This window comes from Aristolochia californica, unplaced genomic scaffold, assembly GCF_029961685.1.
Source record: "Aristolochia californica isolate CCGP_79_NKW_82.1479 unplaced genomic scaffold, dmAriCali1.0.hap1 SCAF_8, whole genome shotgun sequence".
NCBI classification, from domain to species: domain Eukaryota; kingdom Viridiplantae; phylum Streptophyta; class Magnoliopsida; order Piperales; family Aristolochiaceae; genus Aristolochia; species Aristolochia californica.
Window position 1 is genome coordinate 5,226,211 of NW_027182279.1, and position 71,642 is coordinate 5,297,852.

General features: G+C 37.9%; 2 protein-coding genes and 1 pseudogene across 3 annotated transcripts; all 3 read right to left on the bottom strand.

Annotated features, from left to right (window-relative positions):
• Window positions 1–14,484: 14,484 nt before the first annotated feature.
• Window positions 14,485–28,750, bottom strand: LOC137939205 (uncharacterized). 2 transcript variants are annotated; one of them, XM_068784429.1, is made up of 7 exons: window positions 27,106–28,748; window positions 26,862–26,980; window positions 21,013–21,651; window positions 20,578–20,884; window positions 19,579–19,744; window positions 14,999–15,101; window positions 14,485–14,845 (listed from the first exon to the last, which is right to left on the bottom strand). In XM_068784429.1, exons 1-7 carry the CDS (start codon window positions 28,264–28,266, stop codon window positions 14,728–14,730), a joined length of 2,613 nt encoding a protein of 870 aa, XP_068640530.1. In that variant the 5' UTR covers window positions 28,267–28,748; the 3' UTR covers window positions 14,485–14,727. The 2 variants fall into 2 exon arrangements, with proteins under 2 accessions (XP_068640530.1, XP_068640531.1); XM_068784430.1 differs by lacking the exon at window positions 19,579–19,744 and having other exon boundaries at window positions 27,106–28,750.
• Window positions 28,751–45,265: 16,515 nt separating this feature from the next.
• Window positions 45,266–48,088, bottom strand: LOC137939230 (nicotinate N-methyltransferase 1). Its single transcript, XM_068784458.1, has 3 exons — window positions 47,260–48,088; window positions 47,053–47,117; window positions 45,266–45,663 (listed from the first exon to the last, which is right to left on the bottom strand). Exons 1-3 carry the CDS (start codon window positions 47,981–47,983, stop codon window positions 45,364–45,366), a joined length of 1,089 nt encoding a protein of 362 aa, XP_068640559.1. The 5' UTR covers window positions 47,984–48,088; the 3' UTR covers window positions 45,266–45,363.
• Window positions 48,089–66,780: 18,692 nt separating this feature from the next.
• LOC137938210 (membrane steroid-binding protein 1-like) lies at window positions 66,781–69,007 on the bottom strand (annotated as a pseudogene).
• Between the last annotated feature and the right edge of the window lie 2,635 nt (window positions 69,008–71,642).

A 71,642-nucleotide genomic window follows, 5' to 3' on the forward strand; every position in this document is an offset into this window, starting at 1 on the left:
TGGTCCACTTGGAAACCGCCAAGAACATATGGGACACTTGTGCCAAGCTTTATTCAAGCACTGCTTCATTACAAAAAATATATGATGTCTTACAAAACATGCTGCATACGAAACATGGAGATAATATTCATGAATTTTTGGCACGGTTTCGCGGTCTTCATCAAGCATGGAAACTAGCTCAGCCAGATTCCACTGATATTGTCGTTCAAGAACGACAAAGAGAAGCTTTGGCAGCAGCCATTTGCTTATCGAATATTAAACCATACCTTGAGGTGGCCAAAACTCAACTTCTAAGTTCTTCTGTTCTTCCATCATTTGATGATATTAGTGCTACATTACTTAGGATACCGGATCCATCCCCTCCTTCTCCTATTGATGCTCCATCGGCGATGTTCTCTGGCAATCGGGGAACATCTTCCTCATTCCGAGGACGAGGCAGAAATATGAGAGGGGGTCGAACTATGAGAGGGGTTGAAAAAAAAGGTGGTAGAACGGGTCAGAATTCTTTCCTTACTGAGCCTCAACTTTGCACTTATTATGGCCGTCAGAACCACCTTGTGGTATCATGCTGGAAACTTCATGGCAAGCCTGATTGGGCCACAGCTAACCCAGTCTCAGTTAACGTTGAGAAAAATGAAGATAAGGTTGAATCATCATCCGAAAATGTGACTCTTACGGCTGAGGACTATGTTGCATTTCAGAAAATGAAGTCCTTCATGGAATCATCTATTCCCTCATCATCTACTGCTGCCACTACTATTGCCTCAGGTATGCATTCTTCCTCGTCTTCCTCTTCCTCTTGGATCATCGACTCTGAGGCCTCCGAACATCTATCAAGTAACAAACACTTGTTGTAGTCCTTATCTCCTTGTTATCCTCATAAATTCGTTACTATTGCTGATGGTACCCAAACCAAGGTCCTTGGCAAAGGTTCCTCCTCTCTTACTTCATCTATTCCCCTTCAAGGTGTTTTGTTTGTTCCTCAATTTCCTTTAAATTTGCTCTCGGTTAGCCAATTGACCAAACAATTAAATTGCTCTATCACCTTCTCACCGTCTTCTTGTGTCTTTCAGGATCTCACTACGAAGCAGGTGATTGGTGGCGGCCATGAAAAGGGGGGTTTGTACTACTTCACTCTTCCACCATTAGCTGCATTATCTTCCACTACATCTGAGGCCCAACTTTGGCACAACCGACTTGGTCATCCGTCTACCCCTTCACTTCGTTATTTGGTTCCATCTTTAAAAAGACTTTCTAATATCAGTTGTGAGGTTTGTCAACTAAGTAAACATGCCAGGAGTACATATTCTTCTCGTCTTACAACTACAAGTACTACTCCATTTGAGCTAATACATTCTGATGTATGGGGCCCTTTATGTGTCTCAAATATTTCCCAAGTTAAATATTTTGTCATTTTTGTTGATGATTTTACTCGACTGACTTGGTTATATCTATTTAAAGAGCGTTCCGAAATTCTTCCTTTGTTTAAAAATTTTCATGCTATGGTCTTGACACAATTTGGGAAGAAAATTCAAACCCTTAGATCTAATAATGCTAAGGAATACATGTCTCATGACTTCAAATCATTTTGTGAGAGTAATGGGCTTATTCATCAAACATCATGTGCCTATACTCCTCAACAAAATGGTGTTGCTGAAAGGAAGAATCGCCATCTTCTTGAAGTTGCTTGGGGCCTCCTCAACTCCATGAAGGTACCCTATTTTTATTGGCCTCATGCTATACTTACAGCATGCTTTCTCATTAATAGGTTACCTTCATCAGTCCTTCATCATAAAACTCTTTACTCTGTGTTATTTAATGGTGAAGATTCTTTTTCTCTTCCTTTGAAAGTGTTTGGATGTACATGTTTTGTTCATGTTACATCTCCACATAAAAATAAACTTGATCCTCGGTCTATGAAGTGCATTTTTTTGGGATACTCTCGCACCCAGAAAGGTTATGTCTGTTACAATCCTACCCTTCGGAGGATGTTTATATCTAGGGATGTGACTTTCTTTGAGGACACTCCCTTCTACTCCTCCCATGATGCTCCTCCAGGATGGACTTGTCCTTCTTCTACTCCTTGTCCGCTTGTGCCGTTCAATCTTGAAGTGGATCCATCCCCTGATACACCGGTCGTACCTTCACCTGTGGAGTTGTCAGATCCACCCGAGGTAAGTCCTTCTCCTCCTATGTATGGGCTTGAATTTGATACTCGGCCTATTGCTTTAAGAAAAGAACGTCGCTCTTGTACTACTTCGCATCCTATCTCAAATTTTATGTCTCACCATCGCTTGTCTTCTGAGTGTTTTCAGTTTCTTGCGTCCTTTTCTTCTACTTCCGTTTCGCAGTCGTATTAGGAGGCCTTGAGACATCCAGGATGGAAGACAGCTATGGATGAATAAATGCACACCTTATACGAAAACCAAACCTGGTACTTAACATCACTCCCGAAAGGTAAAAGACCTGTTGGTTGTCGATGGGTTTTTTCGATGAAACATAATCCGGATGGATCGGTTGCTCGTCTTAAAGCTCGACTGGTTGCTAAGGGCTATACGTAGTGCTATGGGATAGATTATGAGGAGACCTTCTCTCCTGTTGCAAAATTGAATTCGGTACGCGTCATCTTATCTATTGTTGTTAACTCCTCAAGGCCCGTCTATCAGTTGGATGTTAAAAATGCTTATTTAAATGGTGATATCAGTGAGAAAATTTATATGGTTCAACCACCTGGTTATGTGGTTGAGGGGGAGTCAGTATACCGGTTAAAAAAGTCTTTATATGGGCTTAAGCAGTCCCCTCGAGCATGGTTTGATAAATTTAGTCAAACACTCCTACGGTTTGGTTTTCATCGGTGCTCAGTTGATCATTCCGTATATTATAAAGATATGGTCGAAGGGAAAATATTATTGGTCGTATATGTGGATGATATTATCTTAACCGGTGATGATGCTTTGAGCATACAAGAGGTGAAACAGATGATATGTTAGGAATTCAAGACTAAAGACCTTGGTATGCTTAAATATTTTTTGGGTATAGAAGTTCTTCAATCCAAACATGGCATAATATTGTCTCAAAGGAAATATGTCTTGGATCTCCTTGAAGAAACAGGAATGAAGGGTTGTAGACCAGTTGACACACCTATGGATACAAATGTAAAATTATGTGCCACAAATGAAGAAGATATTGATATTGGCAAACACCAAAGACTCGTGGGAAAACTGATTTATCTCACGGTAACTAGGCCAGACATATCATATGTTGTAAGTGTGGTGAGTCAATTCATGCACAAACCACAAATTACCCACTGGCATGCATTAGAGAGAATATTACGTTATCTAACAGGAGGTCCAGGAAGAGGATTACTGTATAAAAAACATGGGCACTTCAACATAGAAGGCTTCTCATATGCAGATTGGGCTGGATCTCCTGATGATAGAAGATCTACATCAGGATATTGTACATTGGTTGGGGGAAACTTGGTTATATGGAAAAGTAAGAAGCAAAATGTGGTTGCAAGATCTAGCGCCGAAGCAGAATACAGAGCTATGGCCCATACCGTTAGTGAACTTTTATGGATTAGGACCCTTCTTACCGAACTAGGTTTTTATAAAAAGGGGTCCATGAATCTGCATTGTGATAATCAAGCAACCATTCATATCACTTCAAATCCAGTTTTTCATGAAAGAACTAAACACATTGAGGTGGATTGTCATTTTATACGGGAGAAGTTTCAAGCAGGAATAATCTCTCTCAAACATGTGTCATCTCAAGAGCAAGTGGCTGATATTCTCACTAAACCCATTACATCTAAAATCCTATCGTTTATATGTGGCAAGCTGGGTATTTATGATGTCTTTTCTCCTCCTGCTTGAGGGGGAGTGTTGGAAGATGGTCTCAAGCCCACAAGCTCAAGACAAGAAACCCACACGTCAAAGGAGTGGCATATGTGTAAAATATGGTATTTTTCATAAAGATGGCATAGAAGTGTAAATATGTGTTCCTTTTATGTCTTTTGTTTTATCAAGTTGTAGCCATAAGGGTATTGTAAAACTATAAATAAAGGCATTGGCTAAGAGGTAGGGCATTGAAGCACTCTCCTCTCTTTCCACAAATTCTTCCAGCCCTCATTTTTCTTTTTGACGCAACCCTCTTCTCCCTTAATCCAAACTCTCTTCTTCCACGTTCTTCTTCTTCTCTTCTCCTTCTCTCTTCTTCTTCTTCTTCTTCTTTCTTGTTGATCTAAAGTTCCTTTCATGAGATCCTAAATTCTACACACTTCTGTAAAACGATTGCCCTAGTTTTCTCTTTATATAGAAGACCCCGAGTTACAACCCGAGAGAGGTTAGAGAAAAACACTTGTAAGTGTGTGTGATTTCTCTTGTAAACTATTTCATCTTTGTAGTGGATTATTTTAGCAGTGGATGACATAACGTAGTTTCACCTTGAGGCGAACCTGTATAAATCCTATCTTTTTCGTGCTTGCCCTTATTTCTTCTGCGATTATTATTATTGCTCTTGTTAGTTTAGAATTAGGACATCTAATTCCTAACACTATTATCTTCAAATCGTCGGTTCTCTATTATCTTTGTCTACTAGAACTTTGTTATCTTCGGTTCTCTAGTATACTACTACTGCATCCCGTGCCTTTGAACATTAACAATAGAAGGTTCCATTAAACTCTAGCGTGACCTCTATCTTCCATGGCTGGATTACAATATCCAGTAAAACATTTCTACTGAAAGATCAGCTCATCTTGGATAGTTGTCTTTTCGTTGCCATCCATCTTTGTTGGCACCATTGTCATACAATGGTTTCTTAGGAAAGTTGACTCATCAGCCATCAATCCAATCAAATATTTTAGTTCTAGAAATTTTATCTTTGTTATTTCTGGAAGTTTATCTTTGGTATCTTATCATCCAACTGATTCAAAAGTCAAAAATCATCCAATTGATGGCAGACTCCAACCTCGGTTTCCATTTGCAGTAGGAAACAAGTTCGGAAGGTTCTACTAGGATTACCCAAGTATCTAATAGGATAGCTCAATTGTGAGAGCATCCAAGTGAAGGATAGCTTTGCTATGAGAGCATCCACACTACCACCTTTTGTCGAGGATTTTCTATGCTCAGAGGACCCCAATTGTTTTCGATCTTTGGTATTTTTGGTATCTATATGGTTTTATCTTTGATATTGATCTTGGTGTGATCTTACCAGTTCCAGACTTCTGCCAAGAACACAGTGAACAAAAAAATCAAGGTTTGTGATCTTTTCGAACAGAGCACGTAACCTGCAATGAACCAATAATCTATTTTGGGAAGATCTTGATTTGATTTTTCTAAGGCAACTCAGACCAGGTTCCAAACATAGCACATCTTGTTGATTATACAAGTTGCTAGAACTGCTTTGAAACAAAGATACAAGTTGGTGATTATACGAATTGCTAATCATACTGTTCGGGAAGAATATTAGTTGCTACTATTCATTGATATCATATATTGTATGATATATGTTGCTAATTTATCATAACTACCCGGACCGCATTCACACAGATTAAGCTTGGTCTAAGTCGGGCTAGGTCAACTCAAACTCATAAGTCAAGTTCACTCAGTCATCTCAACCTGGTCTCTTGACTCAGTCACTCAGCCTCTTGACTCGGTCCCTTGACTTTGTCTTGATTGTTACCTTGTGTTACTTCCTTGGACTATTATTGATTGGTGATAGCTTGAATTAAAATATAGATTGTCTTTGCCAAAGAATTTGCACTACTTCAGTAGATTAAGCGTATGATTAAGAATTTGCCGAAGATTTCTCCTATTGTTGCTACTCCTATAACAGGTATGGTCTCAACTAATTCTCCATCCTGGATCATTGACTATAGGGCTTCTGAGCACTTGACAGGTAATGGTACCCTCCTGACTTCTATATCTCCTTGTTTAGCTGAAAATTTTGTTTTTATAGCCGATGGATCCCAAACCAAGGTATGTGGGTGGGATTTACATTTGCTACACCTACCCTTCATTTAAAAGATGTCTTATTTGTGCCTGAGTTTCCGTTAAACCTCTTGTTCGTTAGTCAACTCACATAAAGGTTTAATTATTTTGTCACTATTTCTCCTACTTCTTGTGTTCTTCATGATCTGAAGACAAAAACAAGTTATTGGTGGAGATCGTGAAAGAGGGGGCTCTACTATCTTGATTCACCAGCACTAACAAACACAACTACTACTCAGCATACAACTTTTCAATGGCACAATAGGTTAGGACATTCATCTCTTCAGTCACTCAAATAGATTATTCCTACATTATAGTCTGTTTCAAGTGTCAACAACGAGACTGTCGACTGAGCAAACACCAATGGAGTACTTATTCTCCTCGCGATGAAACCAAAAATGTTACCCCATTTTCTTTAGTTTACTCTAATATATGGGGTCCTATGAACATTTTCAATGTTTCCCGGTCAAAGTATTCTATTATATTGGTGGATGACTTATCCCGGTCAACATGGTTGTTCCTCTTAAAAGAGAGATCAAAAGTCTTACCTCTTTTCAAGTCCTTTTGTGCCATGGAGTCTACTCAATTTAACACTACCATAAAGATTCTTTGTTCTGATAATGCCAATGAATATCTGTTTACGTACTTCCAATCATTTTGTCAAGAAAAAGGCATAATTCACCAAACCACTTGTGTCTACACACCACAACAAAATGGTGTTGTTGGAATAAAAAAATAGAGACTTCTTGAAGTTGCCCGAGCTCTACTCCATCTTATGCATGTGCCTCGCTTCTATTGGCCTCATGCTATCCTCACTGCCTTTTATCTTATTAACAAGTTACCTTCTTCTGTGCTTGGTAACGAGACATCATATTCTTATCTTTTTCCTGGTGATAAGCTATTCTCTCTCCCTTTGAGAGTTTTTGGGTGTAAATGTGTTATCCATAACACTTCCCCACATACTACTAAATTGGATCCCATGGAAATTAAATGTATTTTCTTGGGGTACTCTTGGCCTCTAAAAAGTTGTGTTTGTTACAATCCACTTTTTCAAAAATTGTTTGTTTCTAGTGATGTCACATTCTTTGAAGACCGGCCCCTTTATCCATATACCAGTACTCCACCTGATTTTTCTGTAGCTAATGAGTTTCCCAAACCTATTATGCCCATTGATGATTCTACAACTCATGGTTGTATTGATGTACCTACCACGCCCCTGAGTGTCCAAATTCTTCTAAGGTAAGCTCTCCTTCTCCACCTCCTATTTTTGGTCCTTCATTTGATACCCAGCCCATTGCTCATTGGAAAGAACCTAGGGCCTGCACTTGACCCTCTACCTCTCACCTCATTGCTCATTTTGTATCTACCCATCAATTATCTCAAACTTGCTGTCAATTTTTGCCTCCATTTCTTCTGTTGATATTCCTCAATCTTATCAAATGACCCTTCATAATCAAGGATGGAAAGCAGTCATGGATGAAGAAATGGTAGCTCTTTACGAGAATGAAACATGGCACCTTATTTCCTTACCATATGGTAAAAATCCTGTAGGCTATAAATGGATCTTCACTATCAAACAAAATTCGGATGGCAAGGTGGCCCGTCATAAAGCTTGACTTGTGGCTAAAAGTTATACCCAATGTTATGGGATTGATTATGAGGAAATTTTTTCCTTGTCGCCAAGTTTAACTTGGCACATCTTATTATCTCTGGCTGCTAATTCTTGATGGCATGCCTTTCAACTCGATGTAAAAAATATCTTCCTCAATTGCGATATTAAGGAGGAAATTTATATGCAGAAACCACCTAGATGTGGTTGAGGAGAAGTTGGTGTGCCACCTTACAAAATCCTTATATGGTCTAAAGCAATCTCCATGAGCTTGGTTTGATAATTTTAGTCAACCAATAATTCGTTTTGGGTTCACAAGATGCTCTATGGATCATTATGTATTTGTTAAACATACTGAGAAAGGAGTTATATTATTTGTTGTATGTGGATAATATTATTCTGACTGGTAGCAATTTCGATAGCATTAGTCAATTAAAAAGCAAGATATGCAGTGAATTCAAGACAAAAGACTTGGGACTTCATAAGTATTTTCTAGGTATTAAAGTTCTTCAACCCAAGCATGGTATTATCTTATCCCAGACGAAATATGTTCTTGACTTGCTTGAAGAAATAGGAATGATGGGATGTCACCCTACTAAAACTCCCATCAAGGCAAATACAAAACATTGTGTTGGCTCGGGTTAAGAAGTTGATGTTGGCTAGTACCAGAGACTAGTTGGCAAACTTATCTATCTCCCTGTGACAAGACCAGATATCTCCTTTGCAACCAGTATGGCCAATCAATATATTTATATATCTCATATGTCTCATTGGCAGGCATTGGAAAGGATTCTCAGATACTTAAAAAGGGCATTAGGACAAGGACTCTTATATAAGTGTCATGGTCATCTCAATATTAAAATATTTGCCAGTGTAGATTGGGTTAAATCACCAAATGATAGGAAATCGACTTAGGATATTATACTCTAGTTGGAGGCAACCTTGTTACATGGAGGAGCAAGAAACAAAATATGGTTACAAGGTTCAATGCAGAAGTAGAATACATAGTCATGGCACATGTGATAAGTGAAATTATACGGATTAAATCCCTTCTAGCTGAATTGGATTCCACAAAGAAGACCCTATGGAACTTTATTGTGATAATCAGGCAGCAATCCACATTGCCTCTAACCCTATATTTCATGAGAGAACAAAGCACAACGAGGAGGATTGTCATTTTGTGAGAGAAAAGTTGTAAGCAAGGATCATAAACTTTAAACATGTCTCAACTCATAGATAACTTACTGATATGTTCACAAAGTCAATCACTTCCATAATTCTCTCCACTGCATGTACTAAGTTGGGGTAATATGATGGTTTTCACCACCAGCTTGAGGGAGAGTCTTGAAAGTCATAAACAAACTTAGGTAGTATTGTTGTAAATATCTTATGTTCTTCATCTTTTCTTCACTCTTGATAGGGTGAAGGGTATACTTATAATTTATGTACTCTTGATATCTATAAATAAAGGTTAATGGGAGGGTGTGTTGCACTGAACACACCCCTCATTCTCCATCCTCTCTCCCCCAACTTCGTCGTTCTTCTTCATCTTCTCCTAAACCTTCTCTCCACAACTCTTCTCCTTCTTCTCACCCCTTAAATCTCTTCTACCTTGATAATATATATCATGGAATTCTAAGTTTCATTTATAGCTTCGTTAACTCAAACTAGCCATTATTTAACTGTTTTCAAAAATTAGTACTTTGATTGATTGATCACTTAAAAGCGATTGATCGATCATAATGATTACTTTTCTGTCAGATAGTGGCTTATTGATTGATGGATTGATTGATCAATATGTTACTGTTGGTCTAGAAAAGTTAAGTTGATTGATCATTTCTAGTAGATGAATGATCAATTGAAATTCCCTTTGGTTGTGTATTATAATTATGATCAATCAGTATATTTTCCTATGATTGATCATTCTTTATGTCCCCTACTAGCAAGGTTCTGACTGATCAATCATCCCACATGAAATTTGTTTGCCTTGCCAGAGATGATTGATCAATCAAGTAGGATGATCGATCATGCTTTATAGCATGAAATGGCCATGTGAAATTTGCTTGCCTTGACAAAGATGATCCATCAGGTGGGATGATCGACAAATCGACTATGGTTGATCGATCATGCTTTATATTTTGGCTTGCATAGTTTGTTGGCCTAGGTGACTTCTCAAGAGGGGGGTGAATTGAGATATTCAAATTAAAACTGATTTGTACAAGTTAATAAAATATCATGCATATAAGAAATTCAATATAAACATAGACATGCACACACCATAGGAAAAAAAATTGTTCTTGATATTCCCCTAGTGATAGTCATCATACAAGAACCCTTGCTTGGGAAATTTTCCACTATTACGCTCTAATAGTTTGAAAATTACAAAGAGACTTCGTCTCTCTTCAGCCACATGTGGCTCAATACACAATTTTCATACAATCCAATCTCCCCGAAAGATTGTTGAAAGATTCTAGCTCTAGTTAGGCCTTTCTATCTAGTTTATTAGGTTCTAGATTAACCTCTCACAATTACATAAAAGAAAGGGAAAACTTTACACCCCTTACTTGGAGAAATGCTTCTTCTTGAGATATCTTAAGTTTTTTCCTCCTTTGTAGCACATTTTAGAATGATCAAGGTGTTTGTACTAATATGCATGCAAGGATGATCAAAAGAGATGAAGGTTTTGCAAGGTGGGATCACTCTCTTTCTCTCTTAAGCACTTTGTGAAAGGGAATTTTCAAGATAAAGTTTTGTGGCTGGAATATATGCCAATAAATGCTCATGCCTCTCTTTACTCATGGTTTGGTGGGGTATTTATATCTTCCCCAAGTCAAACTAGATGTTATTTGCCTGTTGGCAAAAACCAGACCATTGATTGATAGATCACTAGTAAGTAATTGATCAATCAATCGATCATAACAGCTATTTTTCTGTCAGACAGTGACTTATTAATCAATGGACTGATCGATCAATATATTATCTTTGCTCCAGAAAAGTTAAGTTGATCGATCATTGCTAGAGGTCGATTGATCAATCAAGATTCCCTCTAACTGTGCAATACAAGTATGATCAATCAGTGTATTTTCATTTGATCGATCATACTTGAAGTCCCTTACTGGCAAGGTTTTGACCGATCCATCAAATCGAGTGGGGTGATCGATCATTCTATCTTAATTCAGCTTGCTTGGACAACTATGATCGATCAATCTCTATTGGATGATCGATCATGTGCTATAGCATGAAATGTCCAATATCATGGATGATCAATCAATCGGCTATGGTTGATCGAGCATGATTTATATTTCTAGCCTGCATAGTTCTGGATGATCGATCATAGTCAGTGACTGGTTGACTATTCCAATGCCAGATAAAATTATATGTCCTTTTAAAGCATGAGAATTTCTCTCCAAGTGTTTTAACATGTTTCTAAGTGATATGTATGATGATTCTAAACATGTATATGCAATTTAATATCCTAAAGCTCCGATCTTCACAAGTACTTAATGAATAGGAGTTAAAATACTCTCTTATATAAATTGATTGATTTTAACTATTTGTCTTTTGAAGCTTGAACTCGAGTCTTCATGTTGACTTCTTCCTACTGGGTGCCTCTTCAAAAGATGTTCTTTATTTTGTACTTGATGTCTTCATTTTGGTTTTTATGCTTTAAACCTTGAGATGCTCTTGAAGGTTATCTGAAATACAAGATTTGCAAGTTATTAAAATGAAGAAAATACAAGTACAATCATGTACATGGGAATAAAAAATTGGATCCTTGGTCAACTAGGATGAAGGCGGGAGTCGGTTGGGGATAATATCAAACTATTGTTCGATCCTCTGCCATCGTGTCGTCATCTCGTTGAAGAGGGATAAAATTTCTACTTGAGTAGCCCATCATTGTTCGCTTCTACAAGAGTAGAGAGCTGATCAGGAGACGATGATGTGCCTTCTTCCATTTGTCTCCTCCTTCCAAATTCATATTGCTCTGCGGGAGGCTCAGGACTCATCTCATATCCGGAAGTGGCTTGTTGTGGGGTTGTCTCCTTGGGTATCTTATCCATGTAAATCCACTATCCACACCACTTGGCAAACCCAAAGTTTTCAACTTTTACTTCTCCTATGGATATCTTCCTAGTAATGCCCATGGACACCTCATCCAAGAGGTCTATGCCATTATGGACAAGGATGGCAATAATCCCTTGTGTGAACGGTAGATTGTCTGCCTTTGAGTTAATAGCTATATCGACCATCCTACTGGCCATGAAAGATAGCCATCAACTAGAACATATCAGTTGTTGTGATCCAAGAGAGGGTTTCCATCTTGGGATTCAAAACACGAGTCACTATTTTCATGGCGACTCTCTTTGGCATGGTGAGGTCCCGTACCCTCACCTCGTAGGAACTCCTTATCGTCTATCCAAAGAAAGTAAAAATTGCAACCCGTATATTTTGAGAGAGGTCCTCATGGAGATCCATTGGCCAATTTTCCTTTATATATCTTGCCATGCCTATGACGGTGGAGCTAAGTAAATTATTCAAAGAGAGAGAGATTGAATGGAGATGGGTGTTTTCTTCATATAAGAAGAAATATTTAGACTATGAGGCCCAACAATTTCTAAGTTCATCTAAAATGGCTTCACTAGAAGGGGACACATGGGCTCCTCTCTCTCCAAAAAGCCTATGTAAGGCTGGAAGAGCTCTCCAAAATCTTCTATTTCCCTTTCACAAAAGGAAATATCAAATTTTCTTGGTTCAACGACACTTTTTGGAAATAAAACAGAGAAATACCTCTCTTTTTGTTCAAGTACGGAAGTACTCTCTCCTTTTAGGCATTTCTTCGCATACATCATTGTCCTTTCTTGATGTCTTCTTCTTTGTCGTGACCTTCGTTCATACCATGTTGCTCGATGCAGTTTTGAGAGAGAAAGTGATGGAATGAGAGTTTTAGCCTCAGATATGAAGAGAAATCTCTCAAAAAAAAGTGAAATAGGGATTTTAGTTAATTGAGCTCTAAAAAATCGTTGGGATGGGTTAAAAATTCGAATTTGGCTCTTCATCTTCTCCCCTACACGCTGTGAATGATTGATCATTCTATTTCGATTTAGTTGATCGATCAATGACCTTAACAGAGTGACTGAAATGTGATCTTTTGATTTCTATTTCACTCTTTTAGCACAATAACCATGGGATGCATTCATTAAGCTCATGTTTTTCAGTTGATGTGAATCAAGGTGGGTTGCTCATACCTAGTTGTACTCGAAGCTTAGAGAAATGGTCAAGTCCTAATGGTTTGGTAAAAATGTCCGTTATTTGATTTTCAATGGGAACAAACCCAATTCTAATAACCTTGGTTTGGACCTACTCTCTGATACAATGATGTCTAATACACGTGTTTTGATTGAAAGTGGTGAACCGGGTTCTTGTTTAGGCTTATGGCGCTCATATTGTCATAATGGACTGAAATTTCATTTTGCTCTAAATCGTAATCATCTAGTTGTTGTTTCATCCAAAGAAGTTGAACACAACAATTTCCACATGTTATGTACTCAACTTCTTCGAAAGTGGAGAATGCAACTGAGTGTTGTCTCTTGGAAGCATAATCGATAAACCTAATTGTATTGATGATCAATCATACCTTGAGAAATATAATTTGTTGAAAGATTTTGATTCAAACAGGAAATGATATTTTTATCGAGCATTTGCTTCAAGCCTCCATCCACATGATAAAGTCTTGAAAGGGCAGAATCCCAATCAACAGTCTAGATTGTTGACTTTGATCAGTGATCAAGATTGAAGGAACATGATTGCCAATTGATTGATGATAAAAATCAAAGCTCCCAATGGTCAACACAAATAGGTTTTGTCAAATAGTCAATCAATTGTTAAAATCATAATTTTCGTAAAACCTGGATCAATTACTAAGATCATAACTTATAATCGATGATTAAGAGAAGTGGATTATAACAAGGCCACCAACAAAATTAAATTAGATAAGAAGGCCACTTAAGCACCACATGTGGCATTACAAGAAAATTCCACCCAAGCAAAGGAAGTGGTACATGGGTGATATATGGTATCATAGGAAAACTCTACCTGAAGGAAAGAAGTGACACTACTTCAAATGGATAAAATGAGGTGTCATTATCTCATGGGAAGAAGAAAAGGTCTTGTCAAAGTGTTCTTCTCCCTTACATGGGTTAGGGGAGAAGGAGAAGACAAGTAACAGAAAAAGTATGGTGGTTCAACCACATCTACCATACCATAAATCCCTAATACGGTTAAGAGAAGACTTTTGGGAGATGAGAACTTTTTGATAGAGAAAATTTTACGAAAATTTTTCTTAGCTTTGGTGTGTCAAAACTTTGTTTGTTGGGAAGGAGAAACTTTATTATACTCACAATACATCAAATCTCAAGTTAGCCCCAAGCCCAACTGAATTAATGCAATAAAGGTTGCAACAAGAAATCATCTTTACCACTCGTTTGCGATTAATTATTATTGGATCTATCACACATAATATGGGATCAAACCTTCTTGTCAAGAGTCAAGTAGAAGTTAGCAATAAAATTAAAGATAGTCAACCAAGGGTGTTCTAGAGCATCTGCCAAATTAAGTGAGGTTCAAATCAAGTTTATGTGCAGAGATGGAACCAGAAAACTCTTTAGAGATCAGACCTCATCACCTAAAATATTTTTAACTTTTTCTCTTTTGTTTTACTTGCATGATGACAGATAAGGTAGGAGATCAAAGATACATGAAGAATTGAGAAGCGCTTAACACTTGCCAAAATTCTCTCAGGCGGTCGTTATAACTTTGGTTCAACCAGATCTGGAGTCTCTCGTTCTGAAATTCTAAAAATAAATATTAAAAAAGGTAAGTCCATATTCTGCCTGAGCAAAATGAGTGTTTGGATAGTTCCGCCATTGAATCATCAAAGTTAAGACTGGGTATTTTATTGAGCAAGAATGATGAATTGCAAGGTGCCGTTTGTTATTCTAGTCGTACAAAGAAATTTAACCCAAAAGAATTAGAAACAACAGAGAAGTAATAGAACTTGGAGGCCAAATTATCATCCTCTTGGTTGTCTCTAACATCATCAACTCTCTTTTCCTTTTCTTGCTTTTCTATTTACAGTATGGAGTAAGCTCGGATCACCTCAATAATGGGTGCACGGCACAGTGGACACTTGCCATCTCCTCGAACCAATTCATTTGCACATCTGGAACAAGTACACATGTGCCCACATCTGCACATGAGAACAGGGATTTAGCTCAAGAAAAAAGTACACAATTGTAGAGTTGCTACAAGGAGAGGCCTGCGACCAAAGCAAAACACCTGCGAAGGAGAAGGAGCAAAAGAATAACAGAGAATCAATGTGAGAACAAATTAAAAATCAAACCTGTACAACAGAGAATCAATGTGATTGTCACAGCAAACACAACAGTTCCCTTTTCTAACGTGAGCCCATTTTGATCCATCCTCCGATGACTCTTCCCCAACACCTGCGACAAATTAGCATATTTAAATGGTTTAGGATTTAGGGTGAAGTGATGCATTAATGTTTTCCCTGTAAGAAACAAAATGATTCATTAATAAACAAATGGAAACAACGAATATAAAGATTTTCCAGAAAAAGGTCAATCAGCTGCAACTGTCAACCAACATATTGAAATCCACTTGACTTTAAAGAACTCAAGTATCAGAAAATTTATGGTCATATATACCAGCACACATCCGTCACAAACTCTTAAGTATCAGAATCACACACACCAAAACAGGCCTCAACTTTACAAATACACTTTTACATGCTTGCAGCCTTTGCAAAATCGCCCTCCTGGAAGCTTGCTACACTTCGCCAAATAGCAAAAGAATCCAATCAAGCCAAAAATACATTGTTTCCTTGCTAATGAACACCAGTTGATTCAAATTCCCAAATTTTGCAGCCTGTGCCAATCCTCACCCATGATATCACCGCCCATATCTTCATTGATCTCTGCAAGGATTCATAGTCCTCATTGTTTTACTTTCAGATCTTGAGGCTCCATTGAGGGCTTCCATCCTCTTTAGAGCAACAATGGAGCCATAAGAAGATTAGAGCCTTTGTAACCACTTTCTTAAGAAGCTCTACCTCCTTAAAGCAAAAATACGGAGCAAGAGACAAGAGCTCTCTTGTAAGGTTTGTTGAAGTCTAGGGTTTAATCCATGGATAACTTTGTTTGAAGAAGAAGAAAAAAGGAAGAAGATAAAAGAAGATGAGAAGGAGAAGGCAAAAGAGAGAAATTTTAAGGGTTAAGAGAGAGCACGTGAATGAGCTCCTCCCCCTCTGTTTCTTATTTATATAGGTGGGGCATGGATGTCCTAATATATAAGAATCAAAAAGAATACTTAAACTAACCACTGATTACAGCTTATGCCACTCACTCTAATAATTATATAGAATACCACTCAAACTACTTCAACAGTTAATGAGCATGAAGGTAGCACAGTCCCTAGAATCCAAACTATTGACACAAGAGGAAGAATCAGGAGAATTTTACCCCTTTGGAAATGTTGACAAGGATATTTTAAAAGACCAGATTGAAAGCAATGGACTGGGTAAATTGAATAAGGAAGCTGAAGTTGACACTAAGTTTCAAATGTTATAGCCTCAACCCACAAAATGAGAAAAAGTATCACCTCTATCCATGTCAACAGGGTTGCACGATCTACAAGAATGAGATTACTAACACTTTTTATAATTAGACCTTTTAAAAAAAAACACATTTATTAGACTTTTGCCATTTTTCTCACGGTACATAGATGATCTAAATGATTATGAGATGTGTATCAGGAAAGTAAATAAGAACAGGTTTATCATCTGAGTGACTATGGAGACAAGTATCAGGAAGGAATAGAAAGGAAATATGTATCAGGAAAGTAAATCTTATAGAAAGGATACATGCATCAGAAAGCAAGCCTTATAGAAGGGAATCGGTTGCTCCAAAAAGACCACCGCCCCTTCCCTGCTTTCCTTCTATTTGGACCCTCTGATATTCCCTTTCAATCAAATATCCGTCTATGGAGAGTTATAACCTGGAAGCAGATGCAAAAGCAATCTAAGAGTGGGATTCCATAAGGTTTTTAGGTCCATTTCAGGGATGATACTTGAAATAGGCTAGGTCCTTTTCTATGTTAGCAATCTCCAACCTAGTTCAGAATTGTTAGGACCAGCATGCCTCCACAGATATTTCTGTGGCCAGCAAGTGTATTAGAGCTTACATTCAGGCAGGCCCTCTATAATTCTGAGGCTTCAGGGTCTGCTTTCTATATCCTCAAAAGATGAAGAAAGGACAAGCCAAATTCGCTGGTTAGTACACAATGGCTTCCATGTCCAAATGTCTCTCAGATAACCCAAACAGCATTGCCAGTTAAGCTCAACACCTGCTGCCATTTACCAGACATAATTGCTGAATCTTCACTTATGGTTGCCGACTGCTGCCATTTACCACTGAATCTTTATTCATGGATGCCACCCAAGAAAGAGGTTTCACATGTGATTGCCTCACAAGAGAGAGATTCAAGTCAATAACCCTCCACTGGAGATTCTGATGCCTAATAGAAGAATAAGTGAATCGTACTTTCTTCCCTAAGGCAAATAACTCCCCCCTGCAGAGTCGTTATGCATGTTAACAGACTATGTAACTCATATTGTTCATATTCTCTTCCATCTTCTTAGTTTCTCTGTTCAAGAGGCAGCTTCAGCAATTCAAAGTTACCTCTGCATTACAGTCGTACTTGAAGATCCACTGGGCTGACACATCTTGCTCCCTGATTCTCTCTAACAATTCACCTCAAGTCAAATTGCAACTGTAGCTCTTGGTTCATTCATGCTCCAGGGGTTTTCTTAGCCATTTTTTTAAGTGTGAATTTCATCAAAAGAGAGAATATGCAAGGAGCTTGTTATGGTCCTGGGTTAAGTACCTATATCTTCCGCTCTTAACAGGCCGGTCTTTTGGGTAGCATTGGCTAGGTGCTTAACATTTGGTATCAGAGCAGGCGCTACGTCCCGACTTCGAATCCCCTGGCATGACACCGGCAAAGATTATGAGATCCCTCCACCGATGAGCGTTGTTGTGTTATTGCCGCCGTGGTCATCGGCTTGGGAGGGCGGGGTGTACTGTTATGGTCCTGGGTTAAGTACCTATGTCTTCCACTCCTAACAGGCCAGTCTTTTGGGTAGTATTAGCTAGGTGCTTAACATTTGGTATCAAAGCAGGCGCTACGTCCTGACTTCGAATTCCCGCGATTACACGGCGCAGGTGGACCACACGCCCCTGGCGTGACGCCGGCAGGGATTATGAGATCCCTCCACCGGCAAGCGTTGTTGTGTTATTGCCGCCGTGGTCGTCGGCTTGGGATGGCAGGGTGTACTGTTATGGTCCTGGGTTAAGTACATATGTCTTCCACTCCTAACAAACCGGTCTTTTGGGTAGTATTGGCTAGGTCCTTAACAGAGCTAGCAAAGCTATTCATCATAAAAAAGGAATCAAACCCTTGGTTTAGTCAGACCCTCTTGAAAATATATATATATATCCTCTCCCGCTTGGAGAAAAATTCACATGCACAAAAAGATTCAAGTGTGACATGCCCCTTAACAATTTCTTAGCAACATATGCCAAGGATAGCCAACTCAACCAGAGAAGCCTTTAGCGAGGTAGTGTAACTTGTCAACGCCTTGACATGGGTGACACTAAAGTAATTCTGCTCTCCTCCTTGCATTTTTTCTGTTGTTATTCTTTGCAGCAATAAGCCCCATCATATTTTGTCTCTGTTTATCCACCCTCAACAAAATGCATCAGTCTAGGGAAGGCAAACAGCAATCTCTGAAATTAACCTGCTTTTTCAGATTTCCTCATTCAATGTCATTGCGGCCCATTCTTTCAGCTGGAAACATCCTCTGTAAGTTGGCTATGACTGCACTCTAGGGGTAGCTGACCTTCAACAACTCTTCCAGCTCCTGCGGATGCTTTAAATAGTAGACACTCCATTCTAAGGCAGTCAAGCATTTAAAAGACCTTCCATCCTTCACTACCTAAATCATGCCCATGTTTTGCAAGCTCACTCACATTCAAAAGATCATTTCACTTCATTCTTTCTCTTCAGAATCTCCAGCATTAGATTACTCAAATTAAACTTTGGGAGCAATTCTATGGGGAATCCAGGAGCTGCTTGACCTGGATTTGTAATTGGTTACAGTGCTGAGTAAGCTACTTGTGCTCTCCTTCATTTTGTTGAACTGTTCAATAAGCATATATTTTTGTTATTGTAGGAGCCTTCATTTTGTTAAGCTGTTCAATAAGCAAATATTTTTTTTATTGTAGGGCTCTGGGATTGAAGAGCATTCCCATCCTCTCCACCCAAGAAATTGAACCACTCATTTGAGGAGATTTTTGTCCATTGTAATTCTCCTAATCCCTGGGCAACAAACTTTGGACACTGTTAACAATTGAGTTGAAACCTGAGCTAAAGACATATTTCTTGTCAGCAAGTTATCATGGATAGCATTCTTCCCCTATGAGTTCATGGTCTACACAATAAGATTAACTACACACTATAGGAAAAAATTCATGCTGACATTTGATTTGAGATACTTTGACAAAAATAGGTAAGCATCTATTCTAGGTCGCATAAGAATGACAAGCACACCAAAACATAATTTGGTGAAAATACCTAATAAATAGCATAGGAATAGAAATAAGATTGGGATTCATGAAACTAAATCCAGATAAATTGCATCTAGGAAGTTTGACTTTCTTTTTGCAGTCCATACCAATAGACAACAAAGAAGTAAAAACAATACTCTCTTGAGGATGACAACCACAATAGTAAAAAATAAAATTGTGCTCATTCCAAAAACCATTCATCTATGGAAGCAGAAAAATACTGCTTAAAGTTCACTTTTTTAATAAATGAACCTTTAAATGCTGAAAATGTACTGACCTCGTCCCCCTGAAGAGCGATTTAAAGCAGCAGAAACTTCCTGTTTTACTGAACGCTGCAACTCAAGCTGCATGTCCATGCAGGCTTCTAACATTTGCTGCATATGGCTCATACCTTGCTGAAGCTTGGCCATGTCTGCTTTCAGGTCATTAATAATCTCCCATTCCTGGATCAAGTTGCAGTTTCCCTCCTATTAGTTATGACTCCTACAGCCAAAACAGTCTATAGACCATACACTCAATGTCACCCCAAAAACCCACAAATGTTGGATGTCAGCAACCCAATTGGTTTAAAATATTAGACAAGGTGACAACATGTGCTGTAAGAAAACACACACTCTTAGAATAAGATCATGATAAAGAGTACAATATGTAGAGCACCACTAATGTCCCATACAGCAAGATATAGGAGCAACTCTGGCAAGAGAGTAAGACAAACCAGCAGGCTCACTCTAAAGATCGTGTTAGTTCTTCACACATATTGCAGCAACATGAACCCATGGATGCACGCACACCCACACAATAGAGAAAATATGTAAAAGAGAACAGTGGAGAAGGAAGAGAGAGAAAGTAAGCAGGGAAAATGTAACGGTTATTTGGCTCAAGGAGCATTTACTAGTAACCTACTTTGTTCCATTAACTTTTCACCAGTGGAATAAAATCTTTCTTATAACCATACCAATGGAGTAAATGCAATCATTGATGTTGATCAGTAAAAACAAAACTGTAATAAGAGAAAAATAAAGCAGGAAAAATTATACGAGAACCTTATATCAACTGATATGGTTCAGAAAAATGACCAATATGCAGCTAAGTTCTCAGTGAATACACCCACACACAATTCCAAAACTGAGAACAGTTGTACCCAAGTGGCATCCCAATTGTAGTCAAACAATGACCATGCTGCAATAAGGCCAAAGACTCCATTTAAATCCATCACCTGGTAAGAAGATTCATGAGCAACAGCAAATTATATGAGAACAAAAAAAAGAATACCCACAATTTCAGAACGGTGCATTCCATGCCTCGGCCAAGTACTTTGATGAATGTCCTGATGCCAAAGTGGCTGAGGTGGTGGGACAGGTGGAGATGGCAGAACAAGTGGTGGTCTAGTAACAGCGTCAGATTGCTCATCATTCTGATCATCTCTCTGCCGGCCCTGATTCGGCACGGTGGCTACAGGGGTAGGCATTGCCCTATGCAGATCCCAGTCATAAGGTGAACGCCCCTGCCTCTGCACATACGACTGTATCAATTGATCTAAACTTTCTCGAAAACTACTTCTCAGCAGATTAGAAACACTCCGCCTGCACAATAAGGAAACATCCCACAGTGAAAAAAAATATCAAAGCAAATAAATAAATTGTAGCAATTAAAACTAAAGAATAACAACATCACAGAAGATTCTTTATCTACATAAAAATTTAATAAGTACCTGCTGACAAGCTCTCTGAGCTCCATACTGTACACATTGTCATCATCAGGAGGGTGGAATCTATTGACCCTTCTAACTGGAATTGCCCTTCTTGTTCTTGCAGAACCAGATGGGCCAGCAACTTGCCAATTATCTATAGCTTCTTGAGGAATGTCGGCGTGCCAGTGTTCCTGTCCTTCATCATGATTGCTAACATCTCCAACCTCGCCACGTTCCAGAGATTCCCCCGGCCAAACCTGGGCTCCACTATCCTCCCAGTTGCTACCATCATTATCTGAATGGTCATTTTGCCACTCATTTAATGTAACCTCTGTAGATTGTTGCCAGTCTCTTTGCTCATCTGTGACTTCTCGCTGCCTACTAACACCTTGCAAACTAGAATCTTGCCAATTAATCCTATCACTGGGTGTGTTAGTGTGACTCTCCAGTTCCCTTGTATTTTCATCCATGGAGACTTGAGACACATCAGTCCCTTGGGTCCTAGGAGGAGCTTGTTCATGGTCTTCAGTGGATCTTTCAGTCAAACTTGATGAGGATTGATCATTTCTAGGGCCACCAAGATTAGGATTACTGGAAGTATCAGATTGGCTGCTTACTTGACCTCTAACAATATTCTCTAATCTGAAACGGAATCCCTCCCTGGTGGTAGCAAAAAGCATTAATCATTTATGAACTCAACAATAATCTAATCCTCAGACTGTAAATTCACTCAAGCAGCCAGAGAACATTTGGAAGCATCTAAAAAGGACAATCTAAAGCAAATTAGACACAAACAAGAACAGACATAAACACTGCAAAGGCACATGCACACACACACACACACACACCAACAAAAAAAGGCCATGGCTGAATGTGTAGGGACCAACTTGTGTTAAAATTCTTTATATTTTCTTTGCTTTTTCACTTTTGTAAGCTCTTCAATTTTTCTGTTAATTATACATACTACACCTAATACCCCTGGTACAACTTGAATCCAAGACCTAAAACTAGAAAGCAGCATATGTAGCCATTGAGCAAAAGGCCCAATTATTGATGAGATCCTCATTTCATTCTCAACACAATAATTTTAGCTAATATATTCTGTTGAACTGTTCTAGTTGAAAGTTTCAATATATATATTTGAGAAAAGAGTAACTTTATTAAGCCCAGAGGCTAAAAATATAAAGAGAAGTGCCTAACAACAAGGCATTGTAGGGAAACCCCTTCTTTAATAATATCGAAAAACTATGATTTAACAGGTTGACGACATGTGAGACATGTTAATGGGATTCAATTGAAGTAACATCTTAAAAAAAGATTAAGAATAAAAAAACAAATCACTAGTTGAAACCAGATTTTTTTTCTCACCATCCTATCAGGCACAAGCACGTTCCAAGGATTTGGAGAAGAGGCGGTATGTGGAAATAATCACCCTTTTTCAAAGGTCATTTTTTCAGCTCTAAGTCTCAAGAGCAATTTAGCTTAAAGGGCTCAATTCACAATTTTGATGCTCCTAATACCGAGTCCAGCAGTGCTTTAGGAGACCAACATCACCCCACTTGACCAAAGTGAACTTAAGTTCATTACTTGCCTCCATGCCTTGTTTTTCTGAAAAATCATATACAAATGAGATACAAAATTCGGCTTGGGCCCTTCGATCTATGATTAAACTTTTCAGTTGAAAGAATTTCTTCATATAATTAAAATTATAAAAAAATCTGACAAAAATTAAAAGGAGCCTTGCAGATATTAGTTATTAACCACTCAAATAATGACATGTCCATGTAATTGTTGCATTACTTCAGGAGGCATCCTATAAGCAATACGAATGAAAGAAAAGGTGAGCAATAGTTAATGGTCCTAATGTAGAGAGCAAAAAGTCAACGATTCCTCTTCATTTAATCCCCGACGGAACAGGAGCAGTACTATTATCTGGGAGCACTCAGTTCATAAGCTGATTTGGAAGCCCAGTAATAATGATCGATTCACTGTCACTTCGGCTTATTCTTATATCAGAAAGCAAGACTACAGTACTCATGAGCACAAGGCGAATCTGGCTTGGAAACTCTCAGCGCCAAGCAAAATCAAATTCTTCGTGTAGTAAGTCATCAGAAAACAGATTCTTACTTCAAACAACCTTCATAGAAGAGGCTTCACTGCCCCTGATCTTTCTTGTCCCCTTTCCAGTGAGTGCGAAGAGACAGTCCAGCATGTCCTCTTACATAGTGGATTTTCGTGGCAAGTTTGGATGAAGATCTTTCAAAAAATCGGACTCCAACTGGGGCTACATCAGGACCTTTTTAGCCCCTTTGAGATTGTTCGAGGGATTCTCCTTCCTCGGCTAGGCAAGTTAATTCTTTCGACATATCTTGCAAATGTTCCATGATGCATTTGGCTTGAGCGGAACAATCGAAGATTCAACTCCAAAGCTAGCACCCCAGACAACACAGCTTCTCATGTCGTCGGCCTCATCTCGAGCTGGCTTCATACAAATAAGGATTTTGCCACTCTATCGGGGGTTTCCCTTCGGGAAAATTGGAATTCGATCTCTCATACATCTGGCCCCAGCTGAGCTACAAGAATAGCTATCTGGATTTTGATGGTAGTGCTATTGGATGTCCTGGTCCAGCAGGAGCAGGTGGTGTGTTCAGAGGTCACAATGGAGACCCTATTCTTTCTTATGCTGGTCCAGTGGGCATTGTCGATTCTAATACTGCTGAAGTTAGTGCTATGTTGTTCGGCCTCCAAATCTTCAGGGATCGTCTCCATGACAAGTTAATCATTGAAGGCAACTCGAAGACGGTTATTAGTTGGTGTTCCAAGGACAACTTCCTCCCTTGGTGCCACTGGCCCATCACTGATAGTATTGCTGATATTGCATCTTCTACACATTGTCATTGGAATCTCATTCCTAGACCAACCAACTCTTTGGCTGATAAATTAGCAAAATTCGGAACTTCCCAGTAATCTCTCATTGTTTGGGAAGACTTCCCTCCCTTGTAACATGCTCTCTTGGGCTTTTGCCTTAATAAAAATCAACATCATTTCAAAAAAAAAAAAAAAATAGTCCTAATCTATTAGGAATACAGAGACAGAGAAATCATCTCTATGTAATCTCGATCTTACTAACAACTGAGGCAAGACAAGATAAAAAGGTTAGAAAATAACTAAGAAAGCCAGAAAGTGTATATTTAATCAAAGTTGTTCTATGTTCCCCTTTTGGTTTCGATTTTCTACCAAAATAGTATCCGGTGACTTGGGCCTTTGGCTCAATGGCCATATGGGGGAGAATCTAGTGTGAAGTCTTGGGTTTTAAGTCTCACCATGGGTAAAGGGGGAGTTTGCATGTGTAATCAGCTTTCAAAAGAAGAGTAGAATTTGATCGTGAAGGCCAAACAAATTATTTATGAGAGCCTCTTTATTTTGTTGATTCTGTGGAAGCTGAAATCAAGACAATCTTGTATGGCTTTTGTTTGTTCAGTAGTTTTTTCCATACTGGCATTATAATGAAAGCAACTCAAAAATAAGGTTAACACAAAGTATGTTACAAAGTATTTTATAACCAGCAAAAGCGAAAATGAGAGGTCAATCCAGGGTTATTTATTATCTTCACCAAATGTGCTATTTTATAGTGTTAGCACTTGGAAGTTCAACCAACAGCTGGGTCATTTGAACTTAACTCAAATTTAAGGTTTAGTTAGAAACATCATGACACCACCACATTGGACAAACTCCACAGAAAGTGAAATGATGCCCTTCCCAAAAGATTTTCATTTCTTTTTATTTTATAATTAAAAGAGAAGAATTTACATTTTTAGATTAAGTAGATTCTCCTCCTACTTTCCCTGTTAACTAGTACATAAATGATCCTCCTTTATGCCTTCTCCACTTCTTTGAGAAGATTCAAGAGTGTTCTTTCAGGGGGAGTCTAGTAATGTTTGTATTTTGTAATAGAGGAATTGCAGTCAAAATTGTGTAATAAGAGAAAACTGTACTCATTTTCATAGAACTCAGGGAGTCTAAAGTGAACCAGGAATCAACTTTTGCCTAATTCTGAGTTCTGCACAAGTCTCTCTCCTCCATTCTATTTCTTTCTTTTATCTTCTTTCTAAAATATTGAAGATGACACATGGCTGAGTGGCTTTTCGTAGTAAAGCAATCGAAGAGGCTGAAGACCTTTTTTTCTTTTTGGAAAAGATTGAAGACATTGTTGAGCTGCAATAATTTGAATTCAGAAGCCAGTTCATCAAATGTTTCTGTGTGCAAGGAGAATCCCCAGCATACTCCCAAATCTAATAAAATTGCCAAGGTAAAAATCATGTTCATGAGCCATCAATATTGCAGTAACAAGGTCGAATATAAAATACATATTTTGTGTATATGAGGTACTTCTAAAAGAAACTAGAGAATTTTTCACTCAGGAAAATTATGATCCTAAAAGATGTATTTAGTTATATGCCACTATGGAGCATAAAAAGAAGACTTACAGTGCAGTGACTGTTTCAGACATTCTGCCTTGATGTACTGCTCTTCTACCCTTTGATGAGAATTTCTCACAGGTATTTAATCATTTTGTACACTATTTTTTTTTATTTGATAGTCTGGCTAAAAACACCATAAGTCTCAAAGCAATCTGAGGTGAATTAGCAATGGCAGCCAAGATGAAGTCTTAGTGTTCTACATCAGTATTAAAATTTACTTGTACATGTTGAAAATTTCTGGAAAGGTAGACTGCCGATCCAAACTGTCTCATGAAACCCGAAAGTAGTCTAGCAGATCATTTTTCCTTCTGAATAAAGATCAGGCATTGAAAGAAATCTAGGAGAGGAAGGGAAGTAGACATACCAAAGAAATATGTAAAAGAAAAGATTTTCAAAATTTAAAACACTGATCAGATGTTTTTTTTTTTAAGTAGTGACACTGATCAGATGTTGCTGCTCAGTTAATAGTATTAGCATTTAAGTACTAGAAACGATATTTTTATGGAACACAACCAAAAGATGTAAATTAAGCCAACACAGTTACCAGATTAGAAAACATAACAAGAAGCAAAACAGAAAATGTGAAACATGGTGAAAGTAAATCATAGGAAATGTAAGCTAAGAAACAGATATGAAGCATGTGAGAACTTTTTATGAAGCATTGACCAAACAAAAATGACATTATGTAAAAATTATATGAACTAGACAGAAAAAAAAAAAAAAAAAGGACTAGGTTCTATGACAAATGACTGGAAAAAAAAACACCTGAATTTAATTCTTACCTAAAATAATTATCAAATAAAATCAACATAATTAATTAGATATAGTAGATTTCACTTAATTAAATAACTTTGAAATACTTGATTAAACAACTTCTCCAAACGGAACACTTCACTTTTTTCATTTTATCCTTTTACTCATCTCGTTAAGAAACATCTTACTTTTATTAAGTAAATAAAATTCATATTTTTATTTGTTTTCAAATAAATTCTTAATATATTTTTCAAAAATGATAAATTTCTAATCTATTTTAATAAAAATTTATTAAAACTTCGGAAATGTTTCTGAAACTTTTCCTTTTAATTTTAAGAATTTTCACAAAAAAAATTAGGAGAAGTTTCATTTTGGATTCCACACAAGTTTCAGGAGAAAAGAATTTCTTACCTCAATAAATAGTTTTTTTGTAATAGCTACCTCAATAAATAGTCACTTATCTATAAACTATAAAACAAACTTATCAAAGTCGTTACTTTGAAGAAAGCAATAATTAAAAGTCATTCAGCAAAGAAAAATATCGCCTAGGCATAAAACCACCTATATTTGTGGCAGCCCATTTAAACAGCATGCAAGACAATCGGCATGTTTAAAAAGGACAAAAAAGGAACTTACCTTAGACCAGAAACAGTGTGTCGCTGCCTTAACTGTCCAAGTTCCCTCGCAGCCATTGAAGGTGGTCTCTCATCCTCAATAGATGTTTCATTTCTTAAGAACCTACCTCTGAGCAGAGACTGAAAAGGAGATTTTACGATTGACATTAGCAATACATGCAGTGAAAATCATGTCAAGGTTAATTTCTGCATCAGTACAAGGGACATATGACAAGGATGAAAGACCGTAAGTAGCATCCACACACCTGAATCCGGTTCCGATGAGCGAAATCTGAAACAGCCCGATGCTCCAGCAAACCCTGAAGCTCCCGCTGTCTCTCCCTTTCAATCCTCACAAGCAAATCAAGGAGTGCCTGTCTCCCACGCAATCTCAGCCTCTCTCTTCGGATGTGCTCCGGTTGATTCTCGTCCTGGTCTCTCTCAACCTGTGCGTCCAAGGCAGCCCTTTCTTCCCCTCTACTAACCCGGGCATCGCTTTGCTGGCTAGCCATTTGTACCCACTCCCTGACAAGCCTCACTCTCTCCCTTTCTGTCTCGCCCAGCCATTCCGCCCTTTGACTGTCACTATTCCTCTGAGAAACCTGAGATGAATGATCACTACCTATACCATTCTCCCTCACCCACCCACGTACAATCTGCCTCACCCTTTCCCTCTCTCCATCACCAATATCAGGCGACTGCTCTCTGCTAGAGTTCTGGTCATCAACCCGTTCGTTTTGCGAACCCAATTGGGTCTGGGCCCAGAATTCATTCTCGCTCTCGCTTGCATCTTCAGAACCTACCCCTTGTGACCCATTAGCCGGGCTTTCAGTCACACTAGCTAGATTTATAGCGGCACCGCTGTTGTCATTGCTATTGTTATCGCCTGAATTGTGGCGGGCTATTGACCGGGCCCTGTCGCGCGCTCGACTGATCAGGTGCTCGTCCTCGAGCTCGCGCCACATTTGGAGAAGAGATGATGCTTGAGTCGAAGGGCGCTCAAGAGGCCCCTGCCGACGGGAAGTAGGAGACTGCGAGGACTCTCTTAGAAAAGAGGAGTCCAGCATTGAGACAGTGTGAAGGCCCGCCAAGGCCATGAGCTCCGACTCCCGGTTCCGCCGCTCCATGGTGGTAATCATCTCCTGCGCCTGCCTGGCAACCCAGCGGCTGAGAATACGGGAGTGCCTTCGCCGCGCGGCCGACGACTCGGCTAGATCATTGCCCTCGAGATCCGACCGGCGTCGACGTCGCACGAGCGGATCGGAGTCATCCTCATCCGTGCCCTCCGGGTCCCGCGCGGAGCTGCACGAGGTGAGAGACATACAATCGTCCAAATGCCCACGCATTAGCTCCTCCAGGCCGCGCCGGAACTCCGCTCGGACGTCATTAGTCTCCTGCTTCTGCTGCAACGGTTCAAAATCCGTCATGGCGCCCGTCCGATTAACCGAAACCGTGCAGCGCCAGTGAAATCCCTAAATGACGACAAACAGCGGCAACATCGGGAACTTTCCGCCCACGATGCTTTCGCATCAAAAAAAGCTAAAACAGATCGACGCAAAAACCAATATAAATCGAATTCAAACAGAAAACAAGTAATACAATCAAACTATCCTAAATGATCACAAAAACAAATAGAAACAGGGACTAGGGCAAGCCAAAAAGGAAGAGAGAACCCACATAGAAACAAACACAGGCTCAAAACAAATACAAAAAACCTGAGTTTCCTGAAAAGAAAGACACAAAATACAGAGAATCCTTTGGGATCGGAGTTGGGAAAAGCTAGAGAATTTCGAAGAAAAAGAATTCTGGGGGAGGGAGGAGGGCGGATTACAAATCCATAGACGCAATCTTTGAAATAAACTTTTTTTCCCAGGAGAAGCGACCGCGGACCGCCGCGTGGAGTTTGTCTTCTCGCTCCCATGATTGTTATCTTAATTTAGGCTTTAGGCTCATATCTCCCACAAATTAAGAGAATGTTACTTTCAAAGGAGTTTGTTCATTGATATTGACTTTGTTGAAAATTAATATGAAGGTTGAAAGGAAGAATTACGTTGATTGAAGGAAACCCTTTGCATTCTCACGTTATCGTTTTTTAATTAGGGGAAAAAATAAGCTTCTTGAAGTAGTTTTGACTTCACAGCTAAGTTGCTTTAATGCATGTAAGTTTTCAAAGGAAGGAACATTTAGAAATGGATTGGAATGAGGTTGGTGAAAGCAAAAGATTTTCATGTTTAATTTTTTATGCTAACGAATAATTATAGAATTTTTTTATAATCACAATATAATACAACCCATTACTCATTAATCTTTCTTTAATTCTTTTTAATGCCTTTAATAGATAAATAATTGTCATTTTTCTTTATCTTCTTCCATTGCCCCTCCTTTCCCCTTGAGAGATAGAAAGAGAGAGAAGTGATCTAATAGAGTACCCTAGTGCATAGCATTAAGTCCACTTGAATTTGAGTCACCCATTGACACAGGTGTTATTACAAGGGAATTTCCCTAAAATACCTATTTAAAATAAATTATTTTTAAAAACACCGACGTCATCAAAATATTTCTAAAACTACCCAACTTTGACTGGTCAAATACCTATGTGTGCAGTCAAAAGCGACACGTAAGCTTTGACTGCTTATGTGTCACCACATCATCAGTGCAATAAACAAGATCGACACGTCGTCTACCACGTTATTATTTTACCATGTCATCTGCCACATAAGTTGTCACGTCATTAAATTAAAAAATTAAATAATTTTAAAAAAAAATCAGATACATTTTTTATTTCCTAATATCTACAATATTGGACATTTATCTTTGGGAAAAGTAATAAATTTATTGTCTCGAAGCCAAAAATAGAAAAAACCAAAATTATTAATAATTTTGATTACTTAAAAGTAATTTGGTTTGTAAATTAATTATTTGACAAATAAAATTTTAAAGTTCTACTTAAAATCATGATAAATCTAATAAAAACCTATAGAAATGAAATTAATATGATTAATCATGTTAACATATTAATTATATATTATTAAATTATTTTCAAGCAAGTATTTTAAACTAAATCATCACTATTTATAAAGAGATGCTTTTTTTACTTGCATACAGAGAAAAAAATATTTATAAAATGAAATTTATTGGATAAATAATAAAAGGGTAAATTAATAAATATTTACAAAATATTAATATTTTTATTTATGTTACTTTTTTATAACATAATAAAATAGTAAAATAAATAATTAGTTATAATTACCACCCTTAGCGAATCGAGCCTACAGATTGAAAAGGGTTTAGCAAAGTCTATGAAGGTTAAAAAATTGAACAAAACAATAGACCAGATTCCGTCATTTTTAAAGATCGGAAAACGTCGATGCAATAAAACACTATTCATCCAACTGCCATGACTGATCTCATCACATTTGCAAGTTAGGCTAGTTGGGTTAATTGAATCAGAAAACAGTGCGATCCATTCAGAAACAGAACCCAATCCACTGTTATTCACACAAAAAATTAATACAGTAATTAAACACAGTAATTAGATTCAAGAGGGGAGCGGAGAATAATGAGAAGAGAAGGGGGGGAGGGGGGGGTGTGTGGGTTGAGGGCCAGGTCGATCGGTGATAGCAGGAGAGCGAGCGGCGACAACGGCAACGGCTAGAGGAGACGCGAGGAGAAAGATCGAGGAAGAGAAATTTTTGAGGAAAAAACATACAAGTGAGGGCTTACTTGGCACGATATGTATTTGATTTTTTTTATTTTTTAAAAAATTATTTAATTTTTTATTTAATGATGTGGCAGCTTATGTGGCAGATGACATGGTAAAATAATGACGTGGTAGACGACATGTCGATCTATGTTTACTGCACTGATGACTTGGCAACACATAAGCAGTCAAAGCTTACGTGTCGCTTTTGACTGCACACATAGGCATTTGACCAGTCAAAGTTGGGTAGTTTTAAAAATATTTTGATGACGTCGATGTTTTTGAAAATAATTTATTTTAAATGGGTATTTTAGGGAAATTCCCTTATTACAATGTTATAATTTTAAATATAAATTAAAATAAGAAGGGTTATATTGAAGGAAACCACTTATTACTAGAGGGAACCCACCCCTTCCCATCTTTCTTAAGCTTATCTACCACACAAAAGTTTTGCATAGTCAACAATGGGTGAGGACCCTTTCCCCATTGTTTGAAGAAAGGGGAAGGGATCCCTTGCCTCGTTTAAAGAAGGGCTCCTCCCCCTTCCATCTTTGTATCTTTCTATAGAAAAATAGAGAGAGGAGGAAGGCTGAGGAGGGTCATGGCCTTTTCCCATAATGCAAACGAACCATTGGTCAAATAGGTTTGACCCAATTTCAGGTCTTTTTCTTATGGACCTAGATTGAAGGTAGGGTCCAATTGAAACTAAAGTAACATTTTTATAATACTATTTTTTGTTATGGGATACTAGTAACAAGGATATGTATGTTTAGTAATTCACAACAGAGTATCCTTAAAAAATAAGAGTTTAAAGTTCAATGTTTGAGAATTAGCTCATAATAATACATGGATATGTTAGACCAATTGGTATAATTATGTTGATCTTTATTACTTTAATGATGACATAATGAGTAGCTTAAAAATGTGCTATTAACTGTGTTATCAGTGTATTTTAGGCGCATATCATCCAACACATATATTACATGGTCTATAGCAAAAACGCAAGACAAAATAATGATCAATCAATTTGCCAAATCAAAACTCGAAGGAAAAACACATTGAAGATTGTTGTTGAGAAGGAGAACTTACAAAAAAAAAAAAATTGAATACAAGAGTCCAAGTCAAATAGAACATTTCAAAAACTCTAGGATGTAAGTAGATAGCCAACCAAACTTCAATTTTTAAGCACATCTATGTTATGGAGCTTTTAGGCATAAATGTTTTCAAACTCGTGTTTAGTTGATACATATTAGAGGTTAAAACTTGCAAAAACACCTTAGGATAATTTTTATAATGCTTAGAAGTTTAGTTAAAAAAAAAGGCAATTGACATGATTGAGATCATTCAAAGTGTGAAATGGCAAGCAGTATGAAGCATGATCAATCAACCATGTAGGGTATATCGATCACCCAGAGTTGAGCCAAAATGAGCAATAAAGCCAAAATCAACTTATTTTCTCAAGACTTGAAATTGCATTGATTGATCATGTGATCGATCAATAAGCCTAAGGATTCATAAAATATAGTCGTTACATATGATTGATCGACCTTTCCTTTTTCATTGATTGATCAATGTTTTTGTCACCTTTTTCCTAATAGGCAAAAAATGGGTAATTTGGACTAAAAACTTATAAATATCCTACCAAACATTTTTTACAATATTCATTGAACTTACATTGGCATACCTAACCTCTGGAAGATTATTTTTGAGCCTCACATTCTAATTTTAGCCTCTAGAAAAGAAAACCCTCAAAATTGCCCAAATCTACCTTTTTATCTTCATTTTCTTTTACTAGGAGAAAGACTATCTCTCCAAAAAGAAGTTGTATGTTTATGTTTTATATAGTTTTGTATTATACAATTTCTTTGTAGAAGTTACCTTAAAGCTAGATCAATTAGCATTCTAGAGCTTGTAATCTAGAAAGGGAGTATCCACTATAATCTAAATCTAATTATATGGAATCTCTATGGGAGAGATCAATTGTGTAATTTGAGAATACACATGGCTTAAAGAGAGTTTGAAATCTGTTTGTATTTTCTAGCTAATAGAGTTATTAGTGGATTTTTTTTGAGCTAGAGTTCTTGGGCTGTGACTACCAATAGGGGAACATGGAGAACAAAAAATCTTTCTCTTTATCGTTATGTGATTATTTTATTTTATTTACCAAAATTTAGTTTAGCACTTCATGGGCATTAACGTTTTAATTGAAATTTTCAATTCATCCCTTCTTGAAAAGCCACCTAGGCCAACAAGATCGAGTATGCAATGAAATATGATTAATATGATTAAAAGAAATACATTTTTCAGTTTTTAAATACCCATGGAGATAGTTCGAACTTGCATATGTTTGAGATATGTTTGATTTAAATATTTTAAACTCGAGCTCAGCCTAAAATTGGAATCAAGCTTGAGTTCGAGCTCGAGCTGGTTCGAACTCCAACCTATATTTAAAATTTTACATAAAATATATGTCAAATTAATTGTATACAAAAATATGCATAAATTTCTCTTAATTATTTTCTCTTGATCCAGCATTATCAAACAAGATGAAAAAAATTAAAATATGTATTAAACAACTAACAACCAAAGTAGTAACTACTAGTTAATAATTACTAATTATGCATTAAAAGAAACAACCAAACAACTAACACTAATAAATGTCACAAATTTAATAATAAATATTATTTATTCATCAATCAAATAATTTCTAATTTTAACTCATAGAAGATAAAGAAAGTAAAAAAAGTTTCACCAACGAAGAAGAAGAAGAAACATTAGGGCAGATCCAGGGAAGGGAAGCCTGATCCGATAGAATCTTGACCAGGAGACTATCAATCAACACAAAAACAACTGATAAGGGGAAGAAGAACATAAATAGCTCAAGAAGGGGAGAAGAAGAGAGAAGGGAAACCTGATCCAATGGAATCTTGACTAGGAGACTATCAATCAACACAAAAACAACTGATATGGGGAAGAAGAACATAAATAGTTCTCGAAGGGGAGAAAAAAAGAGCAGCGACGGAAGAGGTAGGAATTCACCGAAAATTACACAAATAGCAAGGAAATGGTGCAAAAACTATAAAAAAAAATAAGACATGCACAATAAATGGCCAAAAATCAGGGTTTGGGGGTGGAAGGTTTGCCTTTTACTTAAACGAGTCGGAAACCTTATCCCATATCATGTTTCACCTGTGTGTTGTTGGGCCTCAGTTCACCCAAGTGCTGTCTATTGGCATTTAACGCTTTGTAGAACATGCAAATGGGTTATTAAATCTTATCCAGTAGTGGGAAATTCAAAGCAAATGGATCAATCATCAATTGATGGCAACCAAGAATTGGTTGGAAGACTGAAAATTCTTAATGCGGAAACGATCGTCAAGAAAGTACAAGCGGTTGGATACAAGGGTTAGGATTAGGTGAATATCTGTTGGGATGGGGACAAGGAGAAGCAGCTTCAAGCAAATTCCTCCAAACCAAATGCTCTTTATTCTCTCGTCCAAACCAAATGCTCCAATCTATTTGGCCGGACAACTTATCGGGAGCTGTGCCGGTATTGGTCGGACAACTTATCGAGCCAAACTCAAATTAGGCTATGCATCACACAAGAAGCCGCGGATCAATTATGGGACACCTCGGGAGCAATCGATGGATTTATATGCTGATGAACCACACTGAAACTGGGTCCAGGCTTATCCAACTCTCGGTGTTTTCGTCTTCTTAGTGTCACCTTGTGATAAAGAGAATGTGCAAGCTGCTTTTTGCAAAGTTGATAAAAGAGAATTTCCATGAATGATGTCTGAAAGGGATATTTTACCAGACATTGAGTACAGATTGTATGTCACTAGAAAAGTTGATTATATGCATCTTATACACCCAGTCATTTTCTTAAATCTGAATATTCTCATTGGATACTGGTTTTGGATGCTTAAAATGTCATGGACTCGATGGTAGTGATAGTATGGTTATTAACTTAAAGATTTCAGTACTTGGAATGGAACCTTTCAAGCTCTAGCTGATGATAAATTAAGGATATTAGTAGATAGAATCTCCGGTAAACATCTTTTTTAAGCATTAACTTAACCATATGAATCATGAGATTTTCATCAGTAGGCCAACGATTGAGGACTTCTTATGATTTCTTAGATCCATGTTTTGAAGAGTAGCAGATTCTCCCTCCTCCGCGATTCTCTTTATTTATGTATTCAGGTCGATAATCAAGTTGAACTTGCCAACATTCCAGCACCTATGAAACAAAATTGTGCAGGACTTTGCTGGGAACGGAATCCAGTTCTCCGATTAGATCGGTACCTTTCCTATTAGGCCACAAAGTCTCTTCAAATCCGATAAAGCATTCATTTGCATCTATTGCTTTGTAGCCTAATTATATCCAAGAAGACCTTCTATAGCCTAATTGTATCCAAGAAGATCCAAGATAAGAAGACTCCCTATTGCTTCACGTTACCAAAATGAAGTTTTTTTGTCTTAATTAAGCTAATTTCATAGGTTATGAGTGCTGATAGTTGGCTTATCTACAACTCTTGCCTCATGGTGCTTTATCTTAGAGTATAATGCTAAAACCACACCAAAGAACCTTCTTGTAAATTGTAGCAACAAGTTCCTCATGGGCTTAAACAGTCTCCTCGGGCTTGGTTTGATAAATTTAGCCAAAGAATGTTGCCGTTTGGAATCAGTCGGTGCTCAGTAGATAATTTTGTCTTTATCAAGAATACTTTGAAGGTAAAGGTATTATTAGCAGTTTATGTGGATGATATCGTCTTAACTGGCAGTGATGAAGACAACATGAAATAAGTCAAAGAGAAGATGTGCCAAGAATTTAAAATGAAGGATATGGACTTCTAAAATATTTTATTGGTATTGAGGTATTACCATCAAAGCATGAGATAGTATTATCTCATAGAAAGTTTTTCTTGAATCTAATAGAGGACACGGGGATGATGGGGTGTCAACCTGCGGACACTCCTATGGATGCCAATGTGAATTTATGTGCAAGCTCTCGAGAAGATGTCGATATAGGTAAATATCATAGGCTTGTGGAAAAACCTATTTACGTCACAGTGACCATACCAAATATATCATATGCAATAAGTGTGGTGAGTCAGTATATGGACAAACCACAACTTACCCATTATCAAGCCTTGGAGAGGATACTTAGATATTTAAAAGAAACTTTGGGGAAAGGGCTTCTATATAAGAATCATGGCCACTTCAACATAGAAGGTTTCTCAGATGCAGATTGAGTTGGATCACCCGATGACAGGAAGTCCAATTCAGGGTACTATACTTTAGGTATTATACTTTAGGTGAAGGTAACCTAGTTACATGGAGAAGCAAAAAACAGAATATTATGGTCCAATGCAAAAACATAGAACTATGGCCCACATAATCAGTGAACTTCTATGGATCAGATCCCTTCTTACTGAATTGAGATTCTATAAAAGTAATTAAGAAATTATAGTACGACAAGCAAACAACCATTCATATCACTTCGAATTTTTTTTTCCACGAGAGGACAAAACACATTGAGGTAGACTGCCACTTTATATGGGAGAAATTTTAGGCTAGTATCTTATCTCTCAGATGTGTTTCATCACAAGGGCAGATGGAAGACATTCTTACAAAACCAATCGCATTCAAGATGTTAACCACTGTATGCGACAAGTTAGGTATCCACGATGTTTTCTCTCTATTAGCTTGAGGGGAAGTGTTGGAAGATATCTCAAAGTGGTATTAAGGTAAATAACTTCCCCATGTCAAGGAGGTGGCAAAGGATGTAATTTAAAGGTCTTCTCGCAAGGATGACACACGGGTGTAATTAAAGAAGATGAAGTATGTCTACTTATTTCTTTTCTTTATGTCTACTTATGTCTTTTCTTTTTTAGAGCTTGTAGCCCTAAGGGTATTGTTGTTATTGTAAACTTTCTTCCTCAACTATAAATAGAGGATCAAGGCATGGGGTAGATCATTAAGTCTCCCCTCTTCTCTCTCAAATTCATCCTTAGACTTTTCTCCCAAACTCTCTCTCTCTCCATCTCTTTAGCTGTCCCTCTCTCTCCTTTCTCCTCTCTTTCTTCTTCCTCTCTTTTCTTCTCCTCTTCTTCTTTCTCTCCTCTCTCATCATCTTGGTTGGGGACCTTATCATGGGATCCTAAATCCAACATGTCCCAAACAAGTTTTGTTGTTTCAAGATGGATTACATTATTTGTAGTGTTCTCTTCCATACTATTAATCAACCAGCTAATGACAAGAGTATCCTCTTTAAGATTTATTTATTTTAATAAATAACCTCCTCTTTATCGACAAATGGAGGAGGCCTAATCAAGTGATTAGATAAGTCTTGGGTAATAAGAAACCTCTTGACACATTGTGACCAACTTAAGTAATTCGATAACCCTTTAAGTGGAATAGTAGCGATCTTAAGTAAATCACTATTACCGAATAGACTTGAAAAATGTTCTTCAGCCATGAGGGATCAATAACTTGGAGTAATAGCCTATACGTAGACTAAATCAAGGTTCGATACCACCACTTTTTATTTCACAATGACCACCTCATATGTTATTTCATGCTTCTCATGTAGAACAATTGCTTTAATAATCCTTCTATAATGGTATCCAGAAAAGCATAATAAACCTGCTTCTCATGCAATAATAATCAAACAGCTATAATCTTCAGATGCAGAGACAATCTTCAAGATGTGCCATGTCAGCTATTGAATTAAACTCAAGGGAAGGAGCAAGCTCAGAAGAAGGAAACTTAAGAGAGAGTTTAGATAAACCGAGGAAATCTCAAACTTAGAAGGATATCCCGGAGGAAAAATAGAAGGATATCACAAAGGAAACTTAGAAGAAGCAAACTCAAAAGGATATTGCAAATGTTCTCAAGAGAGAGAGAGAGATTTGCCAAACCGAGGGATCATAATAAAGTAAGTTCCATTTTTTGGAGTATAAAACCCGAGAGAACTATGTAACCTAATTATAAGTCTTGAATTCATATTATGGAACTCCTTAAGAGAGTTGTGTCTGTAAAGTTCTTTATTTTCGATTAAGAAATACATTCAGATTGCATTTACATATAAGGGAACGAATCCCATTTGAAATAAAAAATACAGATACGTTATTTTCGGATCATATGACCAGTTATTCTCGAATTGTAAGACCCGTTATGTTCGAATCTTCAACACTGCCCCTCAAGTTGGAGTATATGTTAATGATACCCAACTTGCCGAGTAATGCCACAAATTGGAACAAACTCAATGCCTTAGTAAATAAGTCTACATTTTAGTCGTTGGTTCGTATGTGGGCTATCTTAATCATCCCTGCTTGAATCTTTTCACGAACTAAGTGACAATCAATTTCGATGTGCTTGGTTTGCACCTAAAAGGCCAGATTTGAGGCGATGTGTAGAGCAGTTTGGTTGTCACAATACAACATGGTTGACTGAATATGTACGATTTTCAAGTCTTTCAAAACGTTCTTCAACCAGTTAATTTTGCAACATGTAGTAGCCATGGAACAATAATCTGCCTCGGCAGTTGATCGAGTCACCGTTGTTTGCTTCTTTGTTTTCCATGAAATGGGTGATTGTCTAAAAAATATACAATACCCTATTACTGACCTTCTTATGTCCCTGCAATGAGACCATTCTGCATCGCAAAATGTATTTAATTGGAGTGTACTTGTAGAGGATAATAGAATTCCCTGACTTGGAGTTTGTTTCAGGTATTGAAGAACTCTATGTGCTGTCTCAAGATGTGGTGTACATGGTTTTTCCATAAATTGGCTTAGAACATGGACGACGTAGACTATATCTGGTCTAATGATGGTCAAGTAGATCAATCATCCCATAAGATGCATGTATGATGAAAGATCATTTAGGAGTTCACCATCGGATTGTGTAAGAGCCAAGTTTTGCTCCATTGGGAACCTTGTAGGTTTTGTTCCTAGAAATTTAGCATCTTCTAATATCTCCAAGGCATATTTCATTTGGGAGAGAGAAATCCCCTTTGAAGACCTTGCTACTTCTATGCTCGAGAAGTATTTGAGCTGACCAAGATCCTTAAGTTTGAACTGTTTGGATAATAACTGTTTCACATCTTCAATATGTTACTGATTGTTACCTATTAAAATCATGTCATCAACATACACAAGTATTGCTGTAAAACAGCCTTTGTGGGATTGGACAAATAAAGAATAATCTGCCTTTAACTGATGAAACCCAGCAGTCTTGTGGGTAGTGGAAAATTTCTAAAACTACTGTCTAGAAGCTTGTTTCAAGCCGTATAAGGAATTGTTTAGTTTGCACACTCGAGTTTCCCACTTTTGTCCAAAACCAGGGGGTAGTGACATGTAGACATCTTCATCAAGATCACCATGTAAGAACGCATTGTTGACATTGAGTTGGTGAAGATGCCATCCTTGAATAGCAAAAATACTCAGTAGGACACGTACAATAACCAACTTGGCAACTGGGGCGAACATCTCTTGATAGTCAAGTCCTTCAATCTGGTTGAATCCATTGGCAACTAGGTAAGCTTTGTAATACTCAAGGGTGCCATCAAATTTGAGCTTGACTTTGTATACCCATTTACATCCAATGGGTTTCTTGCCAGGTGGAAGAGAGATGAGCGTCCATGTGTGGTTAGCCTAGAGGGCTTGAATTTCATCATGCATTGCTTGACACCATTTGGGATCCTTCATGGCCTGTAAGAAACTAGTTGGTTCTTTTGTAATGGTTAATGAATTGGTAAAAACTTTATGAGATGGGGATAGCTGAGCATAAGAAAGAATGTGAAAGAGGTCATAAGGTGTACCTGATGTGGTGACCACATTGGAGGAAAACAATTGTTCAGGTTGTGACGGTAGGGTCGCTTTCACATGAAAATCCAAAAGGAAACTGGGTCAGTTAATGAGCCTTGTAGAGGGGCGACAAACAAGAGGTGGTTGGGAGTAGCAGAAGGTATTTGGGGGAAAGAAGTATGATCAACACTGGGAATAGTAGGACTTGGTGACTGAGGAGTTGTATCTGATAGAGGGTTAAGATAAAGTGTGTCTGGTAGAGGGTCATCATAAATAGCAGACATTATAAGAGGAGGAAACATGAGACTCTTATTTGCAGCAGAAAGATGTTTAAGAGGGAATTCTTTTTCAAAGAAGTAACATCTTGGGAGATAAATACTTTATTGACTTAGAGATCATAAACCCTATATCCCTTTTGTCCATAAAGGTACCCAAAAAAATTGCAACGGATGGCACGCGCATAAAATTTGGATGGCTTGTAGGAGTGAGAAGAGGCAAAACATAAACATCCAAAGACTCGTAAATGAGGATAATATAAAATAACTGCTCATAAGGTGTTTTACCTTGCAAGACTGGGCTAGGTGTCTGATTATAAGATAAACAACTATTAAAATGACACCCCCCCAAAATCGTTTAGGAAGATGGGTTTGCAAAAGTAAGGCTCGGGCCATGTTTAGTAGGTGTCAATATTTGTGTTCGGCTACCCTATTTTGTTGCGAGGTGTGAACACAACTGGTTTGGTGGACAATGCCTTTGGACAAGTAGTAAGTGGCAAGAGTGAATTCAGGGTCATTATCACTACGCACAACTTTCATCTTGGAAGCAATTTGGGTTTCTACCATACTAATAAAACTAGCCAGGTGAGTTTGAGTTTCGGATTTGTGACGCATCAAATAAATCCATGTGAATCTAGTAAAGTCATCAACTATAGTAAGGAAATATCGAGCCCCAGAAATTGATGCAATATGATAACCCCCTCAGATATGAACATGTAATTTTTCAAAAGATGATGTGCTAGAGATTGTGCTCAAAGGAAATGACAATCTAGTTTGTTTAGCCAAGGGAAAAACCAAACAATTATTTGAACTACAAGAATTTTTATTCAAAAATAGAAATGAGACAGATACTTGATGTGATGGATGCCCGAGACGTGATGCCAAATACCAGATGGAGAATGTATGAAATAACATGATGATGGTTGTGGATGATCAAGGTAATAGAGACTTTGCCATTCAGTTCCCGTCCCAATCATCTTCCCCGAGCATAGGTCATGTATGGCACAAAAATGGGTAAGGAACACAATGATGCAAAGAGAATGATGAAGAAGCTTGCTGATAGAAATGAGGTTTAATTGGAAAATTGGGACACATAAAACATTGTGAAGAACCAAACTAGAAGAGAAAACGACTTGACCAACATGTGTAACATTAGTATGAGAACCATATGGTAATTCCAATGTTTTGTTCGTAACAGCTCTCCAAGACGTTAGCAATGTATGACAGCAAACAATATGGTCAGTGGCTCCACTATCTAGGATCCATATGGCTTGCTTATTGGGAGAGGAGAAGTAAAATGCTTTACCTGAAAGTTCGTCATGAGCGAAGGAGTTACCCACATGATTTACCATTGATGGCTTGTTATGACTGAGCATTTATAATATTTGTTGGCATTGTTCCTGAGTAAAAGGAAAGGAGTTGGATATGTTCTTCTTCTCTATGGGCTTAGTGGATTCTGCAAACTTGAGCCTTCAACAGTAATCAACGGTGTGACCCTTCAAACCGCAATAAGTATATTTCAAATGTGCCCGATAATTTCTAGCATGGTGACCGTCTTTGTGATATTTTGTACAGTGGAGGAGCCACCTTTCTTGCATGAATTTTTGACAGCGAAAGCTATTGTCTCAGGTTGAATGATGCTTCGTTTATTAGATACGTCTTTCTGTCGTTCATGTCTGAGTACTAGAGAATAAACCTTGCCAGTCTTAGGCAAATGGACCATTGTCAATATTTGCCCACATACGGTAGTAAATGATTCACTTAATCCCATAAGAAACTTGACGATTTTTTGTGTTTTTCGATAGGATAGTTCTTCTTTCATAGAGCCACAGCGACAACGTGAGATAGGACAAAGATAATCTCTCTCATCCCATAGTCCTTTGAGTTTTGCGAAATATGAGCTAACAGACATATTATTCTATTCACAATCATATATTTCATTCTCAATGTGAAATAATTGGACGCTGTTTACATGGGAAAAACGGTGGCATAATTCTTTCCAACTGATTGTGCTCCATCACAATAGAATACGCTTGCAGTAATATCTCCGAAGATCGAATTCAATAACCAAGTTTTGGCAAGGTTATCACAACGAATCCACTGTTGTAATTCATTGTCGGTATCATTGTCTGGTTGCTATAGAGATCCATCAACAAAACCAAAACTGTTTTTTACGGTGAAGGCCATAGTCATGGAATGATGTCATGTGTTGTAATTCTCCTTAGTGAGAAGTTCTGCTATGAGAACCAACCCAGGCTGATATGAATGGTGAAGATACAATGAGTGATTTAGATTAGCAAAATTGGATGTCATACTAGCGATATCCTTGTTGGAAGATGGTGTACGTAGTCAGCGGCTCGGGACTCTGAGTTGGACTCCTTAGGTCCGAGTTGACTCGACATAAAATTGGTGTGACTCGGCTCAGTGTTTTGGCTTGGCTTGGCTCAATTGATTTCGGCTCAGATCAATATCGGCTCGGACCTTGGAAAAAAAAACGTTGATTTAATTCAGCACATCACCACCTAGGTGGTGCTATAAATCTGCGTCTTCTCACTTTCCTCTTTGGACCAGAGTGAGAGAGAAAATAAATGGAAGAAGCTCGATGAACCAGGTGAACGACGGATGAACGCCGACGTTAGGCAGGACATCAAAGTGCGGTTTGCGATCATAGTCTGTGTGGCAGAGGAAGGCCGAAAGGTGTAGTAGCGGATAACGCCAGGAGGCTTAGTGGAAAATTTGGAACCCAGACAAAGCCAGAAATGACAGTGATGAAGATGGTCGGGAGGTGTTGAAACCTCAATGCTGCGTTGCCGGATTTGGGGGAGACCCTTGCCAGACAATAAAAGAGCTTTGGTTGCATCTCTTGACGATCGGCGTAGATTTATCTCCATTCTGTTGAACGAGGGTTTGGACCTCGACGGAAACATCGCCGAAACCGAAAGCGGCAACGAGACAAACGGGAAAAAATTAGAAAGGAGCAATTTCAGGATCATCGCTCTGATACCATGTAAATTTATTTATTTCCGATTAAGAAATACATTTCGATTGCATTTACATATAAGGGAACAAATCCCGTTTGAAATAAAAAACTACAAATCCGTTATTTTCGGATCAAATGACCAATTATTCTCGGATTGTAAAACTTGTTATGTTTGGATCTTCAACCGTGTCAATCTTCCTTTCTCAATTATCAAATAGCTTCCTTAAAAAAATTCTTTCTGAACACATATATATACTAGTTCAGAAAGTAATATGAAACACTAGCTTATTCATCTGTTCATGTCCTCGCATGAGATGGAATTATCCAGGAATCAAAACATGACATAGAAAGTTTAATTAAGTCCCAATGAAGAACAACAAGTTTTATGTTTTATGAGAGCTAATAATGGCAACTCGACTTCATCGTGATTTCACATCAGGTTCATTGGAGACATCAACAAGGGTTTTCAAAAAGTCCTTCTCTTGCTGCTTTTGAATCCAGATATTTGTACTAAGGGAATCTAGTTTATCATAACTCGTCTCATTTTGTTTTCTAGAGACAAGCAAAGCTACTTGATCGGTTTCATTTTGTTTCCAGAAGAAAACCGAATGACTTGTCGTTGCATTCCTTTCATTTTCAGATCACGATTCAACAAAAAAGGAAGAGATAAAGCAACTACCAGAAAGAACAATGAACATCAGGTACAAAGCAAACACCAGAGAGATATATGATCAATATCGACAAACATATTTTACTCACTAAGTTTTGAACAACACACGTATAGGCTAATTACCAATAAAAACTTCTAACATTTGTTTTGTATATAACTATAATGTATTTAGTGCTTCATATATGGAGGACATAGGGAAGAAAGCAAGAGAAATAAGTTCTCTTTGAATTGAATTCAGCAGCTCCTACACATCTCATAAACTGAACAACCCATGCAGTCTTTTACCTAAATCGAGAAAAAAAAAAAAAACAGGTTGGAATCCTAAGACTTTTGCTCCGATACCATGTTAAGTGTCAAGATTCTATTAAGTTACCATAAGTGCTTTGAAATAGAAAAGGAAGTGGATAGAAAGAGAGAGAGACAAAGAGGAAGAGAGTTGAGGAAGAGAGGCTTGTGAAGGAGAAAAAAACAAAGGAATGTGTGAGCAAAAGTGGGAAGAGGGTTAGAGTTCTCAACAAGGTCCTCTAACCTCTTCTATATATAATGGTTCAAAGTGAAGATATTACAAAGAGGCCCTTTCCCTATAGACTGCAATAAAGAGGAAATAAAGATGATGAAATTATAAGTATACCACTACCCTTCTGATTTTCCTATATAGTGCATGTTCCAAAAATACCCTCAAAACATTGGGGTAACAAAATAAGCATAAAAAATCATAAAATAAGAATGATAAATTCTATATCATAACTTTTTCCAATGAAAAACATCTTCCTTTGACAATTCCTATCATTGAAATTTAATTGTGTTGGAAAAAATGTCATAATAATTTTTTTTCATGGGTGTGAGAAGTTCTCTTGCATTGCATCGGTTTTTTGAAAAAAAAATATCCATTTTCCCAGCAAATTCAAATATCTATTAAGAAATTTTAATTACATTAATAGAAATTTTAATTACATTGATTGAAGTGAGATTTTTTGTTTCCTTGATAGAGACGGTTTAAACAATCAAATTATTTTCAACATCATAAAAATTATCGTTAATAGTATCATAAAAATAATATAGTAAAGAACTCACAAAACTTTAATAAAACCCAAATTAATATCTGATGTCTATGTACCTTTTGTAGCTCTACTTCACCACTCAGATAAGAAATAATAATATAAATAACACCTCTATGAGGCTTGAGGCGTGTATGCATTGATTTTGAAAAAGGTTCACCTCTTATAATGCATCGAATGTTGATGATCCCTTTTCCAAAATACAACAGACCTTAAAAAAAAGTTTCAAGTTAAAAGGAAGAAGTGGAGTTAAAGTTAGAATGAAGTTTCCAAGAATAGGAGTCAAAGTTGTAGGCAAAAGCAAAGAGTTAGGAGTTGTAACTAGGAAAGAAGTGATACTTAATACTTGTTTTTGTTTGATGAATGAAGCTAGAGAGAAGGCCAACTAGAGCCTACACATTTTTACTCTCTTGTTTGTTTGGTTCCTCTCTCTCTCTCTCTCTCTCTCTCTCTCTCTTTCTCATTCATTTTCCATAAAAACAATCAACACTCCCCCACTTCAAACTCTCTTCCTTTTTTACTCAAGCAGGAAAAGTCTTAAGACTCTTATGTCTCTCTCTCTCTCTCTCTCTCTCTCTCCCCTTCCAAAAAACCACCATTCCCCCACTTGGTGAAGCTCTCTTCCCTTCTTACTCATGTTAGAAGAGTCTTAACACTAACCGTGTAAGAAATTACCAGTTTACTTGCATGTTGTTTATTAAATAGAATGCCAAAAATATTTCCTAATTGTATGAGTATATTTTAAAAAATAATTCATTTTTCCGTTTACTTTTTTATTCACAAATAATTAGATAAATAAACGGATAATAAAATACCCAGAACCCATTTCCTAATAAGGCAGACAAAGTATATAAGTTTTGACAGATGCAGCTTGTCTAAGGAGAGAAGATGATCCGAATCATAAGCGAGAAAGCTTAAACAACCAAATAAAAGATGCCAGAAGAAAAGATATCTCGTTCAGGATTTAGATTTCCAGGGCCTGCAAGTAAATTATTAGTTCAAATTTGAATCTATCTCCAGCAAACTCACTTCTGGTATTCTAACAAAGTGTAGAAGTGATCAAGATAAAACGCCCTGAAGTTAGAAAATCCGGTGGAACGCCCAAGCTGCCGGAATTCTTCTTCCGTCCGTTCTTTGCCCTTTGCTCGGTAAATGGCCATCACAAAAATATCCCCTTCTAACAAAGCCCGAGTCCGGCTACTGGTGTCCACTTCCTCCGGCAGAACCGGTTCACAAGCAATCAACTTTCCTCCAACTGGGAGTGCGTTGAAGCAGTTCTTCAGTACGAGCTTGCATTCATCATCAGTCCATGTTGTTAAAACCCACTGCCATTGTTATGTGCAAAGGAAAGGAAGATGAGAGAAAAAGTTTTCGGAATAGAATACCATATTTTAATGATAACAAACAACATAAAAACTAATAATATGCAGTCAAGCATTTTTAACAGTAAAAATTACAAAGAGAAAAGCTTCAATAGCACCACTTTTCGAACAAAGAAAATCATTCCCACAATAGAAAAGCGTTATTCGAACAAAGAACGTCATTAGAAGAAGTTCTCACAATAGCAAAGGTAAAGGGAAAAGCGTTATTACAACAAATAAAGTCATTATAATAAGTTCTCACAATAGCAAAGATAAAAGGAAAAGCGTTATTACAACAAATAAAGTCATTAGAATAAGTTCCCACAATAGCAAAGGTAAAAGGAAAAGCGTTATTCGAACAAGAGGATTAAGTTCAAACAACTCTCAATTAGAAAAGCTCGGGTAAAAAGAAGATTGTTCTAACAAGGACACTATTTAAACAATGTGGAGTAATAGATAAATTTTGTTGAAAAGATGATAGTTCTAACAAAGGCATGGTTTGAATAATGTGAATAAATAGAGAATTTTTTTCAAGAGGTTGGTGTTTAAACAAGGGTAACATTTGAACAAAGCGGATCGATAGAGAATTGTACTAAAGAGGAAGATATTTAAACAATGTAGATGTTTTAACAAAACAAACTAACATAAAATTTGGTTGAAGAAGGGGATGTTTGAACAAAGTCATTGTTCAAACATTGAGAGCCAAAAAAGAATTTCTAGTGTAAATAAAATGCCCGAACAACAACAGTGTTCCAACAAGGGCTTGTGGACCGTGTTCAAACAAGGTTGAATATTCAAATAGACCGACCCTCAAAGCAAAAGCCTTACAACACCACTTGAATGTTAGAACAGTTGAGTCTATTCCAATAGTGACAGCCCAAAACATAGTAGATCAAGATTTCAAGCCTCAAATCAGCCTCTATAGTTATCAAAAATTGTATGTAAACTTCCACCATGAAGAACCGCTCAAATAAATTTTTTTAAATTTTTTCTCATGATTTTTAATAATATTTCGATCGATTTTTACTAGAAGACAAAATATCATTCTCTATGAGAAACAACTAGTTTTTTAACATTAGATTTCTATCAAATTTTGATCATCAAGAATTGCTACAATGTTTTCAAGTCCTCTCAAGTTTTCATCCAAGTTTATGTGCCCTCTTATTGCAAGAGAAAGAGATTTTTCTCAAAGTTTCAAATTGATCTAATTATACTTGGGATTTTAAAATGATCATTTGATTGTACTTAAAATTTCAAGCTGAGTTCAAGGTCCTATAATTTGAAGTTGATTTAACTATAATCTAAATGTGGCAACATGAGTTTGAATATGGAAGAGCAATGTAGGGCCCAAACCTTCATGAAAATTGCATCACCACCAGGAATGGACTTGAACATGTCCCCACCCACGTGTGTTATACCTGCAAACAAGTTTTTTGCCATATTATTTAATTATTTATTATAATAATAAAATTACATCACGGGGTTTATCTTCTTCGTACCTCTTGTCTGGACAATTCGTAGCAGACAAGAGATACGAAGAAGATAAAGGTCGGAACTCACCAGGGAAATTAGGGGCTTTCCCCACGACCTCCGGCAGATCGAAATTGATCCCTTCTTCCACGTTGGGGTACTTCTCCATGATCATCTTGAGGCACGCCCCGGAGCTCCCTCCTATATCCACCAGTCGCCGAATTCCACCGAACCCCTCGGCGTACCCGTCCAGGACGGCCTCCATGAACGGCACGGATACCCCAGACATGGCCCTTTGCATCAGTTCGTTCATCTCCGGGTTTTCTCCGTAGTAGCTATACGCCGACACGCCGTTCGCCTTAACGAAGGGCTCCACGGCGGGATCCTTCACCGCCGTGTGAAGCAGCGGCCACGCGCGCAGCAGCGCGTCCTGATGATGCTGCAGCACGTAGGGGCCGTAAGAGAGCCCGTCCTCGCCGGTGGCTACGAGGGTCTGGCCTATTTCAGTTAGGGAGTATTTACGGGGGTCGCCGTCGATGGTGGGAGGATGCTCGCGGAAGACGTTGTAGGCAGCGAGCATGCGGAGAATGCGCTGGAGGTTGTCAGGATCGGCAGGGGGATGGAAGTGGCCAAGCCGGGAGAGGATCTCAGCGGCGGAGAGGGGTGTATTGGCGCCTCCTGCCCAGATGACGTCAGGGACGTTGAGGCTGACGACGGCGTGGAGAGACATGGGCACGCTGATCATGTTCGCCAGCTCCATTATCGCTAGCCTCGCGGACTTGCTGCTCTCGCTCAGACCGCCGGTCGTCGCCATCACTCTTCCCTCGCTTCAGTCTCTGATTCACCTCTTCTCCGAACCTTTTTCAACTTCTAAGGGAATCCAAGATGGATTTACCGAAATCAGAAAATCTGGGGCATTTGGCTTTTTGCCGTCGATGTGAACTTCTTTATTCATAGCCCAAGTGAAGTGGACCAGCCTAACTCCGCTTCCGGGCTCATCTGGCCCGTTAGTGCCCTAAGTGACTTCCAAAAGTTTTTAGTGTCCAACGTATGTGTAGGAGGAAAGTAAAATACAAATGTATTTCACTTGCCCCCGTTTTAAGCATAATGGGAGGGAAAGTGAATCCAGAGGGGTTGAGTTCTGAATTTATTTTCCCTCCCTCAATTACATCGGGCTCGGGCTGCTGGGAATGAAGGCTCTATCGAACGAAGGCTTCAGAGAGAAAAAAAATTGTCTCTCGCTCGTGACTGACCTTCCGTGATTTCAATCGCCCTCTATGCGACCTGTCTCCGGCGCTCGACTCCCTTGCTCTCGCCGTCCCCAGCACCGACGACCTTTGGCGACATCTCTCCCTCTCTGTAACTTCTCCGACTCCTCCCTCGCTCTTGACCGTCAGTAATTTCAATCGCCCCCTCTACAACCTCTCCCCGACGCTTGACTATCTTCCTCTCGCCGTCCCTAGCACCGCCGACTTCTCTCTCCTCTCTGCAACCTCCGTTATTCGTTGCACTTGCTGCAACCTCCATTATTTGTTCCACTCACTACAAACTCCGTTATTCATTCCACTCGCTGAGTAAGGAAGACGAGATACAATAACTCAATGCAACGCACGCCATAGTTACTATTATTAAATTTTCCTTTTAAATAACCATTGTTATTATTTATGTTATGTTTTATTTTTTTTATAATATCGTTTTTCTATTTTTGATTTTATATTCATATCTTGGACTTTTTCATTATGCAATACTTAGTACTTAATTACTTCCCAAATTTATTTTTTAATTATAAAGTATAATTAAAACTAATAATTTATTTTTTATTTTCTTTCATGCCTTTTAAAATAATTTTAGCTTTGTTTAATGTTTGGGTCAAGTGGAGTTTCTAAACACTCAACCTAACCTCGAGCCATATTTTTAAGAACTCAACTCTACCCCGAACTTTTAACCTTAAACCCCAACTTCTATTTTGACAAAAAAAAAAAAAAAGGCTAAAAAATGGACCTAGATCTACCCTGTTTCCCCATCCTAATTTGACAAATATTTTTTGTTTTGTATTTTTGTATGTACAATTATAATTTTTTATATTAAATAGGTGATTGAGTTATATTTGTATTATTTTTATTTTTATTATTACGATGTTTGTGTAGTACACTATGTAGTACGATGTTTGTATAATTATTTCATATTTAGATATTAAAAAATTATAATTTTATTACAATTTTAATAATATAAAAGTAAGTATTTGTTTAATTGTTATATTCAATAAATTTTATTTATTAACTAATATTAATTTAATTTTCTGAAAGTGAGATATATCAAAATATTTTATTTAATAAATAATCTATGTGCACTTTACACCACACTTTCCATTGTGCAAACTAACACAAATAAGTACTTTACACTATACTTTACATTGTGCACACTAACACAAACAAATACTTTACACTGCACTTTTCATTGTACACACTAACACAAACAAGTACTTTACTTTCCATTTCACTTTCCCTCCCACTTTCCCCCTGCACTTATATTGTGCACTAACCCCCACACCCCCCCACCCCCACCCCCTAAATGAGAAAGGGCATAGGTGGTCAGGTTGTCAAGCATGAAAAATAGCTTAATTATGTTAAACATTTTGTGTTCCATTTTTATGCCTAAAAAATTACATTATCAAAATAACATTTTTTTGTTGTTAGAGAATTCTCGTCTTGTAATTAGTTAAGCAGTGGTTAAGAGCAATATTATTAAAACCGAACCAATTATGAAACTAGTAAGATAGTCCATTTTGATCTAAATGGGTCAGACCTCTTTCAACCACAAATTAGACCAAATTGGGATGTTGTCATTAGATTTTTTATATATTTTTTTATTTCATTTGATTTTAACATAATCCAATAGTTTGGTAAGGAAGTATAATATTTTTCCGTAGTGTTTTTTTTGCTGTGAATCTTCCGTCCAACAAAAAAGTGTTCAAGTCTCCTACATTGATTATCAAACTAGCGTCCAACAAAGAAGTGTTCCAGTCTCTTACATTGATTATCAAACTAGACCCAATTTAAGCAATCTAATTTGTGGTCAAACAAGACCAACCAACTAGGTCATCAAATTTTAAGGTAAATCCAATTATTGCCTAAATAAGAACTAGAAAAGAATTCATTCCCTAAAGAATAAGAGAAAGCAAAAGGTAATCTACAATCTCTCTCTCTCTCTCTCTCTCTCTCTTCTTTACATTCTTCCAATTAAGTCATTTGAGTAACAAACTTAGACGGGGTGAATAAGTTTGTGAACTCTGTTTGAAGATGGGCTCAAGCCCACGAGCTCAAGACAAGAAGCTCACATGTCAAAGGAGTGACATATGTGTAAAATATGGTATTTTCCATAAAGATGGCATAGAAGTGTAAATATGTGTTCCTTTTATGTCTTTTGTTTTATCAAGTTGTAGCCCTAAGGGTATTGTAAAACTATAAATAAAGGCATTGGCTAAGAGGTAGGGCATTGAAGCACTCTCCTCTCTTTCCACAAATTCGTCCAGCCCTCATTTTTCTTTTTGACGCAACCGTCTTCTCCCTTAATCCAAACTCTCTTCTTCCACGTTCTTCTTCTTCTCTTCTCCTTCCCTCTTCTTCTTCTTCTTCTTTCTTGTTGATCTAAAGTTCCTTTCATGAGATCCTAAATTCTACATGGTATCAGAGCAAGGAGTTTAGGATCTCTTCATGGAGTTCTTATGAAATCTGTTCAAAAAGTTGTAAAAGGAGTTCAGTCATAAAGAGATAAGTTCATCATCTTCTTATTTACGTTTTTTTTTTGTTTCCTTTTGTTATTTACATACTCCTTTTTACTGTTTTTCTTTACTTCTTGAATTTTGAGTCACATCAAGTCAAGATAAATCTTTATATGTTGTAAAGATTTATTTCTATGACTAAATTGATGTTATAATCTTGACTCCTTGTAAATCAATTACAAGAGTGATCAAGATCATTTGTTGTTTGCATCTTATTAAGATTGATGGGTGAAATTCAATTACCTTTATGTAATTTGGATCCATATCATTTGAGGTAGAATTCCAGCACATGTTGCTGTATCTTCTCCTACTTTAGGTTGCTCATGGGTTTGTATTGTGTTATTGGATGCCCATTACATGTTTGATGAAATGCCAACAACCATTTACCCTTTGTAGTTCCGTTTTTTTTTAACTTCAACAATTGAATTTTTTCTTACGTTGAAGTCTCCCATGAGCTGAAAATAAATCTCTTCCAAGTGTCTTGGTTTGTCGTTAAATCTTCTCTAAATTTTTGTCTATTGCTCGTTTGTGTTGGAGTTTGGATTAAGGCCTAATCGGTTGCATCTACTTTTTTCTCTTTGTTGTTATGAATACAAGAGAAGTTGAGTGATGGCTGGATGTTATTATCACTTTCTAAAGGCACAAATTTGTTGATAATTTGGTGCTTGCCCTTGTGAAAGAAATTGGTTCTTGTTCTCTTTTGTTGGTGATTGATTTGGTCTACGGGTTCTTCAAATTACATAGAGTAATTGTTCTTTGAACAAGGCCCTTTCCCTTGACCTCCATATTTTACTTGCCTCATCATGGAGATTGGATACAATAGTAATAAGAGTGATATACTCCGTATTACTACAACTCCACTTAGAAGTCTATCCAATTACATGAGCTGGTCACAAATCAGTTCGGAGGGTTCTTATTACTCGTGACCTCTTGAGCCACGTTGTTAACTTTCCTCCTCCGATTGATGATGAAGATGCGTCCTACCACAAGTGGGTTAAGGATGATAACATGGTGATAAGTTGGCTCATTAATAGCATGGAAGAGCACGTGGCCAACAATGTGGTCCACTTGGAAACCGCCAAGAACATATGGGACACTTGTGCCAAGCTTTACTCAAGCACTGCTTCATTACAAAAAATATATGATGTCTTAAAAAACATGCTGCATAAGAAACATCGAGATAATATTCACGAATTTTTGGCACGGTTTCACGGTCTTCTTCAAGAATGGAAACTAGCTCAGCCATATTCAATTGATATTGCCGTTCAAGAATGACAAAGAGAAGCTTTGGCAGCAGCCATTTGCTTATTGAATATTAAACCATACCTTGAGGTGGCCAAAACTCAACTTCTAAGTTCTTCTACTCTTCCATCCTTCGATGATATTAGTGCTACATTACTTAGGATATTGGATCCATCCCCTCCTTCTCCTATTGATGCTCCATTGGTGATGTTCTTTGGCAATCGGGGAACATCTTCCTCATCCCGAGGACGGGGCAGAAATATGAGAGGGGGTCGAACTATGAGAGGGGCTAAAAATAGAGGTGGTAGAATGGGTCAGAATTCTTTTCGTATTGAGCCTCAACTTTGCACTTATTGTGGCCGTCAAAACCACCTTATGGCATCATGCTGGAAACTTCATGGCAAGCCTGATTGGGCCACAGCTAACCCAATCTCAGTTAACGTTGAGAAAAATGAAGATGAGGTTGAATCATCATTTGGAAATGTGACTCTTATGGCTGAGGACTATGCTGCATTTCAGAAAATGAAGTCCTTCATGGAATCATCTATTCCCTCATCATCTACTGCTGCCACAACTATTGCCTCAGGTATGCTTTCTTCCTCTTCTTCCTCTTCCTCTTGGATCATCGACTCCGGGGCCTCCGAACATCTATCAGGTAACCAACACTTGTTGCAGTCCTTATCTCCTTGTTATCCTCATAAATTCGTTACTATTGCTGATGGTACCCAAACCAAGGTCCTTGGCAAAGGTTCCTCCTCTCTTACTTCATCTATTCCCCTTCAAGATGTTTTGTTTGTTCCTCAATTTCCTTTAAATTTGCTCTCGGTTAGCCAATTGACCAAACAATTAAATTGCTCTATCACCTTCTTACCGTCTTCTTGTGTCTTTCAGGATCTCACTACGAAGCGGGTGATTGGTGGCGGCCATGAAAAGGGGAGTTTGTACTACTTCACTCTTCCACCATTAGCTGCATTACCATCCACTACATCTGAGGCCCAACTTTGGCACAACCGACTTGGTCATCCATCTACCCCTTCACTTCGTTCTTTGGTTCCATCTTTAGAAGGACTTTCTAATATCAGTTGTGAGGTTTGTCAATTAAGTAAACATGTCAGGAGTACATATTCTCCTCGTCTTACAACTACAAGTACTGCTCCGATTGAGCTAATACATTTTGATGTATGGGGCCCTTTATGTGTCTCAAATATTTTCCAAGTTAAATATTTTGTCATTTTTGTTGATGATTTTACTCGAGTGACTTGGTTATTTCTATTTAAAGAGCGTTCCAAAATTCTTCCTTTGTTTAAAAATTTTCATGCTATGGTCTTGACACAATTTGGGAAGAAAATTCAAACCCTTAGATCTGATAATGTTAAGGAATACATGTCGCATGACTTCAAATCATTTTGTGAGAGTAATGGGCTTATTCATCAAACATCATATGCCTATACTCCTCAACAAAATGGTGTTGCTGAAAGGAAGAATCGTCATCTTCTTGAAGTTGCTCGGGGCCTCCTCTACTCCATGAAGGTACCCTATTTCTATTGGCCTCATGCTATACTTACAACATGTTTTCTCATTAATAGGTTACCTTCACCAGTCCTTCATCATAAAACTCTTTACTCTGTGTTATTTAATGGTGAAGATCCTTTTTCTCTTCCTTTGAAAGTGTTTGGATGTACGTGTTTTGTTCATGTTACATCTCCACATAAAAATAAACTTGATCCTTGGTCTATGAACTGCATTTTTTTGGGATACTCTCGCACCCAGAAAGGTTATGTCTGTTATAATCCTACCCTTCGGAGGATGTTTATCTCTAGGGATGTGACTTTCTTTGAGGACACTCCCTTCTACTCCTCCCATGATGCTCCTCCAGGATGGACTTGTCCTTCTACTACTCCTTGTCCGCTTGTGCCATTCAATCTTGAAGTGGATCCATCCCCTGATGCACCGGTCGTACCTTCACCTGTGGAGTTGTCAGATCCACCTGAGGTAAGTCCTTTTCCTCCTATGTATGGGCCTGAATTTGATACTCGGCCTATTGCTTTAAGAAAAGAACGTCGCTCCTGTACTACTTCGCATCCTATCTCAAATTTTATGTCTCACCATCGCTTGTCTTCCGAGTGTTTTCAGTTTCTTGTGTCCCTTTCTTCAACTTCTGTTCCACAGTCGTATCAGGAGGCCCTGAGACATCCAGGATGGAAGGCGGCTATGGATGAAGAAATGCATGCCTTATATGAAAACCAAACCTGGTACTTAACATCACTCCCGAAAGGTAAAAGACCGGTTGGTTGTCGATGGGTTTTTTCGGTGAAACATAATCTGGATGGATCGGTTGCTCGTCTTAAAGCTCGACTGGTTGCTAAGGGCTACACGCAGTGCTATGGGATAGATTATGAGGATACCTTCTCTCCTGTTGCAAAATTGAATTCGGTACGCATCATCTTATCTATTGCTGCTAACTCCTCATGGCCCGTTTATCAGTTGGATGTTAAAAATGCTTTTTTAAATGGTGATATCGGTGAGAAAATTTATATGGTTCAACCACCTAGTTATGTGGTTGATGGGGAGTCAGTATGCCGGTTAAAAAATTCTTTATATGGGCTTAAGCAGTCCCCTAGGGCTTGGTTTGATAAATTTAGTCAAACACTCCTACGGTTTGGTTTTCATCAGTGCTCAGTTGATCATTCCGTATATTATAAACATACGGTTAAAGGGAAAATATTATTGGCCGTATACGTGGATGATATTATCTTAACCGGTGATGATGCTTCGAGCATACAAGAGGTGAAACAGATGATATGTCAGGAATTCAAGACTAAAGACCTTGGTATGCTTAAATAATTTTTGGGTATAGAAGTTCTTCAATCCAAACATGGGATAATATTGTCTCAAAGGAAATATGTCTTGGATCTCCTTGAAGAAACAGGAATGAAGGGTTGTAGACCAATTGACACACCTATGGATACAAATGTAAAATTATGTGCCACAAATGAAGAAGATATTGATATTGGCAAATATCAAAGACTCGTGGGAAAACTGATTTATCTCACGGTAACTAGGCCAGACATATCATATGCTGTAAGCGTGGTGAGTTAATTCATGCACAAACCACAAATTACCCACTGGCAGGCTTTAGAGAGAATATTACGTTATCTAAAAGGAGCTCCAGGAAGAGGATTGCTATATAAAAAACATGGGCACTTCAATATAGAAGGCTTCTCAGATGCAGATTGGGCTGGATCTCCTGATGATAGAAAATCTACATCAGGATATTATACTCTGGTTGGGGGAAACTTGGTTACATGGAAAAGTAAGAAGCAAAATGTGGTTGCAAGATCTAGCGCCGAAGCAGAGTACAGAGCTATGGCCCATACCGTTAGTGAACTTTTATGGATTAGGACCCTTCTTACCGAACTAGATTTTTATAAAAAGGGGTCCATGAATCTGCATTGTGATAATCAAGCAGCTATTCATATCACTTCAAATCCAGTTTTTCATTAAAGAACTAAACATATTGAGGTGGATTGTCATTTTATACAGGAGAAGTTTCAAGCAGGAATAATCTCTCTTAAACATGTGTCATCTCAAGAGCAAGTAGCTGATATTCTCACTAAACCCGTTACATCTAAAATCCTATCGTTTATATGTGGCAAGCTGGGTATTTATGATGTCTTTTCTCCTCCAGCTTGAGGGGGAGTGTTGGAAGATGGGCTCAAGCCCACGAGCTCAAGACAAGAAGCCCACATGTCAAAGGAGTGGCATATGTGTAAAATATGGTACTTTCCATAAAGATGGCATAGAAGTGTAAATATGTGTTCATTTTATGTCTTTTGTTTTATCAAGTTGTAGCCCTAAGGGTATTGTAAAACTATAAATAAAGGCATTGGCTAAGAGGTAGGGCATTGAAGCACTCTCATCTCTTTCCACAAATTTGTCCAGCCCTCATTTTACTTTTTGACGCAACCCTCTTCTCCCTTAATCCAAACTCTCTTCTTCCACGTTCTTCTTCTTCTCTTCTCCTTCTCTCTTCTTCTTCTTCTTCTTTCTTGTTGATCTAAAGTTCCTTTCATGAGATCTTACATTCTACAAACTCTAATGTCAAACTTTAAGTTTCTTTTACTTGGCCTTTAGTGTGTTCTATTAGGAAAATGTTGGTTTCAAAATTTCATTATGCCAAGTTTTGATGATAACAAATACTTGGAACTGATCGTGTGTTTTGAGTGAAGTTTGACAGGGTTTGAAGGTAAATTCATTTCCCAAAAATTAGAAAGCAGAGAAGAGTTTAGATAAGATTTATTTATTTGAACAAGTTTCAAGTGTTTTAAAAATAAAAAGCCTCTAGAAGAAAATTGTCCACACAAGTTGTGGAACAATAAAACTACACGGGAAGAGAGTTGGTCAATAAAGGTTATGATGTTCAAACAAGATTTCAATAGAAAGAAGAAACTCACCCAAAAGTGCAATAACTATTCGAACAACATTTCTTGATGTAAAGGTGTCGGCTAAAGGAAATGTTAGTCTCAAGATCCCAATTAAAATAATTTTGATGATAACAAATACTTAAGTTGCTAATGATGAGCACTAGTATGTTTTGAACAACACAAAATCCCTAAATCAAAATTTTGATGATATATATGTTCGATTGGCTGAAGACCATTATAAATGTTCTCAAAAAAGGGATCAAACAACCCAAATGAGGCTGAAGGAAAAATAAGAAAACAGCCTTACAAAAAGACTATCCAACCAAATAGACACCTTCCAAACGGACATGAGAGAGAAAAGGCATTGGATGGAATAATTTAATCGTCCATCCGATTCCAAAGAAAATTCTAAATGAGATGGAAGGTTTTGATTCAACTATGATGGGTCTCCAAAATCAGATAATGACCTATCTATGTGAATTTCAGTTGTGAAGAAAATTTAAAGTATTTTTTCATGATCTTCAATAGATATTTGACTGAGATCTATAAAAATATTAAAGGTCCATTTCTAAGCTCAACGGTTCAATTTCTTAGCATAGAGAATGTTGAAGAGCAAGTATGGAAGAGTCTCACATGACTCTCACAACAAAAAATCTTATGGAGCTAGAATTATTATAGAAGGAGGTCTCACAGAAGAGTTTCAATTTAAAGGTATTTTAGTTATATTAATCTTCTAATTATGTTTGGTTGTTTAATCATTTTAGGACTTATTTTTAAGTGTTAGACTTTGGGTGTAACTGGGACATTAGTAGTTTATTTATAATTTGATTTTACTTGTTTCCTATGTTATAAATAGAGACTCATTGTATTCAATTATGAACAAGTTAGTAAAGTTTTTCTCTTTTCAAATATTCAACATGGCATCATAGCAGGTTCTGTGAGTTGACTCGGTCAACTCACACAGACGATGGAGTCTAATTCTGGTGAGATCTTAATTTTTAGTTTCTTTCTTTAGTCTTTGATTTGTGTCCCAAAAACAATCACTGCAATATTTTTTATTAGTTGAATTTTTAAACCTCCCGAAATATCATCCTTTTTGGTGAACTCCTTCACTTGGCTTGTGGTTTTGCCAATAGTTTGCTATCCATGCTCCTCCTTCTCAAGGGTCTTTACTTGATTGGTAAAGTTTTGGACCTATGAATCTTGGCATGATGACTAGAAAATTGAAGAAGTAGTTGTTGGCGTTGTTTGAAAATTCTTCAGGAACATGCATTAAAGTCAGCACTTGTTAAGTTTTATTGGAGAACAAGTGCCACTATGTGTGAGTCTTGTTAGCAATGAATTCATGACTAACAAGAAGACTACTTTTCGTCAAGTATCTGTGGCTAATGCTCTTCCAAACCTGTACTACATCATCACTTTACTGCTTTTGCCTCAAGACCTATGATTTCATCCTCTAGTTCTATAATTGCTCTAGAGTCCAAGCCATCGAGACTACTAAAGGTGTTGAGAAGAATTTCATTAGTCTGTAAATTGAATGCAGTCTTGAAAGAGTTAGGAAGCAACACTATCTATGAAGACTTTAGGGATCCTATTTAAGGAAGAGAATCAAGGAAATAGTGCCTTCTCCTCCTATATTTAGAACCATTCTCTCATCCATGGCAGCCATTCAATCAAATTGGCAGAGTAAATTTCAATGTGGCTTTAGTAATTTAGCATACGAACGATTCTGGAAGATGAGGAGGAATCCTAATTTGAGTTGGATTCCAAAGACCAAAGTAGAAACGGAGAAGATATCAATAATCATTCCTACTTTGAATAGGACTCAAAGTGCTAGTTTCAGATCAGACTCCTCTTCAGATTGTGACTCATTGATTAGTAGCTCATGGAACTGGTTCATGAAGGACTCCTATCTCACTGAGGCAGTCCTCTCCTTTGTAGTGACTTATTGGTTAGTGTTGTTAAACGAGCGGCTATTATGACGATTTATACAACATGATTAACAAAGAATCAAGGATGAACGAAGAAGACAAAGAGTTTTACGTGGTTCGGCAGTATGCCTACATCCACTGGAGCGACAACATTGAAATTTCACTATGTATTGAATTAGGGTTACATCTTTGTAATTTATAATAACCCTAGACGTATTTGTATATTTTATACATAAATACCCTTATGCAAAAATATCTCCCCCCAACATCACTGATGAGCCATATGCTTCAACAATCTCCACCTTGGCGAATATCCACCCCTTAAGAAAAAGAAAGCATAACCTAGGACTCCACCTGGAACAATAGGTTGGGGCCATCTCCCATCTAGCAACTAGAGACATTGATCAAGTCCAAGCAATGGCTGAACTTGTAGTAACATGCTTTGTCAATATGTCTGTTGCATTCTCAAAAGTGTGAATTTTTTCAAGTAGGAGTTCACCTGATGAAACCAATTCCCTGATCAAGTGAGACCTCACATCTATGTGCTTGCTCCTCGCATGATACACCTAGTTCATTGCCAAATAAATGGCACTCTAATTGTCACAATACAACTGAACTCCACCTTGCTGGACACCCAGCTCCTTGACCAACCCTGTAAGTCACAAAACCTCCTTAACAGCCTCAACTACTGCCATATATTCTAACTCAGTAGTAGATGGTGCAACTATAGAATGTTCCATGGACCTCCAACAAATAGGTCCTCCCACAAGAGTACATACATAACCCGTGGTAGACCTCCTGTCATCCAAGTCCTCTGCATAGTTTGTATCCACATATCCCACAACTGAAGGGTCACTCTATTTTTTACTAAACATGATGTCATAGTCTGTAGTACCCCTCAAGTATCTGAAAATCCACTTGACTGCATCCCAACGTTGTCGACTCGGATTTGAAAGAAACTTACTAACCATGTTGACAGCTTGTGCCAAATTTGGTCTTGTACAAACCATAGCATACATTAAACATCCCACTGTACTGGCATATGGAACCTTTGACATGTCATGAACTTCATCATCTGTCTTCAGACACTGAGCGGGAGACAATCTAAAATGATTCGCCAAAGTTGTACTTTCTGGTTTTGCATTACCCATGCTGAACCTGTCAAACACCTTCTCAACATAGTTATGCTGAGATAGCCATAATCTCCTGGAAGCTTTGTCCCTGCGAATCTCCATCTCAAAAATCTTTTTGGCCGCACCCAAATCCCTCATGTCAAATTCTCTGCTCAACAAAGTCTTCAACTTGTTTACCTCACTCATACCCTTTGCAACAATCAACTTATCATCCACATAAAGTAACAGAAAAATAAAAGAATCATCATCAAGGTTTTTCACATAAATACAACAATCATACTCACACCTTTTGTAGCGAATCCGGATCATGTAAGAGTCAAATCGCTTGTACCACTGCCTCGGAGACTGCTTCAGCCCATAAAGTGACTTCTTCAAATTACAAACCAAATGTTCCTATCCAGGGTGACTAAACCCTTTTGGTTGTACCATGTAAATTTTTTCCTCCAACTCACCATGAAGGAAAGTTGTCTTTACATCCATCTGCTCCAACTGCATGTCTGAATGTGCTACTAACGCCAACACTGCCTTGATGGAGGTATGTCTGACCACAGGGGAGAAGACCTCATCATAGTCAACCCCTTTCCTTTATGAGTAACCCTTTGCTACTAAACGAGCCTTAATTTTTCCCCTTTTTCTGATATTGTTTCTTTCTTCTTATACACCGATTTGCACCCTATCGCTCTCTTCCCCTCGGGAAGCTACACCAACTCCCATGTCTAGGTTTTATGCAGAGACTCTATCTCCTCCACCATAGCACTCATCCATCTAATTTTCTCTTGGCTTTGTACTAGATCCTGAAAAGTAGTAGGATCCCTGCTACTAGTAATAAGCGCATAAGAAACCAAATCTTCAAACTATTATGGTCCTGGGTTAAGTATTTGGCTTTCCGTTACCTACCAGGCCGGTCTTTTGGCTAGTATTGGCTAGGTACTTAACATTTGGTATCAGAGCCACTATTTACGTTGCGAGTTCAAATCCTGGAGGGGGCGACCTAGCAGTGTTGCTAGAGTGGGCCATCATTAGAGTGGCTCGTCACTAGAGTGGGCAGCCATGGACGTTGGCTCATAATGGAAGAGCTTGAGGGCAAACTCTTTCTCCAAGGGGTGTGTGATGTTATGGTCCTGGGTTAGGTGTTTGGTTTTCCGTTATCTACTAGATAGATCTTTTGGTAAGAGACTTGATAATGTGTTTGGGTCTGTCTGTGGCTATATTGTGATGTTGTTGATCACCTGAGTTAGAGCTTATTGCATGTTGAGCATCATCTTCTCTACCATGGTTCTCTAGCTCCACCTGCACCACATGATCATTGTGTTGAATTTATGGAAAAAAGAAATACTTCATTGACTTCATTAACTTATTATAATCAGAGTACATGAACCTCTATTTATAATAGAGGAAGGTAGTAGAGTCCAATTACAATAAAACTACGTTTGTCCCAATTACACCCAAAGTCTAACACTTAAAGATAAGTCCTAGAATAATTAAATAACTCAATATAGATAAAAGATAAACATAACTCAAACTTGAACTCTTCTAGGACATGATCATAAGATAATGATGCCTTTGTGAGTCCTTGATCTTCCAACTTATTTGATAAGGATCCAGTTTGTGGTAATCATGGTGGGTCCTACTTCTTATGGGCTTGAGTCCATCTTGTGGCATAATATAAGTAAGAGTAAAAATTACTCCTAGCTGATAAGACATTGCTCCATACTCTAGTCCTAATGTTGTATGTAGGGCACACTCCGTCTTCTGAAGGTAGTGTGTCTATCGGTAATACTCTGAAGTATCCACCACCGTGTCCCTCCACAGGACAACGACTCTCAAGTGGTAGGAGTAATAAAAGCCATTACAGGGGGCAGGGGGGTGTTGTGGGGGGTAGAAAATGTATTGAGGCCACCTCTTCTTCAATAATAATGTCTCATCCAAAGAGACATAATAACAACAACTGTAATGTAACACGACCATCTTCCAACACATATAACACGAACCAAAATAATAAACCTTGTAGAAGGACCCATGAAATAATCATAATCCGATATAAATATTTTTTCTTAGATGCATAAGCTTCATCTTTTGTGCTCCGATTTTCTTGAATATTTTGGTCATATAAAATTTATCCATAACATATGGAATAAAATACCTCTTCCTTGCACTTCTTCTACTTCTCCCCCTCAAGCTGGGAGGTAATGGCAGTGATCCCAGCTTGAACCAAATATCATAGATGTAGCAATAAGCCCAAATAACAGAGATGTATAAATAAGCCCCCAACCAGGGAGAAGTGAGGTATTTTCCTGATATATCAACTCAAAGAGTGACGCAAAACAATGGGTTTAAATTCGGATTTTTCAATGCAACAAAATACCAGCATGAACTTTGATTCTTCCAATGTGAATATATTTTAATTATATATCAGATTGACATTAAATTTTTTTCGTATGAAACTAAACTTAAATAGATTTCATAAAAGTGTAACTTATCGTCATAAATTATAATTATAAGAAGATAAATAATCTAATAGATTTCGGTCTATATCATCTGGCCGAACTAAGAATTGTTTCTCTTTTTTTCCAGAATGACCATTGACTTTTCCAAGATCAATATCTCCTTATAAAAACATCATACCGAGACTTGGTTGAATAGGTAAGAAACTAGACTTACATATCTTTCTTTTGATATATAATTCTCCTTATAAAGTGTTGACGTGTAAACAAAATTAAGAACGAATGAGACAAATTTACGGTGGTTCGGCTAAGCTTACGTCCACTGGAGCGACATGGATAATTCTTTCAGTAATGATAATCAGGGTTACATAGTCTTTATATAATATTAAACCCTAGAGGTATTGATAATCAGGGTTACTTAAGAACTCCACCTGGAATAATAAGTTGGGGGGAGTCTCTCATCTAGCAAATAGAGACATTTATCAAGTCCCCTATCGCTCTCTCCCCTTGGGAAAGTCCTCCAACTCCCATGTCTGGTTTTATGCAGAGACTCCATCTCCTCCACCATAGCACTCATCCATCTACTTTTCTCCTAGCTTTGTGTAACGTAGTAGGATCTCCGCTACTAGTACTAAGTGCATAAGAAACCAAATCTTCAAAACCATACTTGGTAGGTGGCTTGATAGTGCGTTTGGGTCTGTCTGTGGCTATACGGTGATGCTGCTATTCACCTGAGCTAGAACTTTCTGCATGTTGAGTATCATTTTCTCTACCATGGTTCTCTAGCTCCACCTGCACCACATGCTTATTGGTGCTACAATTTTCTGGCACCTGATTCTCTTCTACCTGAGTACGCTGCAACATGGCTTTTTCATCAAAAATCACATCTCTACTGATCACCATCTTGTTTGCCTTCGGATTCCAGAGATTGAAGCCTTTCGCATCAAGCTTCAATCTCTCCTCACTAGAAACATGTACATAGGCTGAACAACCAAACACTCTCAAGCCAGAGTAGTCTACCACACTGCTTGTCCACACCTCCTTTGATACTTTACCATATAGTGTTGCTCTAGGTGATCTATTGATCAAGAAACATGCCATATTAACTGCTTCTGTCCAGAAGTTCTTTGCAAGCCCTGCATGCAACCTGAGACATCGAGCTTTTTTAGCTGTAGTTCTGTTGTGGTGTCTTATGTACTGTGATGTGTCTCTTAATTCCATGCTGCTCACACAACTCCTTGAACTTTGAGTCTATGTACTCAGTACCATTGTCTAATCAGAGGCATTTAATCTTCCTCTCTATCTGGTTCTCTACTTCAGCTTTCTACAACTTAAACTTGGCAAATGTTTCTCACTTGTGCTGCATGAAGTACACCCAAATTTTTCGTGAGTAGTCATCGATAAAGGTCACGAAATACATGTGTCCTCCTCGGGATGCTACTCTTACCGGGCCTCAATCATCTGAGTGAACCTAGTCTAGAATCTCCTCCGTCTTGTGTGTTGTTGCCTTGAACTGCACCTTATTTTGTTTGCCAAGGACACAAAACTTACAAAAATCAAGCTTCCATGTTTTGATAGCCTACAATAGATTTTTCTTATGAAGCTCCATCATCATACACATTCCCATATGACCTAAGCGCATATGCCATAAGACTGTACAGTCTAACTCAGACTCTACAGCTGCAACTCCACCTACAACTATGGTACTTTGCAGTGTATAGATATTGCTAGATATTTTCTGTCCCTTCATCACTGTTAAGACACCTTTACTAACTTTCATTATTCCACTTGCAAACTTGTAACTATATCCATTACAGTCTAAAGTGCCCAATAAAATTAGATTCTTTCTTAATCCGGTATGTGTATGTAGAATTTAGGATCTCATGAAAGGAACTTTAGATCAACAAGAAAGAAGAAGAAGAAGAAGAGACAAGGAGAAGAGAAGAAGAAGAACGTGGAAGAAGAGAGTTTGTATTAAGGGAGAAGAGGGTTACGTCAAAAAGAAAGATGAGGGCTGGACGAATTTGTGGAAATAGAGGAGAGTGCTTCAATGCCCTACCTCTTAGCCAATGCCTTTATTTATAGTTTTACAATACCCTTAGGGCTACAACTTGATAAAACAAAAGACATAAAAGGAACACATATTTACACTTCTATGCCATCTTTATGGAAAGTACCATATTTTACACATATGCCACTCCTTTGACGTGTGGGCTTCTTGTCTTGAGCTCGTGGGCTTGAGCCCATCTTCCAATAGTGTCAAACATCACACAACATTCTAATCACACCATCAAACATTTTAATTTGTATACTACCTATTCCAACAATATTGCATGAAACATCATTACCCATCAGAACAGAACCAAAGTTTACTCTATAAATGTGAAACCAATTTTTATTTGGCATTATGTGATAAGAGCATGCCAAATCCAGAATCCAAGAACCTTTGAGATGATCTGGACTAGATGAAATAGAAAGCATATCCCCATCACCACTCTTTGAGTCTTCTTCTTCCACTATATTCGCAGACTTTGATGGACCCTCTCTATTCTCTGCGTTCCCTTTCTTTTTCTCTAGACAATCCCGTTATATGTGCCTCTTGTTCCCACACTTAAAACATGTGATGTCGTTTCTCTTCCTAGATTTAGACCGAGATTTTTTGCTACTCGATCCACTCCTAGACTTGTTTCTTCCACGTTCTTAGTTACCCTTCACCACAAGTCCTTCACCTTGTGAAGTCTCATCACTGGCTTTCTTCATCTAATAGAGGTCTAGTAGAGCACTTGTGATTTTCTCCAATTCAAGAGTTTCTTTTCCCCACATCAGAGTTGTAACAAAATTTTCATACTTTGGAGAATTCAGTGGGGAATTCAACAACATTAACGCTTTGTCTTCGTCTTCGAACTTCACGTCAAACCACCTCAAATCACCAATGAGATAATTCAAAACGTTGATATACTGGCTTAGATTTGAGTCCTCTGTTATCTTAAAACCATACAATTTCTGCTTAAGATAGAGCTTGTTCGTTAACGACTAGGACATATATCGATTTTCCAATTTCAACCAAACTGCTACCGGTGATTCTTCATCCATGACATGATACATCACATCATTAGCCAGACAAAACCTAATAGTTGCCACTGCCTTCACTTCCATTTCTTTCCAATCCATGTAATCCATTCCTATCGGTTGTTTTCTGTATAACGCTTTCAACATGTCCTGTTGTACTAATAGGTCTTTTACCCTACTATGCCACCATCCAAAATTCCCAATATCGTCAAATTTTATTATATCAAATTTGGCAAAAGAAACCATAATCATCATAGCCTAACTTGGTTCTCTACGATGCACACGGGACAAGATGAATCCAACGACTCCAAAAATCACTTTAATAGGATATATATTTAAAATATAATAATAATATGAACCCAACCGCTCCAAAATCAATTTAATCGGACGTATATGCCGTCAGATGTGTCAGACATTTAGGGGGGGTTAGTGCCCCAAATGGATTCTTGAAGATCAAGTTCATGTCCAACATGAAGATCACGTCAGTCATGTACATGAAGATCATCTTCGCACTTGGTGTTAGTGTTGACGACTTCATGTGCACTGGAAAACAGTTTCCAGTGTTAGTGCCCCAACATGAGAAAAACATAAAAAACAAGAGAATTTTTAAACCTTTACAGTGCACTTAATTACAACATAATCTTTAAACCCAAATTAGGTAACACAACCATTATTACTACACGAATAAGTTATTTGATATATAATTAAATATACTAATATATTTATTAATTGAATTAGATATTTTATTGTGCATTAATATGGTTATTACATGAGCCAATGAAATACCTACATGATTAATTACAAATAATAAATAAATAACGTTATAAATAACAAAAACGAAAGTAATATGTTTAGCTATTAATTTATTAATAACATATGATATACTATAGCCTAAAAATGAATGTTTTAAGAGGAAAAATTGATCTAATCATAACTTTAATACACTATATATTTTTACATAATATTTCCACTATTAAATCACTAATATAATACAATAAATAAAAAATAAATATAAGGTTCAAGGCCTCTCCGACGCACGATTTCTGAAGAAGGTAGCTGGAAATACTGGAAATTTACCGTATTTGTCATTTGTTTTCGTGGAGAAAGAAAGTTATTTGTTTATTTAGCTCTCCCTGATCCATTTTCTTGTTGTCGTTGTTTCCTGTGCTTGTAAATCCTATACAGAAAACAAATACAAACATCATACTGAATTGGGCTGTGAAACTGGGAAGATCTGAATCAGCTGATTCGGTAGCATAATAAGTTTGAAAAAGTCCTCTTGAAGCAGAGGTAAAAAATTCTCAATTATTCTCTCTCGTGAAGACCGAATTTTGAGGTTCATAATGCAGCTTTCAAACTGGGAGAGACCATGAATTGGAGATCACCATGAATGAATTTGAAGGGATCTCCATGAATTGGAGATTCAGAATTAATTTTTCAATATTAATCTCATCTCTTGAGGACCGACTTTCGAGGTTTTCACAGCTCCCTAAGAAGGGGTATGACACAGGGTTCCCAGCAGGACAAGTAAATCATAAAGCAAAAAAACACTGGTCAACAATACCCAATAGAAAAAACAGGTTTCTCAAGGAGAACATCAAGAAAATTTTAAATTATCAAAAGTTACAGGTGATGCTTATTCATAATGACAGACATTACAAGAAACGAAAGAGTAGGGAACAGCCAAATACTAGTAAAAGAGATGCTCAGCAGAAGAAGGATTGACTCTGATAACAATACTTCATAATGTAATTTAAAAGGGGAGGTAGCTGTTATAGGTTTACTCTTTTGGGGCCTCATCGGTATCGATTTGCTTATCTTCCTTAACATGTGAGTGTTCTGCTGTGGTTTCTGTAGGCGCAGCTTCTGCTGGTGCGGTTGTGTCTTCTGTGGATGTGGCTTCTGCTGATCTGGGTTCAGTCTCAGAGGACTCAGTGGCAGGCCCATCCGATACAGGGACAGTTTTTTTTATAGTTCCAACTTTAACATACTTGCTCATGAACTAGTATTCCCAGTCCTGTAAGGCTTCTAGCTCAAAGGGGGCGAGACCTGAGATGTCTCCCGTCAAATCCTTCTCTTCGAACGACATCTTTGCGAGAGCTCTGCTGGAGTCTTTGCCAGTGAAGAGGGCATAAGGGCCACCAGGTCCATAGAACATTCTGCAGCAGTGACACCACAAATAGAGAGCAAACACCAGGGTCACTAAGACATTAAGGCATGATTCTATTATAGGAATGGGGCTACCAATGGTTTCTCCAACAATGAAATTGAAACACTGAACTAGGACAATATATAATAGAGCAATAAACTAAAGATATGAGGAACCCAAAAAATGAGTAATTGATACAATTCAACAACCACCCCAAAATAAAAAAGAAGGGAAGAAAGGCCAAGAAATGGTTATCAGCAACAGTTAGCTGCAGCGTGGGGGGAGGAGGGGAGAGGAATGAAAATCGACATGATCACCTTGAGAGCCTAAGACAAAAGTCGGGGATGCAAACAAGATAACTGGTCTAATGAGCAGAAAACCCAAAATCGACCAAGAAAAACTGACACCCAGTTTCCTGAAATCCCCGGAACACTCATCAAGCAAGACACTGGTTGTTCAACTAGTCAAACACAAAGAACAAACCAACAAACAAACAAAGCAACCAAAAAAACACAAAAACAAAAACCCCAATATTTAGATGCACAAAATAAACCCGGAAACAAAAAACTCCAAGGTGAAAAACCTGCTCTGCGAGACATCGTAGATCTGTCCCGTGATCGCCATCAACGGCTTCTTAGGATCCAACCCATCATAAGCCTTTAATTCCTCTTCAGAAATCTCCCCGAGCTGAACAGGCGGAGGTAAGGGTTCCGTCTCCTCAATAGGCTCCCTAGCTCTGGGCGGTGGAGGTCACTCAAAAAACCCAGAAATCGCATAGTAAAAGGCGATTGCAAGGGCTACTACAGTAAAGAAAATCGCCGGGGAGAGGGACGATGGAGACGAGATAGGGAGCAGAGAGCTCGGGCTTCGGTGAGACGACAGAGGGCCGCGGGTGCGGGAAACAGTGTCTATGCGGGAACGAAACGAGCAAAATGAAATGAAAAAAAAAACAAAACAAGCAAACTCGAACCCGCGCGAGAGTCGCGCGGATGATTCTTAAAATCGGGCGAAAAACAACTTTCCACCCGTTACCCGTTACTTTCGACACATGAACTCTTGATTCATATATATTCATATATATGACATAAATTTTGGCGCGACATAAACTGTGTAATATATATGAAGATCATGTCATGAGTCATGTGCACTAACTTCGCCTAATATGGTAAAAATCACTTTACTCTGAAGATCATGTCCTGACTCACGTGCACTAACCCCCATTGATACGGTGAAAATCACTTTACTCAGATCAGTCGTCACGCGCTGGACGAGTCTAAAGTTTTCCGCTTCGCGTCAGGATTTCCACAAGAGGGATATAATTATTCCCCCATCCCCTTTTTCGATTTCCGAAATCGATAGGAGGAGAACTTTCCTCTGCCGATGCGTCTCCCCCGCTCCCGAAGTTGATATTTCACAACGCCTTTCCTGAAATCGAGTCACCTCCGGCAGCCTTCTCCGGTGGCCCGTCTTCGCTGGCAGCCTGTCGCCTCCCGCGGTCTCCGGCCCGGATCCGTCGTCCCGTGCGCGACGATCGCTTTTTTTTTTCTCACGGTCGTCCCGCGCGACGGTTCCAGTTCCGTCGTCGTCCCGCGCGACGGTTCCGGTTCCGTCGTCCTCCCGCTTCGGATGGAAACACCCGGCGGCTTCAGCGATTTCCGTCGTCATCCCGCTTTGGAAGGAAACACACGTCGGCCCCAGAGATTTCTGTCGCCTCTCCAATCGTCTCCGGCAGCGGCGACGTTCCCTCTCCCGGTTCCATTGTCCCGCGCGACGTCGTCTCCGTCGTCGTCCCCGGCAGCGGCGCCGTAGATCGTCGCCGAGCCTCAGAAAAAAACCCTGTTTTTCGATTTCGTCTGTGTGCGATTTCTCAGAAATCGCAGATCTCGGGTTTCGTCGTTCGGCGACACGTAGCCGACCCTGCGTCGTCGCCGAAAGCCGGAAAAAACTAACTTTCTCTGCGTCATCGCCGGAAAACGCAGACCTCGATGTAGACGGCTTAGTCTTCGGCGACCGCAAAACTGCTCTGCGTCGTCGCCGACCAGAAATACAAATTTCGTGAGATCGAACTTAACGGACCAGGCAAATTTACGATGGTTCGGCAACGTCACAGCGATATGGATAATTGTTTTTACTAATGATAAAGGGTTACATGATTTTTATATAATATTAAATTTTAGAGTTATTTGTATAAAAAAGATATAAATACCTTTGTATAATTATACCCCTCCCCCATATGATCAATATAAAGTCTCCTTTTTTTTATACCATAAAATACCTCGGAATTTAAAGATTTCTGTTGTTGTTTGAACTTCTTTTGTAATCTGAATTTTGCTATTTGAAATATCGATTTTTCTTTGTGGATAACTTAGATAAGTAAAAGAATAAATTTATATATATATATATATATATATATATATATATATTATATATATATTTTTTCATATAAAGGCTAGTTTTTAATAATATAAAATACTTTGGAAGTTTTAAGTTTTTTTGTTGTTGTTTGAATCTCTTTTAGACCTTTACTCATTGAAATATCGATATCTCTCTATAGATAACTCCAATTGGAAAAACTTATTTTTCTTTAAAAAGTAGACTCAAATATCTTTTCGTCAATATAAAATTTTAAATATGAAACGTTCATTATAGAGGTAAAAAAACATAAAAATCTAACGGGTGTAGGGACTGAAAAAAATAATTACAAACTTAGACTTAGGGTTTATGGTTGAGAGAAAATGATCTCATCATCTTGGGGTTGACCTAGGCAATTCACAGAATCTACTCTAATACCATGTTGAATTTATGAAAAAGATAAATACTTTATTGACTTTATTAACTTATTATAATCAAAGTACATGAACATCTATTTATAATAGAAGAAGGTAGTAGAGGTCAATTACAATAAAACTATTTTCGTCCTAATTATACCCAAACTCTAACACTTAAAGATAAAGTCTTAGAATAATTAAATAACTCAATATAGATAAAACACAAACATAAGTCAAACTAGAACTCTTCTAGGATGTAACCATAAGATAATGATATCTTTGTGAGTCCTCTTTTATCTACCAATATATTTGATAATGATGTCAGCTTATGGTAATCATAGTGGGTCCTACTTCTTTTAGGTTTGGGCCCATCTTGTGGGTCTTTCTTGGTCGTGTGACCCATTTTATAATACTCTTAGATATGTGGGCCTTTTTTGGTCATGTTGGCTAAAACCCATCTTCTAACACATTGGTACTGTAATTTTTTGGCATTTGTTTCTCTTCTTCTTGAGTACGCTGCAACATGGTTTTTTCATCAAAAACGACATCTCTACTGATCACCATCTTGTTTACCTTCGGGTCCCAAAACTTGAAGCCTTTCACCCCTTTCTGATACCCCTGAAAGATATACTATCTAGACTTCGCATCAAGTTTCAACCCCTCTTCACTAGAAACATGTACATAGGCTGAACATCCAAACACTCTCAAGCCAGAGTAATCTACTTCACTGCATGTCCATACCTCCTCTAATTCTTTCCCATATAGTGTTGCTCTAGGTGATCTGTTAATCAAGAAATATGCCATATTCACTACTTCTGCCCAAAAGTTCCTTGCAAACCCTGCATTCAACCTGAAAAATCTAGTTATTTCAACTATTGTTCTATTCATCCTTTCCGCCACACCATTCTATTGTGGTGTCTTGCGTGCTGTGAAGTGTCTCTTAATCTCATAATGCTCACACAACTTCTTGAACTTTGAATTTGTGTACTCATTACCATTGTCTAGCCCGAGGTATTTGATCTTCCTCCCTGTTTGGTTTTCTACTTCAGTTTTCCATAACTTGAACTTGACAAACGTTTTTGATTTGTGCTACATGAAGTACACCCAAACTTTTTGTAAGTAGTCATCAATAAAGTTCACAAAATACATGTGCCCTCCTCGTGATGTTACTCTTACTGGCCCCCAAACATCTGAATGAACATAGCCTTGAACTAAACCTTATTCTGTTTAGTACTTATCATTGGGATACCTTGATGAAGGAGACAATTACTACAACTAATTTTTTTTTGTTTATTTCAAGTTGGGATCATTGCCATAACCTCCTAGCTTCAAGAGGAGAATAGAAGAAGTATGGGGATGAGATTGAAAGTTGAGTGCTACAGTGGTTGCTCCTCCTTCCGAATTCCACGTTTGAGAAGTAGTATAATCTACAATGAAGAATTCTACATGTTGTGGTAATTTTATGTGACCAAAATATTCAATAAATGGGGAGCACAAAAGATGAAGTTTTTTCATCTACAAAGAACTACAGC

What these genes read in the sequence shown, in the direction of transcription:
- LOC137939205 (XM_068784429.1), bottom strand. Translation starts at nt 28,266, where the DNA reads ATGACGGATTTTGAACCGTTGCAGCAGAAGCAGGAGACTAATGACGTC. An exon ending in CACACTGTTTCTGGTCTAAG is followed by an intron (nt 21,652 to 26,861) that starts GTAAGTTCCTTT and finishes TGCTACCACCAG; the next exon opens with GGAGGGATTCCGTTTCAGAT. An exon ending in TCGCTCTTCAGGGGGACGAG is followed by an intron (nt 15,102 to 19,578) that starts GTCAGTACATTT and finishes AATTTGTCGCAG; the next exon opens with GTGTTGGGGAAGAGTCATCG.
- LOC137939230 (XM_068784458.1), bottom strand. Translation starts at nt 47,983, where the DNA reads ATGGCGACGACCGGCGGTCTGAGCGAGAGCAGCAAGTCCGCGAGGCTA. An exon ending in GAAAGCCCCTAATTTCCCTG is followed by an intron (nt 47,118 to 47,259) that starts GTGAGTTCCGAC and finishes ACTTGTTTGCAG; the next exon opens with GTATAACACACGTGGGTGGG. An exon ending in GTGATGCAATTTTCATGAAG is followed by an intron (nt 45,664 to 47,052) that starts GTTTGGGCCCTA and finishes TAACAATGGCAG; the next exon opens with TGGGTTTTAACAACATGGAC.